Here is a 66,580-nt window from a genome sequence, read left to right as displayed (position 1 = left end):
CCCAGGCTTGACAAAAATTCTGGGTCCGCCTTTGAAGTAGACCACATGACCAGGATACGATCGAATTACCTTAGATTAAATTTAACGAGAGTTGATCTGATCACGGCGCAGCACGTACTTACGGCATTTATAGCCACATTATTTGGCTGCGATGCAGCGCAACGAGCGGTGGTCGCCATTCAGACGGCCGGCAACGTAGCATCTCCAATATCTACAGTAGGACTGAAAACACAAGACAACCACTCAGCTTAATTTCATCCTTGATGGGTTGTGGACTGGAGGTTTGTGCTCTATGTGTGCGTTATCTGGCCAGCTTTCCCAGAAAAAAAGTTATAGCCGCTGCCATACGTAGCTGTTTTCTCCTGAGCTATGTGGACACAAAGCCTGTTTTCAAGGGGTTTCCCTCGTGATTCTCTGTCATTCTTAAAAAAATTGCAGGCTCATTACTGGCCGGACTGGGCTGAATAAACAAAAAAGAGCACAAGGTTTTCTGTCACGGATCCAGAAAACTCGTGGAGGTGGTCGTAGAGTGTCTAGATCGTGGGGATGGGCGCCACTCGAGATGAGGATTGAAGCAGCTTGAGGTTGCCTGTGACCTTCTCCATACACAAGAAAGATGTGGTGTCGAACAATGAAGAATATGAACAAAAATCAAATGGCTGGCGCGGTCTCCAGGTCGCCACAAATAATGAAAATCTGGCTCTCCGGATCAACTTTTAGTGTTCAGTGTTGTTGTAACTTGGATTCTACCCCAAAAACACACACCAAACAAAACATTTTAACATTCTCATATCCTATGTATTCTTGGTTTTTTGAGAGCAGCCAATAAAGGACAACATTCACCTCTCGCAGACTGGTGTCACTAAGTACAAGTCCAAAGTCGTGCCACTCCGCTACTTCCTTTCGACCGAACAATCTGCAGATAGTAAGCAACAAGCTACCACACCTGACCACCTCTGCAACCATAGCTTCTTTTTGCTCACGACACATAAAAAAGGGTTAATTAGATATATGCCACTCCAATTCATGTCTATTCGAAAAATGCCACTCCAATTTTCAAACTTCGAAATATGCCACTCCAATTCGTCTATACGTTGAAAAATGCCATTATAGTCATTTGGTCTCGTTTTTGGTAGAAAAACTGTGTACCGTATTTTCTCCCGGAGAAACTGCCCCTGTTCGTTGCCACAGGTCTTAGCTTTGAGAGCCTTTCTTCCCACAGCGGTTCAGCAAATAAATTACAGCAACGAAACTTCATGTACTGTTGCATTATATACAAGTAAATTCAAGCTTATTTGTACCAGATTTACAAACCGAATTAAGTGGTCAGTTTTGGCATGACCTTGTCACAAATACAACCAATTTACAGCGGATTACAAGTGACAATATTTGCATTATAAGATGAAACAAAATGGTCTTAAAACTGCATATTACTTAATCAAAAGGTGCAAATGGTCTCAAATTGAGCATCAGACACACACAAACACATGATCCAGTTTAAACATCACACACACACACATACAATGGTCCAGATTACAACAGGGTTCACACCAGATTACAAGGAGGTGGGTATAAATGATCTGTGTATACTTTACCATGAAATTTTTTCATGAAATTTTGGTATAAATGCCTCATACACTCCCTGTTTTTAGTGCCAATAACCAGTGGGTCATCAGCAGGTACAATATTAATCGGAACAAATTCTACACGATTTTCAGCACAATTGGATGCACCGGATCCAGTTACATCCATCACTACCACAGTAAGTGGCACATTCAGCTCGGCTGCATACATCTCAAACATCAAAGAGGGTTGCTGCTCATATAATAGTTGGACTTCTTGGCCCAAGTCTTTGTCATAATACCAAACTGACACCAATTGATTGTTGCCAATGTTCAATTCTACAGCTAGCTGATGTGTTAGAGCAACTTATCTATGTCTACCATCCATACTATAGTCCTTCCTTTCACATAGCTCTTTCTACCATCAGCATTTGTGTAGAAAAATGCCTCCACAACAATTTTTAAATCAAAAGAATTGCTCCCAGTCCCACCGAACCTACCATAATCCAATGGGCACTCAAATCAATTGGAAAAGAACTAAGAAATTAACACACAGTGCATGAAAAATTACAACTTGGGCAAGATCTGCGAACACTTACTTCGATTGTGGTGGCGAGGATGACATTTTTGTTCCAGAAAGTGGCTCAGGCCTTGGGGATGCGCTGCTCATGAAGGCCTGGCCGTTGCCAACATGGAGCACGCACCAAGAAGGAGGGGAAAATGTGTGCTGCGTTGGGGACGGGGGAGAGGAGGGGGACGGTTGTGGGGATGTGCGGGGGAGCTGCGTGGGGGACGGGGGGAGAGGCGGGGCCCGGCCGTGGGGATGCGCTTGGGAGCTGCGAGGCACGCCGCGCCGAGTGGACGGCGACGTAGTGGCGGCGGCACCCTGGCGACGATGACGTAGCGGCAGCGGCGCCCTTGCGACGGCGACGTAGCGGCGGCGGCGCCGGCGACAGCGACGTAGCGGCGGCGCCCTGCCTAGGTTTCTTTTTTTTTTTTTGAATGACAGCAGGAGAGCTGCTGTTTTCATTGCAAAAGGGGGAGATAGTTTATACAAAGATTAGGAAGGCCAAAAACTAGACCTTCCTGTAAAAAAGGTATACAAGGGGATTAACCTGGATCGAAGGGGGTTCCACCCGCCTGTTCAACAAGAGGCAGTGGTGCTCCCGCCAACCTCCAGACATTGGCCTCATCTTTGATTTTGGTTATGAACCGCCCTGCCTAGGTTTCTCGTGGAGCAGATGATAAGATACGAACGGATGAACTGGGATGTGTGTTGGTTTAGTCACGTGTGGAACCAGGAGCAGTTTCGTCCAGTAGAAAATATGGTACACAGTTTTTCTACCGAAAAGGAGACCAAATGACTATAATGGCATTTTTCAACGTATAAACGAATTGGAGTGGCATATTTCGAAGTTTGAGAATTGAAGTGGCATTTTTCGAATAGGCATGAATTGGAGTGGCATATATCTAATTAACCCCATAAAAATGCATGCATCTCTTTTCAAAATTGTGAGGCACCAACCAACTTAGTTTGAAAGAAGTTACCTTCCGCTGAACATTTACGCCTCGAAATTTGACAATAGAGACTTTGGTCCCCTTTTTCTAGTCTCATAATCCATTATGCCTGAAGGAAAATGGTTTTTGTCCTTCTCTCCACAAACTCCATTACGTACGATTTCTTTAGGTCTGCAAATGGCAAGCCACCTTACCATATATTATTTATTTTGCATCCCTACTTTATCCTAGTAGAAATTAGCTCTTGGCATGTACATTTTGAAGTGAGTCCCCTCGGACGTGAGATAAACACTCACAATGTCAGTTGGGGTGTTGTTGACGCATAATTCAATGAGGAACTTCTTACCTTCAGTTGACACAGGTTGCCAAGAAGCTATTTTTTCTCCACTTTAACATGGATCAAGTCAAATCAGACACTAGCGAGAAAGACTCTGAGTCTTACTGGTTAGTACATGTGAAGTTGTACTAAACAGTCAGAGTTCGAGACTCACCACCTCCTATATCAAATACAACAGTGGTTCCTCCCACTGTTGGTTTCATCTTTTTTCAAAAAATCAGACACTAGCAACTCTGTGATAGAAATTGGAGTACCAAGACATCAATTGAACAGATCTGCTACTCTCATTTGCTCTACATGGTTAACTTCGAAAACAAAAAAAATCTTGGTTTTATGAAAATTAATCTTCAAGCCTGACATAGCCTCGTAGTAGTAAACAAAGAATTTCATGTTCGTGGTCGACCCATCCTCGGGATGCAGAAAAGGATGGTACCACGCCGTATTACAAATGGGTGATGTCGCCATCAACCAAGTATGGTAGCAAACCACACAGATGACCGACTGAAGTTAAATATTTATCAATGGGTAATGTTGTTCCAATAACAAAGAGATACTCCAGTACCGATTAGAAAAAACGGCCGTAGCTACTGGGCGACGAAAGGGGTTCACCGACATTCTCTAGAAAGAATACTGACAACAAGCCTGCTGGCACAGAAACAATTAAGAGAACGCCTATCTTTGCGTATTCAAAGGTACTCCGGTGAGGGGAGCCTCACGAAGGGGAAAGAGAGAGGGGGATCAGACGAGTTACCCAGCTTCAAACCAACCAACGGCGGTGAGATCCTACGTGCTGTTATAATTCACTATAATGCAACAAGCAAGGGCTCCCAGAATTGGGATTGGTGCTAGGGTTTACAAGGTAGAGCTCCTACCGGATACGACTAAGCCTAGTCTGCGTTAGGTGGTCCTTGTCGTGCACTCCACCTATCCGACCGAACTTCATCATAGACCAGATCCGACAGCTTGTCTCCGGACCGGATCCTTCCTTCACTGGTTTCTGACAATTGGGCCGCCCGGTTAGGCCATAGGCATCACCACCTTCTTTGGGCCATCCGAGCTTACACGAATCAATGCCCTATCCCGATATACCTGGTTTTTTTAAGGTGGTTCCCGGTATACCTGGTTAGCATATCCATGACAATGCCTAACAATTTATTAGGTATCTTACATCGTATTTGAAACACAGGAAACACTTTGATTTCATAGATCATAGCACCCATGAATATCTAATGATATTACAAGGGATCAGTGATAAGCGATCGCACTGCTGAAGCCCTGAAAGATTCTAAAATAATCATCGTTATCTCCATTTATGTTTATATAAACCCGGCTAGTATCCATTGCAAGCCTAATACACCCAGTACCTCCTTTTTGTGTGTCGCTTCTCCAAGAGAATATGGAATGCAGCGGTTTCGTGGCTCTCTTGCCCGGACCTTATGCGCTGTCTCGGCACCGGGAGACCTAAGGTGTTGGAATATTGGCAAGCTATCGCCAGAACCCCCACCTCCTCTCCCAAAGGTATACAAACTGCAATCATACTTATCTCCTGGGAGATTTGGAAGGAGCGAAACGAGCGTGTTTTCAACAACAAATCCTCCTTACCCTCGGAGATCATGCTGAGAATCAGGGAGGAGGGCAAGGACTATATCGTTGCCGGTGCAAAGGGTCTAGCAGTACTCATGGGCTGACCGTGTTTTAGTGTTTTTCGTTCGGGGGAAGGGGGTGTTTTTCCTTCGGGGCAAGGGGGGCGGGCGAGCTTTGAGGGTCCAGGCCGGTTTGGGGGCATGAGAGGCGGAGGAAGAGCAGGTGTTTGGGTAGAGAAGGAGGGGCCTAGTCAGATTGTGACTGTAAATTCCCGCATGTGTTCCTCGGGAGATGCGGCTCTGGAAAACACAACTGAAAATGATCTTGTAGACACAGGGAGTAGCCCTCTGAAACCAGTTGCGGAGGAGAAAGATGGTGAGGGTATATCGAAAGTGAGAAAGAAACTCAAGTGCATCCAGAGTGGGTGTGGCACCCCCTCCACCGGAGTATGTACCACCAAATGTGTTGAAGAAGCAAAGGAAGAATAGTGGAGGGGCTGATGACAGGACTATCGTGAAGAACATGGCGGGCTATGTGGAGGAGCACCACCGGAAACAATGAGTTGCCTTAGTTTTAACAGTCGTGGTGTGGGCAGTGCTACGACTATAAAAGAGCTCCGCAATTTTGCGAGGAGTTTTGCCCCTACCGTGTTGTGTGTACTAGAAACTCAAGTGCACAGAACTCGGGCTGAGAGTCTTAGTCGTACACTAGGATATGATCATGCTTTCGCAGTTAGCAGTTTTGGCCGGAAGGGCAGAATTTGTATCTTCTGGAATAATGATATAAAGGTTGAGATTTTACCGTATTCTATCACATTGATACTATCATCACAAAGCATAGCAAGGAGCCATGGAGACTTACTTGCGTGTACGGGGAAGCACGAACCCTCCTTCGGACTCAAACGTGGGAGATGCTAAATTCATCAAGGCATCATACCCTCATCCTTGGATTGCATTGTCGATTTTAATGAAGTGTTACATCGATCGAAACATGTAGGAGTTCAGGAGCGCAGTCTAGCGCAAATTGCAGATTTCCGAGAGATGGTGGATGTTTGCGGCCTCCGTGACCTTGGTTATGAGGGGCGCAGCTGGAATTTCGAGAAGCGAGTAGCAGGAGGCTCCTTTTTTCGAGTTCGACTCGATAGAGCTTTAGCGACGACTGACTGGTGCTCACGGTTTCCTTTGGCGTCGGTCCAAAATTTGACTGCGGTGTCATTCGATCATGGCCCTATTCTACTGACCTGGGCACAACAGGTGGAAGCAACTAGGGAGAAGAAAAGAAACAAACTATTCAAATATGAAATGATGTGGGAGTCACAAATTTATTTCCCACAGATGATGGTGCAGACGTGGAAAGATGAAGGAGCTTCTGTAATCTTGCCGGAGCTTCAACAAAAGTTAACAGGAGTGTCTGGTCAACTTCAGAGTTGGGGGCGACACACTTTTGGTCACGTTGAAAATGAGCTCAAGAAGCTCAAGGAAGAGCTGGAGAAAATGTAGAATGAACCTTTGCGTCAAGGACCATCACATGCAGAGATCAAAGTGTCTGATCGCATACTATAGCTAAACCAGCGGTATGAGATTATGTGGCAGCAAAGGTCGAGGGTCCAATGGTTAAAGGTAGGAGATAAGAATACAAAAAAAATTCACTTACGTGCTAGCCAGAGGAAGAAGAAGAATAAGATTGTCCGCCTAAAAAAAGAGGATGGATCGCTGACGGAGGATGTAAAGGAACTAGAGACGATGACAACAAATTTCTATACAAATTTGTATAGATCGGAAGGGGACAAGTAACATGGAGTCGGTGCTGTCTACGGTTCCAGCTAAAGTGACTGCAGAGATGAATGATGGCCTCCTAAAGCCTTTTGAAGAAAGATAAGTGAAAGAGGCTCTTTTTCAAATGTTTCCAACTAAGGCTCCAGGACCAGATGGGTACCCTGCACATTTCTTTCAGCGGCATTGGGATGTGTATGGGGGTGAATTGACATTAGTGGTACTACGGATTTTGAGAGGGGAGGATGACCCTAAAGATATTAACAAGACGTTTATTGTGTTAATCCCCAAAGTTGCAAATCCGGAGGAATTGGGATTGTTCCGACCTATAAGCCTATGTAATGTTTTATACAAGATTGCATCTAAGGTGGCAGCCAACAGACTTACGGTTTGCTTACCAGAGATTGTCTCGAAAGAGCAGACAGCTTTTGTACCGGGACGATTGATCATGGACAATATTATTTTAGTTTTTGAATGTTTGCACTTCATGAAGCGCAAGAGAGCAAAAAATCTGAGGTGTTGTGCGTTGAAGCTGGACATGAAAAAAGCCTATGACCAAGTAGAGTGGGACTACCTGCGCGCTACATGATTCAGCTAGGCTTTCATCGTTTATGGGTGGAGATGGTTATGAAACCAGCCTTTCTCCTTCTCAGTTCTGTTTAATAGTGGACACCTCGAGAGTTTCATGCCTTCAAGAAGTATTCGCCAAGGTGATCCTATCTCCCCCTATTTGTTTCTGTTGGCAGCAGAGGGTCTATCGTGCCTTTTAAAATCAAGAATTTAGTCATCAATCTTAAAGTGGAATTAAGGTGGCACCATCTGCTCCGATGGTTAGCCATTTACTCTTCGTAGATGACAACCTGATGTTTTTCAGTGCCAATAGGGAGAGTGCACAGGAGGTGAATGAAGTATTGCATCTTTACTGTAGTGCGTCTAGTCAGCAAGTCTATATGGAGAAGTCATCAATCCATTTTGCTAAAGGTTGCCAGGAGAGGGTACAGCAAGACATCATGGATGTACTTGATGTGCATAATGTATCTTTGAGTGAGAAATATTTGGGGATGCCGTCAGACGTAGGGTCCTCGGTGAATGGTGCGTTTAAGTACCTAAGAGACCGAGTTTGGAAGAGAGTCCAGGGCTGGTTGGAACTCTTGTTATCGGCAACATGCAAGAGGTGCTTATTAAATCTGTTGCTCAAGCAATACCTACTTTCTCTATGTCCTGCTTTAGATTACCAAGGGGGCTGTGTCAACATATAAATGGCCTGCTGAGGAGCTTTTAGCGGGGGAGCAAAGAGGGGAAACAAAAAACGTGTTGGTGGCTTCGGAGGATATGAAAAAACCAAAGTACATGGGAGTTCTATGGTTTCGAGACATCGAACACTTTAACCTTGCACTCCTAGCCATGCAAGCATGGAGGATCATACATGAACCATCTTCATTGTGTGCACGAATCCTCAAGGCGGTGTACTTCCCGAATGGTGAGTTTCTGAAGGCTGATGTGGGTGCTTCACCATCACGGATATGGCGAGCTATAATTGATGAGAGGGATATGCTCAAGCAAGGGTTAACTAAAAGAATAGGGACGGGAGAGGAGACATATATATGGAACACAAATTGGCTTCCGAGGGATGGTCTTCTTCGACCGATTGCTTGTTTGTCAAATGATGGTCAACCACAGTTGGTGCGTGAACTTATCGATCCGTGCACGGCTACATGGGACATGGAGAAGATCCAATGGGCTTTTCTGCCAATGGACGCTGATATCATTAGAAATATACCGTTGAGCACAAGGAGACAAAATGGCTTCTGGGCGTAGCATTATGTCAATAAAGGTAGTTTCACAGTACATTCAACTTATCGCATGTTTGTTCAAACAAAGGAGAGACGGACTTCATGGTTAGAGGAGAGTTCAACTGCTTCAAATGTTAGAGAGCAGGAAAACAGTTGAACAAGTCTCTGGAAAGTTCAGGTTCCGACGAAGTTGAGAGTTTTTCTGTGGAGACTTGCACGACAGTCTCTACCAACGGGTGACATGCTTCATCATCGGAATATGGCGACACAGAGTGTGTGTGCGATCTATGGTGGACAAGACTCATGGCGGCATTCGCTTGTTGAGTGCCATCATGCCAGAAGTGTTTGGGACCTTGCACCGGAGGAGGTTAATGATTTCATCGTCAACCTCCAGGAGCCACATACGCATGCTTGGCTAGCAACGATTATCAAGGAGTTATCGCATGGAGAGGCGACTAGGGTCGTTGTGACATTGTGGGCTTTGTGGCATGCTAGAAGGAAAATTATACATGAAGATTTGTATCAGAGCCCGCTTTCCACAAATTTTTCTATTGAGAGATTCTTATCTGATTTGCAGCTGCTTGAACCTGCCAAGCAGAGTGCGACGACGAATTTGATCCAAAGGCCGAGTTGGATTCCACCGCCGGAGGGGATGGTCAAGGTCAATGTAGATGCAGTGTTATGAATGAATTCTTCAAGAGCATCGATCGCAGCAGTGGCGAGAAGCTCAGCTGGTGATTTCATGGGCGCCTCATCGGTTGTGATCGAGGGTATGAATGATCCAGAAACTATGGAGTCAATGGCCTGTAGGGAAGGGATGGCTTTAGCATTCGACCTACTGCTACAACGCTTTAGAGTTGCGTCGGATTGTATTAATGTCATTCGGAGCATTGAAGGAGAAGGAAAGGGGCCGTACGACCACATAGTCCGAGAACTCAAGGCAAGGAAGACGGACTTCCAGATGGTTCAGTTCGTCCATGAGGGAAGATCGTCGAACATTGACGCACACTGGCTAGCTAGATCCTCAATCTATCTAGAGGTCGGCAGGCATGTGTGGTTCCAAACTCCACCTAAGGGTGTTTGTAATATACAAAACATTGTATGAATAAATGGGCGTGAGTTTTTCTCAAAAAAAAAAAAACTTTCCTTCTCTTTTTATTTTTATGGCTCTTGCATCCCCTTGTTAGCTTCTCCTGTATTAATATAAGGCAAAAGTATTTTTGCCCGTTTCAAAAAAAAAAAAAACTAATCCATTGATCATTGAAACCTTCAAATACGGCAGTACATGTGCTAGTGTGTGAACTAGCTTCGATCCGACGCAACGAGCGGTCATCGCCATTCCGACGGCCGGCAATTAATGTATACAAGTTGTATATATACGGGTATAATGACTGAAAACACAACTCAATCACGGAACTTTATTTCGCCGTGCCCAGAGGGAAGTTGTGTATTGGGTATCTGTCTAGCAATACGTCGAGACACCGACACCGGGCACGCGTATAATTGCGCTGACAAATCCGGTTGGAATGGTCACAAATCCGGTGTAGTATCAAGTTGGGGGGTTCGTGCTCTTGCCTGCTAGCCGTATGTATGTCTGCACCTCGGTGTCTAACCCTGTCCCAAAATGGTTGGGCTGGTTTGGCCGGTTTTGACTAGTTCAAACTTTTTATTAGCTTCGAAATTTGGATTGCACATGTGTGAAAATTAACTAGGGTGTCACTTGCCGGTTTGGCTGGCTTGTCCGCTTTCAGTGTTTCGCAAACTCGTCGATGTCCCCGCCCCGTACACCTAAGTTGAAAGCACGGGTTTTATTACTGGATTTTCTGACTTTAAGTAATATTTCCTTTGTGTGTAAATGTAAGACGTTTTAGCTAGCTAATCTAGCTTTCTAAAGCATCATACATTACCAAACGGAGGGAGTACTTTACGATTTAGTTTTAATTTAATTCACAAAGTTTAACAAAAAAAAATACTCGTACCAATTTTATATTTGTTTTTTTAATGGAGACCATACATGTGCCTCTGCATCGATCGATTTAGCCTCGGTGTCAGCGATGGAGCAGGCACACCGGGCAGAGCACGACGAGGTCATTGTGACCGGCGGGCTTACGTCGACTTAGGATGCGCTAACACCGTCGCCGAACCCTTTTTTAAATTTATGTTTAGCTTGCACCACGGGCCTGTAATATGATCGCGAGTCTAGTACTTTGATCGTGGCTATTTCGATCGTGATGACTTTATTAGACATGAATGATCTCTTTTAAATGGGAACTATTTGAATTTCTGTTTGGGAGACGCGACTGTGGAGCGACGTCCGCAAATACGGTACGAAGAAAACGCGTTACCAAACGCTCGATCCGACACTGTTTTAGGAGGCTTTGGGGACACGGTTGTAGATACTCTAATGGAACTAGTACATGAACCATTCACGTGACTTTCTTTCCAAGTCGTATATGTCACGTACTTCCGTGTTGAAGTCGAGCTGCAACTTGCGCCCACTCGATCGATCTGGCTTGTTTCATGAGTGTCTGCGCTTTAAGTCAGCCCATATCTTGCTTTGCTGGATGTAGCTTCTAGATTCTTCTCTTCTCTTGTTGGCGCCCACCGTCTTCTGCAGCTTCTCCTTGCCCTTATTTACCCAGCTACTACGGAGTACTTGCTAAAAATAAGTGCATTTTTGGAAGATGCAGTTGGTGATAATATAAAAAAGTTATTATACTAGCAGTACATCCGTGCATCCTTCGCCAGCTATCCAAGCATTCACGGATGTCAACCTGAAACACGGAGAGAAGGTACACGTTAGAAGATCTATAACCTAAAGCCAAAAAAAATAGAGGAGCAAATTTGCCCTTTAACAGTCGAAGTGGTACCTAACTGAAAGTAAAAAAGGTTTTAGAGGAGCGAATATAGGAATCCGCCCCCTCCTATTTTTGCTCGGCCGTGCAGCCAATGAGAAAAAAAAACCCTCTCGTCCATCGCTCACTCTCTCGTCGCCGTTCTGCTCCCCACCACCCCTCCTTCCACCCAAACCCATCGGAGATGGACGGCTCCCGCCAGCTGTCGCTGCCACCTATCTGCAGCGCCTTTCTGTGCCGCAGCACGACTCGTGGCCATAGATCTAGGCACTGGTGGAAAAAGGGGCTTTGGTCGCGGTTCGCAACTGCCATTAGTCGCGGTTGCGCAACCGCGACCAAAGTAGCGCGACTAAAGGCCCCCCCTTTAGTCGCGGTTCCTTACGAACCGCGACTAAAGGCCCGTCCACGTGGGCCGCAGGGCGGCGCCAGAGGAGGACCTTTAGTCGCGGTTCTTCTAGCCAACCGCGACTAAAGGCCTCCGCAGGGTTTAGGGTTTAGCCCCCCTCCCCCTAAATCTGGTTTCTTTTTAATTTGTATTGTTTTATTTCTTTTGGGTTTTAATTTTGAAGGAGTTTCACATATTGTACGGTACTGTATACATACATGCATATGAATGTACAATTTCAAACAAATTTGAAATTAGAACCAAAAAGAATTCAAGAGGAATATACAATATATATTCAATATCGGATGACCATATACAATATATATTCAATATCGGATGACCATATACAATTTTGAACAAGTTAGTTACAAATTCTGGTGCATATAAAGTTCTACGTCATCGTAATAGTGTTCTCCTCTAGGATCGATGACTTCCCTCGCCAACCATCCAGCTAGTTCCTCTTGAAGTGGTCGGAAGCGAGCTTCTGGACTAAGCGTCTTCCGGAGGTTATTCCTCAGGATGTTGTTCTCACACGTCTGGTCCCGCTCATTGCAGTATCTCCGGATCCTCTCACAAACATAGTATCCACATAGATTGGTCCCCGGTGGCTGAATATCCCCAGTCGTCCGCACTGCCATTTTAAAATGTAGCTCTTTTTTGAATTCACCGACCTTGGTATCTACGAACCGTCTCCAAACCCTACGAGGCAAAGAAAATTAAATAAACAAGAGAGTTATTAATTAGTTACTTGATATTAGGAAATGATGAACGAAATAGGCCGATCGATATAGAGCGCAAATGAATGAAAATAATTACTTTTGCATCATTTTTCTCATGTCGGCCCAAAGCGCCGGATCCATATTCAGAGAGTCGTGGACGAGAACTGAGGAGGTCTGAACTTGAATTACCATAAGAATCCAAAGTGGAACCTGCGGACACGATACATGCACAATCATGCATAACTCATCGATTAGCCACATACCATGCATGGAGTAAACAAAAGAGAATGTGCTCAAGACAAACACTCACCCAAAATGGTAAGGAAATAGAATATCACTTTTCTCGTTGCTGTTTTCTAATAAACCGCCCCAGGTCCTCCTCCACGACGGCGGGGTGGTGTTCTAACACATGTGAATTAACGATGTGTGGGTCAATGAACCCAACATCATGGATGTTCCTTATTCGCATTTCCCGCTTCTTCATTCTCGCATAATAGCGTACACAACAAGATAGTTAGGACAGTGCAGGCAATGAACGAGATGGGGTAGAAATTAATAAATCACTTACGTAACGTAGCAACCGATGATAGATTTGTCGAGGTCGCGCAGATTGAACAGCTGGAACAATTCACTCAGATGAATTTGTACCCGGTAATGTTTGAAGTGATGATCATATCAAACTTCAGAATAGATAAACGCATTGGCCTTTATATGTTTTATGTAACCCTTGTACCAATTTAAAGGCACCTAGCATTTGTCGAGGTAGATCCCCTTCCTCGCGCAGGCTCGACGAGAGGGCCATTCTTCACATATGTAAATACTACGTCCTTCATTGGCGCCTCATCAAGGCCTAGCGATTGCACGAAGAGTGATACCTAACTCGGCCGCTTGTTCTCTCGGCACTCGTTACAGTCAATCCATGTGCTGCCGCAGCTGCTATGATATCGGGGCATCCGGATCGCGGCTTGCACTATGAGCGGGGTGATCGATTGTTTACTTTGTTCCCCGAGCTGGGCAACTTCTTTCCCCCTTTCTAATTTTGACTCGGCCTCGTCCTTCAAGGCTTTCTTCTCCGCCAACTCTTTCCTGTTCTTGAACGCGAGTGCTTGCCTACGAAGTTCACGTAAATAGTCGTCAGGCAGATTCTTCGCGGCTTGGGACGGTGTGTTCAAAAATGACTTAGCCCACTGCTTTTCCTTGTCAGAATATACTGGCTTGGGCTCGCCCTCTATTTTCTTCTTGACGCCGCCTTCCATTTCTCTAAATCAGCAGCCGCGCTCGCCTCGACTTCCTCGGCACTACTTTCCCAAGGCCTCGTGGGGAGAGGCTTCGATGATACCTCCGGTACCTTTGTTTTCTTAGGTACGTAAGGGTCCGGGTTAATAACCCAGACTGCTTCTGCTTCTTCGCCGGAGGTGGATTGGGGGGCGGTACCGGTGTCTGATCACCCGCCGGACGAGGACTGGGGGGCGGCGTCGGCTGACGTGAATGAGGTGTATTAGGTGAAGCACCACCGCCACCGTCACCGCCACCGCCACCGTCACCGCCACCGCCACCGCCACCGTCACCGCCACCGCCACCACCACCACCGTACGGGGGTGGACTTGTTGGCGCCTCGCCCTGGAAACTTGATAAATTTCTTCTCGCCATAGAATGAACTGGCGCTTGACATCTCCAAGTCTTTTCACCCCTTCAGGTGTAGCAATGTCAATGTCCAGGTTTTCAAACCCTTGGACTATCTCCTCCACCGTGACACGAGCATAGCCATCTTGAATGGGGTTGTTGTGGTGGAGTGCTCCAGGTGGCAAAGCACTGCCGATGGCTACCTTCATGGACATGTTCCCGATAGGATAATACAGATGACATGCTTTCATCTCCTTTATATCGTCCACGGGGTAGCGAGGAGGCTCCGGTGCAAGTAATTTGGACCACCAGAGGCTCCGGTGCAGTAATTTCTATCGTCGGTGCACCAGCCGGTGAGGCCTCCGTGGAAGCCACGCTGCTTCTTCTCCGCTGCTGGCTTCCGAGATCCATTGGATGATCTTCAGCATGCTGCGCCCGAGCTGCATCTCTTTCGGCTACTAGTACACTCACGGTTTCCTTCAGCACATCCATTTCCGTTACCAACTTCGCCACAACATCTGCATCCCGATCCATCTTTCTCTTACGGCTTCTGTAACCGTACGGGTCATCTTTATGGGGAACCCTAATTTCAACGGAATGGGCCCCATGCCTCGTATACGTCCTCCGAGTACAGGCTTCCCGAGCGCTTTTGTCGGGCGTCGTTCTCTCTGTTGAACCCGATCCTCCCTCTTGAGCCTCCCTCATTGCCTCAATAAGCTTTTTGGTGGGTGTAATTATTTTGCCCTGGTAAACACACTCTCCTGTCTCCGGGTTCAGCGATCCCCCATGCCCGTACCACCAGCTTTTGGCCCTTGGGTCCCATCCCTCCGTACCTGGACGGATTCCTCGCGCCCTCAGCTCGTTCTCCATCTTCTCCCACTTAGGCTGCCAAAAGCGATACCCTCCTGGCCCCATTTTATGATTGTACTCCTTCTTGGCCGCATTTTCCTTATTTTTTTTCGATAGTTCAAGGAACTGCTCCGATTTCTTTTGCTTCACAAATTCTGGCCAATCATGTTGCAGTTTCTCATATTGTCCTTTGAAATCCGGAGTCTTGCCCTGGTTGACAAAGTCATGGGCTAGATTTTGCTTGTATTTCCGGAATGCGTTGGCCATCCTAGAAAGAGCGAACTGTTTGACTAGCTTGCGCCTCTCCTTGTTTTCCGCAATCTTGTTACCCTCCTCATCGTATTTGCGGTATTCCGGAGGTAGAACGAAATGTTCCATAAGCTTGTTGAAGCAATCTTTGTGGTCTCTCTTATCGACAAAAGTGAAACCAACACGTGCCTTCTTTGGCTCATTCCACTCCTGGCGGGTGATCGAGACGTTGTCTCTAACAACGGCTCCGCATTGGCTGACAAACTTGGTGGCGTTCTTGCTGGGCTCCAGCGGCCTGCCGGTTGCTTCGTCGACAACATCGATGGTGCATGTTTCTCCTGGTTTCATCGTCTTGGTTGCGCCACGCTTTGACGACGTACTCGATTTTTTCGACGATCCGGCCGAGGGCTAAAATAAGAAAGAGAGTCGCGCGCGTTAGTACACACACATTTATTCAAATCAGTTAGTTTGTATCACCAGACGCTCAATATGTATATATATATACCTCGGCGCCGGAGGTGGTTGCTACTTCCAATTGAAGATCGTCGTTTATCGACGTTTCTTCGGCATCATCTGCTTGCTGACGGCGCCCTTCATCTTCACACTCAAGGTTCAGATAAGAAGAGATATCATCTTCTTCTTCTCCGGTCGGCACATATGGAATATCGCCTTTTATGATGCCGAACATATGGTCTTCAGCGTCCGGATCATAGTTGTCCAGAATCGGGTCAGCTCTATCGTCCGCCATATGTCAGTCCTGAAAACATGTAGTCAAAACAAATTAATTAAGTGAAGAAGGGGGGCGGTGGCGGTGGCGAAAGGGCGGTGCCAAAAGGAGGGGGCGAGGAAAGGGTGGGAGAGGGTGTCGCGGTATATGCGGGGTCGCGGTGGCGAAAGGGGGGCGGCGGAAGGTAGGCGCGCGGTGGCGGTGGCGAAAGGGCGGCGGTGGCAAAAGCGCAGTGGCGGTGCCGTGTGTTCTCCTGTCCCCATTACCCCATCCCTGTTTGCTGTGGCTGTGCGGTGGTGGGATTGGCCGACTAGTCCGTCGTTAGCTTATATATGCATGATGCAACCCACCGGACTTCTTTCGTGTCATGGGATTGCCCGTCTCCTCTAACATGTAATTCGTTTTTTGTTGGTTCATCAAACATGTTTATTTGGTTCACCCACTTTAGTTACATATTGTGATGAAACAACAAGTTACATATTGTGATGAAACAACAAGTTTATTTGGTTCACCGGCCCACTTTAGTCAAATTTTAGTTTTTTAGTCAAATTTTAGTTTACAATTTTAATTAACAACAAGTTTATTTGGTTCACCGGCCCACTTTAGTCAAATTTTAGTTTTTTAGTCAAATTTTAGTTTACAATTTTAATTAACAACAAGTTTATTTGGTTCACCGGCCGGCCCACTTTAGTCAAATTTTAGTTTTTTAGTCAAATTTTAGTTTACAATTTTAATTAACAACAAGTTTATTTGGTTCACCGGCCCACTTTAGTCAAATTTTAGTTTTTTAGTCAAATTTTAGTTTACAATTTTAATTAACAACAAGTTAATTCGTTTAAGTCAATTTTTAGTTTTTTTTCCAAAATCTTTTGAAGTCAAATTTTAGTTTACAATTTTAGTTAGCAAAAACAGAAAAAAACAAAAAAAAATGAGATCGGGCCGGGCGCCGTACGTGTGTACTGGCGCGCCCCGCGCGCCCTCTCTCTCCCGCGCGGCGGTGGGCGGCGGCGGTTCGAGAGGCGGCGACGTGCAGAGGGTACTGCGGCGGAGTGTCTTGCGCGGCGGCAGGTGCACGGCGCGTGTGCGGTCGGAGAGTTCGCGCGGCGCGGCGAGTCGACGACGTACGTACGGGGGCGCCGGGCAGGGCAGCGAGGTCGCTCGAGGGCGGCGCGGCTGCGGCCGTTGATGGCGGCGGGCCGGCGAGGGCGGCGACGTGCGAGAGGGCGCGGGGCAGCTGACGGCGTCGGCCGAGCAGGTTAGCGAGGGCGGCGACGTGCGGAGAAGCTTCACGGATCGACGGAGAAGACGAAGACTGAACCGCCGTCCGCGGAGCGCGGTATTTATACCGTCGGGGCTTTAGTCGCGGTTGGGGTTACCAACCGCGACTAAAGGGTACTCCTTAGTCGCGGTTGGTAACCCCAACCGCGACTAAAGCCTTTTTTCGCACCTTTTGCAGGCCAACCGCGACTAAAGGCTTTTTTCGAAATTATTTCGTTTCAAAAATGTTGAGAGTACATATAATATATCAAAAAATTCATAAAAATAAAACTAATTCAATTCAAAATGTTAAAAATACAAAAATTATATATCAAAAAATTAAGAAAAATAAAACTAATTCATTTCAAAAATGTTTAGAATACATATAATATATCAAAAAATTCATAAAAATAAAACTAATTCAATTCAAAATTTTAAAAATATAAATAATACATCAATAAATTCAGAAAAATAAAACTAATTCAATTCAAAATGTTAAAAATACAAATTATATATCAAAAAATTAAGAAAAATAAAACTAATTCATTTCAAAAATGTTTACAATACATATAATATATCAAAAAATTCATAAAAATAAAACTAATTCAATTCAAAATTTTAAAAATACAAATAATACATCAATAAATTCAGAAAAATAAAACTAATTCAATTCAAAATGTTAAAAATACAAATTATACATCAAAAAATCAAAAAGTAAAACTAATTCAATTCAAATTCTTAAAAATACAAATAATATATCAAAAAATTAAGAAAAATAAAACTAATTCATTTCAAAAATGTTTACAATACATATAATATATCAAAAAATTCATAAAAATAAAACTAATTCAATTCAAAATTTTAAAAATACAAATAATACATCAATAAATTCAGAAAAATAAAACTAATTCAATTCAAAATTTTAAAAATACAAATAATACATCAATAAATTTAGAAAAATAAAACTAATTCAATTCAAAATGTTAAAAATACAAATTATATATCAAAAAATCAAAAAGTAAAACTAATTCAATTCAAATTCTTAAAAATACAAATAATATATCAAAAAAATCAGAAAAATTCTTCCCGCCACTTTCTTCCCGCCACTTTCTTCCCGCCTCTTTCTTCCCGCCACTTTCTTCCCGCCACTTTCTTTCCGCCTCTTTCTTCCCGCCACTTTCTTCCCGCCACTTTCTTCCCGCCTCCTGTCTTCCCGCTCCCATTTTTCCCGCCATTTGTCACTACATATAGGTAGCCCGGCTTGGCCAGCATTATCACATCTCTACAATCTCTCATCACTCTCTCATGGCTTCCACCGCACCCACTCTAACCTACCGGCGGGTGGAGGAGCTTTGCGCCTCGAACTACCCTTGCCCACCGGGCTACCGCGTCCCTTCCGGCTGGAGCCTAAGCGCCGGCGGCGTGCCGGTCCCTCCCGTCCCTCAGGGTACTGCGCGTCGGGCGGCCATCACGAACCACTACTACCTCGACCTCACGCCGGAGCAGCGGATGAATCCCCGCTGGCATCCCGATAACCAGCATACTTGGGACGCCTTCTTCATCAATCGGCGTGAGAGGGCGCTCGCCAGGTATGAGGAGGACGGTCTGCCTCCTGGAAACTTCCACGAGGCCGGCCGTCGGCTATGGTGGTACGGCCGGACTCTGCAGAGCGTCATGGACTACATCACGGCCGGCGATATCCCCCGCCTGCGCTACCCTCAGTTCGAGCCACGAGCGCCGCCCGACGACAGCCGACGACAAGAAATGACGACGACGCCGGCAACTTAGAAGGCGACGACTACCGGTACAACGGCGGCGGCTATGAAGACTACGAGTATGCATATTATACGCCTAGGCAGGAGTATGACTAAATCACTCCAAATTTCATGTATGCGTGTGAGTATGACTTAGTCACTCCAAATTTCTTGTATGCAGGAGTATGACTTAGTCACTCCAAATTTCATGTATCATCAGTGCTATCTCGAGTCAATTGAATCATTCGAAAATGGACACCAAACACATCACGGGTAATATAATTCACATGATCCATTCAACAAAGTTTGGTACAATAAATTATTACACATCATTTCTTTCCTTGTGTCCCCGCTGCTTACGATTGTGCCGTATCCATGGAGCATCCTCATCATTTAACTTAATGCTTGGGTCGGTGTTCACTTTGAAGGGCGGAATTTCAGCAAACATATTATAATCTTCTGACATGTCTGTCTTCTCCTCCACTCCCACGATGTTTCTTTTCCCTGAAAGAACAATGTGGCGCTTTGGATCATCGCATGATGTACTGATCGTTTTCTTATCTTTCCGTTTCCTCGGTTTGCTACTCTGGTCCTACACATAGAAAACCTGCGCGACATCTTTCGCTAGCACGAATGGGGCCTCAAGGTAACCAAGATTCTTGAAATCCACCATTGTCATTCCGTATTGCTGGTCCACCTTTACCCCACCTCCTCGTTAGCTTGAACCATTTGCAAGAACAAAGGGACCCTAAAGGAGGGTCCATAGTCAAGTTCCCATATCTCCTCTATGTAACCATAATATGTGACCTTTTGCCCATTCTCGGTTTCTTTGCATCAAAGCGGACACCACTGTTTTGGTTGGTGCTCTTTTTATCTTGGGCGATCGTGTAAAATGTATTCCCATTTATCTCGTACCCTTGGAAAGTCGTTATAGTCGAAGATGGTGTCTTGGCCAACATGTACAATGATCTACAACCTTATTGTCACTCATTAAATGTTTTCTCAACCAACCTGCCGAAAGTCTCCATGTGGGCCTTCCTAATCCAGGATTCGGGCTTCCTGTGGTTGTCCGAGCGTAAAATATTCTTGTGTTTCTCAAAGTACGGAGCCACCAAGCTGGAATTGGTCGAACTGTGTGGTGTGCTTCATCAGAGAATGGCCGTCCATACATATCATTGATTTCCTTCCGATCGTGCCTTTTCCACTTAGTCTCCCCTCGTGCCGCGATCGAGGAAGACCAATCGGCTTAAGGTCAGGAACAAAGTCAACACAAAACTCAATTACCTCCTCATTTCCATAGCCCTTGGCGATGCTTCCTTCTGGCCTCGCACGGTTACGAACATATTTCTTTAATACTCCCATGAACCTCTCGAAGGCGAACATATTGTGTAGAAATACAGGACCGAGAATGGAAATCTCATCGACTAGGTGAACCAGGAGGTGCGTCATAATATTGAAGAAGGATGGCGGGAACACCAACTCGAAACTGACAAGACATTGGATCACATCGTTCAGTAACCGTGGTAGAACTTCGGATTGATTACCTTCTCGAGAGATTGCATTGAGGAATGCACATAGCTTCACAATGGCTACTCGAACATTTTCCGGCAGGAGCCCCTCAAAGCAATCGGAAGCAATTGCGTCATAATCACGTGGCAAGGGCCGTGAGACTTCAGGTTTTGGAACTTTTTCTCCGCCTTGTTGATTATTCCCTTTATATTGGACGAGAATCCTGACGGGACCTTCATACTGCTCAGGCATTCAAAAAAGATGACCTTCTCTTCTTTGGTCAGAGCGTAGCTGGCACGACCTTGAAACCGTTCCGGATGCCGGTCATCAGGGTCTTTCAAACTTTGCTGGTCCTGCCGTGCTTCCTTTGTATCATTTGACTTCCCATACACGCCCAAGAAGCTTAGGATGTTCACGCAAATATTCTTCGTAACGTGCATCACGTCGATTGCAGAGCGGACTTCTAGGACTTTCCAATATTCTAGCTCCCGAATATAGATTTCTTCTTCCACATGGCTACGTGCCCGTCAGCTCCCTTCGGAACTGATTGTCCGCCAGGACCCTTTCCAAAGATGACTTTCAAACCCTTGACCATATCAAATACCTCAGCACCAGTGTGTTCTGCAGGCTTCGGTCGGTGATCTGCCTTGCCGTTGTAATGCTTGCCTTTCTTTCTTACTGGATGACCTTTCGGAAGAAATCGACGATGCCCAAGGTACACGTTCTTCTTACAATTTGGCAAATGTACACTTTCAGTCTCATGTAAGCGGTGCGTGCATGCATTGTATCCCTTATTTGACAAGTCCCGAAAGGTTACTAAGAGCAGGCCAATCGTTGATGGTTACGAAAAGCAACGCTCGTAGGTCAAATTCCTCTTCTTTGTGCTCATCCCACACACGGACACCAGGTCTGCCCCACAGCTGTAAAAGTTCATCAACTAATGGCCTTAGGTACACATCGATGTCGTTGCCGGGTTGCTTCGGACCTTGGATGAGCACTGGCATCATAATGAACTTCCGCTTCATGCACAACCAAGGAGGAAGGTTGTAGATGCATAGAGTCACGGGCCAGGTACTATGGCTGGAGCTCTGCTCGCCAAAAGGATTCATGCCATCCGTACTTAGACCAAATCTTATGTTCCTTGCGTCAGCTGCAAAATCTTTGAACTCTCTGTCGATCTTTCTCCATTGCGTTCCATCTGCGGGGTGTCTCAACTCCCCGTCCGACTTACGGTCCTCTTTGTGCCATCGCAACAACTTGGCATGCTCTTTGTTCCCGAACGGACGTTTCAACCGTGGTATTATAGGAGCATACCACATCACCTTGGCGGGAACCCTCTTCCTGGGTTTCTCGCCCTCAACATCATCACCAGGGTCATCGCCTCTGATCTTATAACGCAATGCAAGGTGCATACCGGCATTCATTCAAATTCTCGTATTCACCGCGGTAGAGGATGCGATCGTTGATGCATGCATGTATCTTCGAACCTCTAAACCTAGAGGGCAGACAACCTTCTTTGCTTCGTACGTAGTGGCGGGCAACTCGTTATTCTTTGGAAACATATTCTTCAACATTTTCAGCAAGTTTTCAAATGCCGAGTCAGCTACACCTGCCTGTGCCTTCCATCTCAGCAAATCCAAGTGTGCAGCCCAGCTTTTTCAGACCATCATCGCATCCGGGGTACAGCGCCTTCCCTGTGATCCTCTAACATGCGATCCAAATTCTCCCTCTCTTTTTCAGTTTCGCAGCGTCTCCGTGCATCAGCAATGGTCCGACCAAGATCATCAACGGGATCATCACGTGCCTCTTCTTCACCTTCCCCTTCACCTTCCCCTTCACCTTCAGCATCCTCCATGAAAGTATCACCGAAATGAGCAAGATAGCTTTCATCGATGAAATCATCCCCTTCTTCATCTTCTTCCATTATAACCCCTCTTTCTCCATGCTTGGTCCAACAATTATAGCTTGGCATGAAACCGTGCCGAAGCAGGTGCATGTGAACATCTCTTGAGGAAGAGTAACCATTCTGATTCTTACATTTAACACATGGACAGATAACAAAACCCCCCGCTTGTTCGCATTAGCCACTACGAGGAAATCTTTCAAACCCGCACTGAACTCGCCGGAGAGTCGGTTACCGTACATCCATTGTCGATTCATCTGCATTATTATAATATAAAATATATAATTAACCATCATATGCATTTGTTAAACTAACTAGCTACAAACAATATAAATTAAACAATGAACTACACACACATGCACATTTTATCAACGACACATCAAAGGTTCAAGTTGCTAACCGCGATCGAGGAGGAAAAAATAAATGAGAAAGCTCAAGTGTGGCTCCAACACTTCATATCATGTTTGTTTCATGCTCTTGGGGCATTTCATCAAACACCTTATGTGCATAAGAGGAACCAAAAGCAAACCTAACACCCACTTGTGAAGCTTGTGAAGAGAATGGCACCAAATGGCTAAGTGTTGGCTGCTGGGTGGGTATATATAGGGGAGGGGCTTTAGTCCCGGTTGGCCTGGCCAACCGCGACTAAAGGCCTTCGGGCACCTTTAGTCGCGGTTGGCCTGGCCAACCGCGACTAAAGACCCCCCACGTGCACCGGCTGGCCACCGAGCGCCCTGGGCCCAGGCCTTTGGTCGCGGTTCGCCACACGAACCGCGACTAAAGACCCCATTAGTCGCGGTTCCTTCACCGTCGCGACTTATGGGGCTTCCCGGAAGCCTGTTTTTCCACCAGTGAGGTCTCCCGACCTCCCACCGGCACTGGCACCGCACGATCAGTACCATGGCGTGCGGAAACATCAGTGGGGGACCTGAGTGACCGAAATCACCGGCTGGAACACCGGCCAACGCCATTGGCTCGGTACGTTCCAGTTCGGCGGCGTGGGCGCACGATGTCGCCAACGTCCAGTTCCATAGCTACGATCACGGGCCGCTCAACTTCCACCTCGGGAGCGAGTCCGTGCCAGAGCTCTTCTCCCTCCGAGCCATGGTCACGCCACGCGCATAGCTCGGGAGGACCGCGAGGCTCGGTAGCGAATCAAGGCTGAGGCGGCCGGTGATAGGTATATGGCCGGGCGAATAGAGGCCGAGGCCCTCGACGAGAGGTTCATAAGTGTCTTTGTTTGAATTTGGTGATTTTTGTTTGATTGCAATGTGTTTGATGATGATTTTAATATAGGAGTTCCGATTTAGGAGATCAATTTCGACGGCCAAAATTTATAGTAGCAAGTTGTTCTCATCGATGAATAGTGCACCGTCTTCTCCTCTAATATTTAGGGGATACGGTTAGAGATTCTCTTAGCACGGTGAAAATGGTCAGGTTACACAGAGACACGTGCGCTTTCAGTATGGATAACATCGGCTTATGCGCCGCGCGCTGCAGCGAATACGTTACTACTTATTAACCCAACCTGCGCTCGCAGCTTCCAGGTTAAGTTATTAAACCCCAAACAGCGAGGAACACAGACACCCACACGCAGCAGCAAACGAAACGAATCGTGAACTCAGTCGTGCGAGCCATTTTTCAAATCGCCTCATCATCTCCATCTCTACACGCCTCCCATCCGATTCGCCAGATCGATGGCGGGCGACGAGGAGGGGTGCCGCGCGCGGGCGGCGCTGCTGGGCGCGTACCAGCTGGGCCGGACGCTCGGGGAAGGCAGCTTCGGCAAGGTGAAGCACGCGCGCCGCCGCGCCACCGGGGAGCACTTCGCCGTCAAGATCCTGGAGCGAGGCAGGGTGCTCTCCCGCAGCGGCGCCGACGACCAGGTGCGCAGGGAGATCGCCACGCTCACCATGCTCAGGCACCCAAACGTCGTCCGCCTCCACGAGGTAATTGCATCCATCCGACCAGGGCTTAAGCTTTAGGACTGGTTCCATTTCTCCTTGATCTATGTACCACTGGATTCGTTGATTATTATAATCGAGCAAATAATTATGTTTGGAAAGAAAGACATGATCGGATTGGCATCCTTAACATCTTGTTTATTGTTGGAAGATTCATGCTCATAGATGATGGAGATCGCCAGCATCGTCATGACGTTTATCCGTTTCTGGATATTAGACTACTAGTAGGGAGCGCCACTAGTCCTGTAGACCACTAGCCTTGCAGCACGTGGAGTTGGATCATTTGGCGGGTTGATTATTGCTGGCATATCATCCAGTCCTTGGCCCACAGGCAGTGACCGGCCGGCCCCAGAAACCAAGATTTTGCTCCTTTTCCGTCCTAAGATAAACTAGATTCGGATCGCATCTGTCCTCGTCAAGTAATCAGATGCTGATCCGTCCTTTCGTAGTACTATACGAATACACCATGATTTTTTTTTTGTCTTCTGAGAAACAGATTCTTTTTTGGTCTCTCTAGTGGTGCACATGAGCATCTGGATAAACGATTCTCTACTGTACGTCAAGTGAGCGGCTGCTGAAATAACATCACCGTCCGATCATGAATCATGTTTTGATGCTTGCTTCAGGTCGCTGCTAGCAAAACAAAGATCTACATGGTGCTTGAGTTTGTCAATGGTGGGGAACTGTTTGACAGAATCGTAAGCTCTCCCTGCAGCTCTTATTCCAATTATCTGAACCCTTGTTTTGCACCGCGAAATTCCATCAGATATACTCTGTTTTCAAGTTGGTTTCCTTTCTTCCAAAAAAAAAAAGGCAATGAAGAGAAAACTGTCCGAACCAGAAGGAAGGAGGCTTTTTCAACAGCTGATTGATGGCGTGAGCTATTGCCATGGAAAGGGTGTCTACCACAGAGACCTCAAGGTACTGACTGTTAATGTTTCTTTGTGAAGCACCTACACAACGATTCTTCTTTTTTTATGTACATGTACTTCGCAAGATAACCGCTTGATTGCTCTTTCACACCATTCTCCTGACTCGTCCTGCTGCTACAGCCTGAAAATGTTCTTGTTGACAAAAAAGGCAATATCAAGATCTCTGATTTTGGTCTGAGTGCTTTACCTCAACAACTTGGGGTACGACGAAATTACTTGACTTAGATTTATTTATGTTGGATCACTATATTATGCCTCCTATATCTTCATTTACGCTGACTTCTATGATCTCTAACGTTTCAGGGTGATGGATTGCTGCATACAACCTGTGGTAGCCCCAACTATATTGCACCCGAGGTAAAAGAATGGCAACTCCAGAGTCCACACCAACTGATCTATGTCTGATGTATAATTGCTCATCCTTGTGCAAATGTATGCAGGTTTTGCAGAACAGGGGTTACGACGGGTCGCTGTCGGATATTTGGTCTTGTGGAGTAATTCTTTACATAATGCTTGTTGGATACCTTCCATTTGATGACCGAAATATGGTTGTTCTTTATCAGAAGGTAGCCATTATTCGTGCAGTAAAAAGTGACATGATATTCATTAACATCATGCTTAAAATTTTCTTTGAGGTCATTATAGTGATACTACTATTACATGGTTGGGTGTAGATTTTCAAGGGTGACGCTCACATCCCAGAGTGGCTTTCACCTGGAGCGCAAGACCTTCTTCGGAGGATTCTTAAACCAGATCCGAAGAAGAGGATCAACATGGCAGAGATCAAAACACATGAATGGTTTCAGAAGGACTATATTCCTGTTGCTCCATATGATGACAATGATGAAGATGTACAGTTTGGTGCAATTCTTCCTGTCAAAGAGGTAGTGACAGCTGAAACAAACTGTGTGGTGCTGGAAACTATTATGTCCTAAAAATAGACGGTGTGTATTCTGGATATGTAGCCGCTCATCATTAACTTTTTTCCTTTCCTTCCTCTATACAGAAGCAAATCAGTGAGGCGCCTGGGGACAAGAGTATTTATCAGATGAATGCTTTTGAGCTGATTGGAATGTCATCTTCCCTTGATCTTTCAAGTTTATTCGAGGAAGAGGTATGTACAACATATTTCCTTCATGCGCTTCCCTTATTGTACTCTGAATGATTTTATTTGTAAGGTTGGGAACAAAATCATTTCCACAACTTCTCGAGATACTCATGTAGCATGGTTGGACTAATTGCAGGAAGTGTCCCAAAGGAAAATCAGGTTCACATCAGTACTTCCACCTAAGGATTTGTTTGACAAGATGGAAAGCTCTGCGACTGTGTCCGGATTCCAAGTTCAGAGGGTGCATAGCAAGGTAAACACAAGCTCGTCTCATCTTCACATCGTGGAGTTTTTTTGATTTACCTAGGAGTTAGGATAGAGCAAAAGTTTTGAAGGAACTGAAAAATGATGTGATGTGTGATATTTCAGCTCAAAATAATGCGCAACTGCAACAGACTGAACAACCCCACGCCATTCTTGGTCTGCGCCGAGGTAAAACTCGACAAGATTCACCTTTTTCAATAAGTATAACATTTAGGACACGGTAACCAGCGTAGATCAACAGCTAACATCTGTTGTGCTGTTTTTTCATCCCAGATGTTTGCGCTTGGCCCCTCTCTGTATGTTGTGGAGCTTAAGAAGTCCCATGGTGACACTGAACTTTACAGACAGGTAAACAAGAGCTAACAGCAGCTGGACTTGCTACTGCCATTACTTCACCGTACACATGTCAAGTGCCAGCGAGTCAGTGAACGACCGAGTGATATTGCTTCCTGAAATTTATTTTGCAGCTGTGCGATAGGATCTCCAGTGACCTTGGCATTGGCAGCATCTTCAGGACGGAGTCGCTATTCAGGGAAGACCTCCCGAGCTTTGACAGTAGAGCCACGACTCCTCTGGTTGCCTTGTGACGAGTGTTGTGCGCCACACTGACATGATGTTGTAGGACGCTAGGATCATAGCCCGTCAGAGATGGCGACTGACCATGGGTGTATACGGATTAGGATTAGGATCATACATTGTACATGTAAATGAAATTTTCAGAAAGCTTTTGATAGTGTGAACTGGAACTGTTTTTTGCCAGTTTTGGAATCCAGGGATTTAAGCTCAAGATGGATTAGCTGGATAAGAATTCTTTTACATTCTGGTTCAAGGCAGGTTTTAATCAATGCTAAACCTGGGGGGAAATTTCGTATCAAACATGGTGTTCGGCACATAGTTGCCATATTCCTGGGTTGATGGGAACGAGGGATGGGAATCATTGTTGGCCAGAAACAGGGATAGATATCGGTATAGATCTTCAAAACGATAATTCGAAGATGGGAAAGTCAAAAGAACAATTCGGGGACGATTTTTCAGAACGATAGACAAGTTCTCAAGAAAAAAAAAAGATATGGAGAGGATATCTTTTTGAAAAACTAGTGGGGAAGAAGAGGAAACAATCTTCGATGCGTTCATTGAGTGCACGTGGGTTCATTTATTCTGGGACGAGCTGAAGAAGGTAGCGGCTATTAAAATTCCCTTAATGCATCCAAGTTCTTGGGCTTCAGACTTGCTTGATGGCAAGATCGTCTCGTTGAAAGACGCATGTGTCATTCTGTGCAGGTGTTGGTCAGTCGGGACGGAACATATTGCAATGTGGCATGGTGAAGGGGGAAGGAGCGTGATTGGTTCAGTTCACTGGGCTCTAGACACTACTTATGATCTGGCTCAAATAGGTAGAAAGAAGGAACCGAAACTGATCAAGATTGCCGCTGTATGGAAGAAAGCCTGATAGTGGGACTCTGAAGATCAATGTAGACACCAATTTTAAAAAGAAGGATAATTCAGGTGCTACAACGCTTGTTGTTAGGGACTCAGATGGTTTGCTAATACAAGCACAGGCCGAAGGATTTTTCTGCTAATTCCCTGGTTCTGGAAGTTGTAGCGATCCTAGAAGGAATCCGCTTCGTCAATGATCGTGGCTTTCTGAAAGTGAAGATTGAATCTGATACGCTAGAGGTCATCAAACTTATCGAAGATTCAGGTGGTAGGTAATGTATCACCAACATCCGTCAGGAGATAGAGGAGCTTAGTCGGTTGTTTCAAAGTTCTAACTTTTATTTGTTGGGCCACAAGCTAATGAGGCTGCTCATCTTTGCGCTAGGAAAGCTACTAGTATTAGAAGGAGGTGCTTATGGATCAATTATAATCCACCCTTTCTTGCTAATGTGCTAGCCAAAGATTGTAACCCTGTTGGTTGATTAATGAAAGCTCGGTTAATTCGCAGAAAAAGGAGGTACTTATGGATCAAATATAATCCACCCTTTCAGTCATGATGTTCCTCGCCAGACCACGGGAAGGGATACGTCATCAGTGACTCAACCACGATAAATTTACGGCTTCGACCGGTCGTGATGGAACTGGAGGCTCTCACCGAGTTTGGGCCCTCAACGGCGTGGGTACATGTTGCGTCCGTAAGACATCGGACCCCAAGGGGCTTGTCTCCCCTTTTTATTCAGCTAGAAGGCGTTGGGTGCTACAAATAGGATCAAACACAACAAAAAGACACACATTTTTTACCCAGATTCAGGGCGTAAGATGAAAAAACCCCAATGTCCTGATTGTCTGATCTCTTTTAATTGATGAACAGACTCCCTCTATCTTTGCCTCCAACAAACGCCTCTATCTCCTTCGCCTCCAATACACCCCTCTATCTGCTCCTTCCTCCCAGGCTATAGGCTTCTCCTCTAGAAATAATAACCATCTCCCTCTCTCTACCTCTCCTATCGATCTTCCTTTTATATGACAAGGGGATCGCACACAAGGAGCACGCGCATGCTGCACAAGTGGCAGCCAAGAGTGCAACCGCCGGGGTGGGTGAATCGTGGCTCCAAGCCCACGTGGTCCGAGTAGCATCGATGGGATGCCTCCCATCCGTCTTGTCGGTCTACACTGTCTTCTGCGGGCGCAGCGGCCGCGGGGGCCCTACCGTAGAGTTGTTGGCTGGTGACGCAGGGGCGGAACACCATGTGTTTACCATGCACTCCTGGGATGAGGTAGGCGCGGCAGCAAAAGGGGGCGTGAACGCTGCCCTCCCCTGCTCATTCGGCACGGCTAACCCCCACTCCACAGGAGGGCTACGAGTTCTTTGTCAACATTCTTCGCGGCGATAGCAGCCGCCTCCGGCTGCCTCCTGTTTTCGCCCAGGCGTTAAGGGGATGTCGCCCTCGACGCATGAGGATGCAGGTGGCAGACTGCTGCAAGGATGACTTCCTTCTATGGATCTACTACGATGATGTCGGGGACCTGTTGCTGGCTCGTGGATGGGAGAGTTCTCCCATGAGCACCGCCTGTTCCTTGGGGACCTCCTCATATGCACCTTCGAACCTCCTTATCTTCAAGGTGTTCAGCATGAGCCACTACCGCGTATTTTACGGCGATTCGTAGGCGGCGGGCGAGGAAGAGGACCTACAGGCCGCCGCTTGAAGACGCCTACATGGTTCTAGTCAGGGCAGCCCCCGGCGTGGTGCCCATTTTTAGTCTCTGTAGGTCTTGTGATCTATAGCTTTAGGCACCAAGTAGTACTTTTGCTAAGTAAGCACTTGTTAGCGTTGTCATCACATTTATCCATTGTCTCCATCGCCGTGCTCCTTAGTTGGGAGTGGTCGCTTTGTAGCACCTCCTTTTCTCTTCCTTTTCTTTTCTCTTCTTTTTTCTCTTCTTTTTTATCTCTTATTTTTATCTCTTCTTTTATCTCTTCTTTTATCTCTTCTTTCTCCTGGTTCGATTACCCTTGACACCGCAAGTTCTTCTCACCCGCGTCTATCTTCCAATGGTGCATATGATAGTACTCGACCTAGCCACCAACCATTGTACCGCGTCTGGGAGGTATGTGATGGGATTCGTAGCATAGAAAAACAAAAAAATTCCTACCACAAGAACGAAAACCAAGCCAAGATGCAATCTAGAAGATGGGAGCAACGAGAAGATCATGAGACTAACCCTCGAAGATTTCCAAAGCCTACGAGATTAGATATCGTTGTTGCAGAAGATGATCACTTGCCGCTTTCAAAAGCGCGTAGAAGATCTTGACGGTGCCACAGTCGGGCAGCACCTCCGTACTTGGTCACACGTTCGGTGTTGATGATGACGTCCTTCTCCCCGTTCCAGCGGGCAGCGGAAGGAGTAGATCCTCCTCGGAATCCCGACAGCACGACGGCGTGGTGGCGGTGGTGGTGGAGAACTCCGGTAGGGCTTCGCCTAAGCGCTACTTGAGGTGTATGAGGAGGAGGGGCGGCTGGGGTTTGGGAGAGGGGGGCGCCGGCCTTGGTGCCTCTAAGGGGTGCGGCCAAGGTGGTATTGTGGTGGCCGGCGCCCTCCCCTTGTCCCTCATTATATAGGTGGAACACATCTAGGGTTGCCCAAAGAACGAGTAAGAGTCCAACTCAAAAACCTTCCTTGTGGGCGAATCCTACTCAGGGTGGGACTCCCCCCTTTCGCTTGATGGGGTGGCCGTCCCCCTTGGGTGGAGTCCACCTGGGACTCCTCCTCCCTTTGGCTGGCCGGCCAAGCTTGGTGGAGTCCCGCCTTCCATGGTGATTTCCTCCGGACTTTTCTAGAACCTTCTAGAACCTTCCATAAATACAACGGATCATTTTCAAACTTAGAAAATGACTTCCTATATATGGATCTTATTCTCCGGACCATTCCGGACCTCCTCGTGATGTTCTGGATCCCATCCGAGACTCCAAACAAACATTCGAACTCCATACCATATTCCATATCTACTTAAAACGATATCAAACCTTAAGTGTGTCACCCTACGGTTCGTGAACTATGCAGACATGGTTGAGACTTCTCTCCGACCAATAACCAATAGCGGGATCTGGAGATCCATAATGGCTCCCACATATTCAACGATAACTTAGTGATCGATTGAACCATTTACATACGATACCGATTCCCTTTGTTACGCGATATTTTACTTGTCCGAGGTTTGATCATCGGTATCTCTATACCTTGTTCAACCTTGTCTCCGACAAGTACTCTTTACTCGTAGCGTGGCATATCATCTCTTGTGAACCATTCACATTCTTGCAAGCTAATCATACAACATTCCACCGAGAGGGCCTAGAGTATATCTATCCGTCATCGGGATGGACAATATCCCACTCTTGATCCATATGCCTCAACTCATACTTTCTGAATACTTAATCCCACCTTTATAACCACTCATTTACGCAGTGGAGTTTGATGTAATCAAAGTACCTTTCCAGTATAAGTGATTTACATGATCTCATGGTCGAAGGACTAGGTAACTATGTATCGAAAGCTTATAGAAAATTGAACTTAATGACGGTGATCTTATGCTACGTTTAATTGGGTGTGTCCATTACATCATTCATCTAATGACATAACCTTGTTATTAATAACATCCAATGTTCATGATCATGAAACTATGATCATCTATTAATCAACAAGCTAGTTATACAGGAGGCTTACTAGGGACTCCTTGTTGTTTACATAACACACATGCATCAATGTTTCAGTTAATACAATTATAGCATGCTATGCAAACATTTATCATAAACACAAAGATATATAATAACCACTTTATTATTGCCTCTTGGGCATATCTCCAACAGTCTCCCACTTGCACTAGAGTCAATAATCTAGATTACATTGTAAGGTACCTAACACCCATGGCATTCTGGTGTTGGTCATGCTTTGCCCTAGGGAGAGCTTTAGTCAATAGATCTGCCACATTCAGATCTGTGTGTACTTTGTAAATCTTTACTTCTCCATCTTCGATGTACTCGCGAATCGGATGAAAACGCAGCTTGATATGCTTCAACTTCTTGTGTGACCTTGGTTCTTGTGCATTGGCGATGGCACCCATGTTGTCACAATAGATGACTAGTGGGTCCAATGCACTAGGAACCACACCAAGCTCAACAATGAACCTCTTCATCCATACCGCTTCCGATGAAGCCTCCAAAGCCGCTATGTATTCTGATTCAGTTGAAGACTTCGCCACCGTGCACTGCTTGGAGCTACACCAGCTTACTGCAGCACCATTCAATATAAACACGTACCCAGACTGAGACTTAGAGTCATCAGGATCAGTGTTCCAACTTGCATCGGTGTAACTGGTTACAACGAGCTCTTGGTCACCGCCATAACAAAGAAACATATCCTTAGTCCTTTTCAAGTACTTCAGGATATTCTTGACCGATGTCCAGTGTTCCATTCCTCGATCACTTTGATATCTGCTGGTTAAACTAACAACATGTGCGATATCCGGTCTAGTACACAGCATGGCATACATGATAGAGCCTACTGCCGAGGCATAGGGGGTCTTGTTCATCCTCTCTCTTTCTTCTGCCGTAGCCGGACCTTGAGTCTTACTCAAGACCTTACCTAGCAATATAGGTAAGAACCCTTTCTTTTCATCCATTCTAAACTTCTTTAGAATCTTGTCCAGGTATGTACTCTGTGAAAGCCCTATTAGGCGTCTTGATCTATCTCTATAAATCTTGATGCCTAAAATGTACGCTGTGTCACCAAGGTCTTTCATTGAAAAACACTTATTCAAATAACCTTTTACACTGCTTAATAGTTCTATATCATTCCCAATCAATAATATGTCATCTACATATGTCAGCTACAGAGCTCCCACTCACTTTCTTGTAAATACAAGCCTCTCCATGACACTGTATAAACCTGAAGTCTTTGATCACCTTATCAAAGCGTCGGTTCCAACTCCGGGATGCTTGCTTCAGTCCATAAATGGAACGCTGAAGTTTGCATACCTTGTCAGCATTTTTAGGATTGACAAAACCTTTGGGTTGTACCATATACAACTCTTACTCAATGTCACCATTAAGGAACACCGTTTTCACATCCATCTGCCAAATCTCATAATCGAAAAATGCAGTTATTGCTAACAAAATCCTCACAGACTTTAGCTTCGCTACAGGTGAGAAGGTCTCATCGTAGTCAACTCCTTGAATTTGTTGGAAACCCTTTTTGACAAGTCGAGCTTTATAGACATTAATATTACCATCATCATCTGTTTTTCTCTTGAAGATCCATTTATTCTCGACAGCCTTGCGGCTATCAGGTAAGTCTACCAAAGTCCACACTTTGTTATCATACATGGATCCCATTTCGGATTTCATGGCTTCATGCCATTTGTTAGAATCTGGGCTCATCATCGCTTCTTCATACGTCGCAGGGTCTTCATCATTGTTGTCCACAATCATGACATTTAGACAAGGATCATACCAATCAGGAGTGGTACGCTCCCTTGTCGATCTGCGAGGTTCAGTAGCTACCTCGTTTGAAGTTTCATGATCATTATCATGTGCTTCCTCTCTTATCGGTGTAGGCTGTACAAGAACATCTTCCGGCTCTGCGCTACTCTGTTCTATGAGAGAAGGTTCAATAACCTCGTCGAGTTCTACTTTCCTTCCAGTCACTTCTTTAGTGAGAAACTCCTTCTCAAGAAAGGTTCCGTTCTTGGCAACAAAGATTTTGCCTTCGGATCTGTGATAGAAAGTGTACCCAATAGTTTCTTTAGGGTATCCTATGACGACGCATTTCTCCGCTTTGGGTTCTAGCTTGTCAGGTTGTAACTTTTTTACATAAGCTTCGCAACTCCGAACTTTAAGGAACAACAGCTTAGGTTTCTTCTGAAACCATAATTCATACGGTGTCGTTTCAACGGATTTAGATGGTGCCCTATTTAAAGTGAATGCAGCTGTCTCTAATGCATAACCCCAAAACGCTAACGGTAAATCAGTAAGAGACATCATAGAACGAACCATATCTAAGAGAGTTCGATTACGACGTTCGGACACACCATTGCGCTGTGGTGTTCCCGGCGGTGTCAATTGTGAAAGTATTCCACATTTCTTTAAATGCATGCCAAACTCATAACCCAGATATTCGCCTCCGCGATCAAAACGCAGAAACTTAATCTTCTTGTTACGTTGATTTTCTACTTCACTTTGGAATTCCTTAAACTTCTCGAAAGTTTCGGACTTATGTTTCATGAAATAGATATACTCATATCTACTCAGATCATCTGTGAAGGTTAGAACATAATGATAACCACCGCGCGAGGCTACACTCATTTGTCCGCACACATCGGTATGTATGATTTCCAATAAGTCTGTAGCTCGCTCCATTGTACCAGAGAATGGAGTCTTAGTCATTTTTTCCATTAGACATGCTTCGCATCTATCAAGTGACTCAAAGTCAAGTGATTCAAGAAGTCCATCAGAATGGAGTTTCTTCATGCGTTTCACTCCAATATGACCAAGACGACAGTGCCACATATAAGTAGAATTATCATTCAATTTAATTCGCTTAGCATCAATGTTATGAACATGTGTATCACTACTATCGAGATTTAACAAGAATAAACCATTCATCTCAGGCGCATGACCATAAAAGATATTATTCATAAAAATAGAACAACCATTATTCTCTGACTTAAACGAATAACCTTCTTGCATTAAACAAGATCCAGATATAATGTTCATGCTCAACGCAGGCACCAAATAACAAATATTGAGGTTTAAAACTAATCCCGAAGGTAGATGTAGAGGGAGCGTGCCGACAGCGATCACATCGACCTTGGATCCATTTCCAACGCGCATCGTCACCTCGTCCCTCGCTAGGCTTCGTTTATTCCGTAGTTCCTGTTTCGAGTTACAAATGTGAGCAACCGAACCAGTATCAAATACCCAGACACTAGTACGAGAACCAGTAAGATAGACATCTATAACATGTATATCAAATATACCTTTCTTCTTCTTGACAAGGCCGCTCTTCAGATCAGCCTAGTACTTGGGGCAATTACGCTTCCAGCCCCCTTCCCATTGCAGTAATAGCACTCAGTATCATGTTACGACCAGCCTTAGGCTTCTCAGGAGGCGCATCAGCTTTCTTGCTGCCCTTCTTGAAGTTGCCCTTCTTAGGTTTGCCTTGCTTCTTGAAACTGGTGGTCTTATTGACCATCAACACTTGGTGCTCTTTCTGTATCTCAATCTCAGCAGATTTTAGCATGGAGAAGAGTTCAGGTAACTCTTTGTTCATGTTCTGCATGTTGTAGTTCATCACGAAGTTCTTGTAACTTGGTGGCAGTGATTGGAGGACATGATGAATACCCAACTGGTTAGGAATCACTATCCCCAAGTCACTGAGCTTCTTCGCATGTCCGGACATAGCGAGCACGTGCTCACTAACGGAGCTGCCCTCTTCCATCATACAACCAAAGAAGTGTTTCGAGGCCTCATAGCTTTCCACGGCCGCATGAGTTTGAAAGATTGTTTTTCACTCATTGACCAGCTCATAAGGGTCGTGGTTCTCAAAACGCTTTTGGAGCTCCGCCTCTAGGCTGCACAGGATTGCACATTGAACTTGAGAGTACCGAGTCACCCGAGTCTCGTAAACATTCTTTTCGTCCTCGGATACTACAGGTGGTGGTGGGGGACCTAGCGGTGCATCGAGCACATATTGCAGATTTCCGCCATTGATGAAAATCCTCACATGACGGAACCAGTTGGTGAAGTTGCTACCATTGCTTTTAAGATTTTGTTTCTCTAGGAACTGGTTAAAATTGATTGATGGGGACGCCATGATCAACAACATATTTGCAAAGAGTTTAGACTAAGTTTATGATAAATTGAGTTCAAATTTTAATTCTAAAAAATTAAACTAGGTGAACTCCCACTCAAAACAATATCCCTCGCATTGTCTTAGTGATCACACGAACCAATTCCACTACACCAAGTCCAATCATCACGAGACAAGATGTAACTTCAAAGGCGAACACTCAAAGTGTTCATCATATCAATCATATGACTCATGCTCTACCTTTCAGTATCCCGTGTTCTGAGACCATGTCTGTACATGCTAGGCTCATCAAGGCAACCTTAGTATCCGCGTGTGCAAAACTGGCTTGCACCCGTTGTATGCACATGTAGAATCTATCACACCGATCATCACGTGATGCTTCGAAACGACAAGTCTTAGCAACGGTGCATACTAAGGATGAACACTTTATTATCTTGATATTTAGTGAGAGGGATCATCTTATAATGCTACCGTCGCGATCTAAGCAATATAAGATGCATAAAAGGATTAACATCACATGCAATTCATATGTGATATGATATGGCCCTTTTGTCTTTGCGCCTTTGATCTTCATCTCCAAACCACGGACATGATCTCCATCATCATCGGGCATGATCTCCATCATCGTCGGCGTAGCGTCAAGGACAATGGCGCCGTCTTCATGGTTGTTCTCCCATGTAGCAACTATTACAACTACTTTGAAATAATACATCAATATGAAATTTAAAGAAAACCATAAGGCTCCTGCCGGTTGCCACAATACAATAATGATCATCTCATACATATTCATCATCACATCATGGCCATATCACATCACCAAACCCTGCAAAAACAAGTTAGACGCCTCTAATTTGGTTTGCATATTTTACGTGGTTTAGGGTTTTCGAGTAAGATCCAATCTACCTACGAACCTGAACCACAACGGTGATACTAGTTGCATGTGGGAGAGACAGACACCGGCAAAGCCACTTATGCAATACAAGTTGCATGTCGAGCGTGGAGCAAATCTCATGAACGCGGTCATGTAAAGTTAGCCCGAGCCGCTTCATCCCACCATCCCGCAAGATGAAAAGTACACGAACTAAAGACAACAAAGCATCAACGCCCACAAAACAATTGTGTTCTACTTGTGCAACCAATCTATGCATAGACACGGCTCTGATACCACTGATGGGATTCGTAGCATAGAAAACTAAAAATTTCCTACCGCAAGAATGAAAACCAAGCCAAGATGCAATCTAGAAGATGTGAGCAACGAGAAGATCATGAGACTAACCCTCGAAGATTTGCAAAGCCTACGAGATTAGATCTCATTGTTGCATAAGATGATCACTTGCCGCTTTCAAAAGCGCGTAGAAGATCTTGACGGTGCCACAGTCAGGCAGCACCTCCGTACTCGGTCACACGTTCGGTGTTGATGACGACGTCCTTTGATATGTCCATTTTGCATCACTATTTTATATCATAACTTACTGTTATTCATTGATATATTTCATATTTAGAGGTGATACTTATGTTATTTCATCTATTTGCATGTTTCATGATTATTGGAGGATCACGCACCGGAGTCAGGATTCTGCTGGAAAAAGCGTCGTCAGAATGCAATATTTCGGAAGATCAACAATTGACAGAAATTATATGAAAAATCCTATTTTTCCAGAAGACGAAGGGAGCCAAAAGGAGGAGCCGAGGAGGGCCGCCATGGGCCCCCCTCATAGGCCGGTGCGGGCCCTGCCCTGGCCGCGCCGCCATGTGGGGAGGGGGCCCACAGCCCCCTCTGGACTCCTCTCCTTCGTGTACATCTTCGTCCAGAAAACTTAAGCTCCAGAGGATAGTCGCGAAGAGTCACAGCCGCCTCTGCGGGGCGGAAAACACCAGAGAGAAAAGAGCTCTCCGGCAGGCTGAAATCTGCCGGGGAAATTCCCTCCCGAAGGGGGAAATCGACGCCATCGTCACCGTCATCGAGCTGGACATCATCTCCATCGTCATCACCATCATCTCCATCATCATCACCTCCATCTCCACCATTGCACCTCGTCACCGCTGTAACAATTAGGGTTGGATCTTGATTGTTTGATAGGGGAAACTCTCCCGGTATTGATTTCTACTTGTTATTGATGCTATTGAGTGAAACCATTGAACCAAGGTTTATGTTCAGATTGTTATTCATCATCATATCACCTCTGATCATGTTCCATATGATGTCTCGTGAGTAGTTCGTTTAGTTCTTGAGGACATGGGTGAAGTCTAAATGTTAGTAGTGAATTATGGTTGAGTAATATTCAATGTTATGATATTTAAGTTGTGGTGTTATTCTTCTAGTGGTGTCATGTGAACGTCGACTACATGATACTACACCTTCATGGGCCTAGGGGAATACATCTTGTACTCGTTTGCTAATTGCGGGGTTGCCGGAGTGACAGAAACCTGAACCCCCGTTGGTATATCGATGCAGGAGGGATAGCAGGATGTCAGAGTTTAAGGCTGTGGTTAGATTTATCTTAATTACTTTCTTGTAGTTGCGGATGCTTGCAAGGGGTATAATCACAAGTATGTATTAGTCCTAGGAAGGGCGGTGCATTATCATAGGTTCACCCACACAACACTTATCAAAACAATGAAGATTAATCAGCTATATGAAGCGAAAGCACTAGACTAAATTCCCGTGTGTCCTCAAGAACGTTTGGTCATTATAAGTAAACAAACCGGCTTGTCCTTTGTGCTAAAAAGGATTGGGCCACTCGCTGCAATTATTTCTCTCGCACTTTACTTACTCGTACTTTATTCATCTGCTACATCAAAACCCCCTGAATACTTGTCTGTGAGCATTTACAGTGAATCCTTCATCGAAACTGCTTGTCAACACCTTCTGCTCCTCGTTGGGATCGACATTCTTACTTATTGAAAATACTACGATACACCCCCTATACTTGTGGGTCATAAAGACTATTTTCTGGCGCCGTTGCTGGGGAGTGAAGCGCTATTGGTAAGTGGAATTGGTAAGGGAAACTTTTACTGTTAGTGCTGATTTTATTCCTGCCTGCTGCTATAATTCATTATGGAGAGATCTTCTCTTGAATTTTTATTTGGAAAATTTACTACTATACTGCAAAGGTAGTGGATGAGGCGCCAGGTGAGGAAGATGTTCCATACAAAATACCTATGAAAATTATTGAACGTGTTGTGGATAACCGTTATGCAGGGGATGGAACTGTCCATCCTGGAGATCATTTACTATTCTTACATGAATTATGCGGTTTATTCAAGTGTGCATGTATCGCTATGGATGAAGTGAGGAAGAAGCTATTCTCTATATCGCTGTCTGGTAAAGCGGCGCATTGGTACAAATTGCTGAATAATGGGGATTCTCTTGAACGGAATGATATTGTGCCCCTATTTTATTCAAAGTTCTATCCTCCAAGTGAAATTCACAAAGACCGGAACCGCATATATAATTTCTGGCCTCATGATGGAGAGAGTATTGCCCAAGCGTGGGGGAGATTGAAGTCTTTAATGCTCAAATGCCCCATTCATGAGCTCCCTGGTAATATTATTATTGATAATTTCTATGCAAGACTTTCTTTTCAAGACAAGACCTTCCTGGATACTTCTTGTTCTGGATCATTTACACGTAACAAAGAAGAGTTTAAAAGGGACCTTCTTGATCGGATCCAGGAGAATACTGAAGGATGGGAGAACGACAAAGATAGAGAGTCAGGTATAAATTATAATTATAAATGCATTGAAGCTTTTATGAATACTGATAAATTTCGTAATATTAGTGCTACTTATGTTCTTGATTCTCAAGTCGTTGTAAATCTTTATAAAGCTTTTGCCTCTCATTATGAACTGCCCAAGAAGAACTTTGATAAGTATCATGAACCGTATAAAGATAAAATTGATTCATCTATAAATAAATGTGTTGTAATTGAAACTGTTGATCATGTTATTCCTGAAGCTTATATTGAGAAAACTCCTTTCCCTGCTAAAATGAAGGAGTATTCTGTTATAAATAGTGCAGTTAATAAAAGTGAAAAGAAACCTATAGAACCTGAAGAGCAAATAAAAGTTGAACCTGCTGTTGCAATAGTTAAAGATCTTGTGACTGAAAATGTGGAGGATGGTCATATTATTTTCTGTGAAGATGCTTCTAATATTGTTTCACATCCTAATAAGTCTAGAAAAACTAGTGTTCCTATGCTATCTGTTAGAATTGGTGATCATTGCTATTATGGTTTATGCGATATTGGTGCAAGTATTAGTGCTATTCCTTATGAGCTTTATACGAAGATTATGCACGAAATTGGTTCTTGTGAACTTGAAGATATTGATGTGGTTATTCGGCTAGCTAATAGAGAAACTATCTCTCCAATTGGTATTGTTCGAGATGTGGAAGTTCTATGTGGTAAGATTAAATATCCTGCTGACTTTTTGCTACTTGGTTCTGCTGCTAGTAAGTATTGTCCTATCATTTTTGGTAGACCTTTTCTAAATACTTGTGGAGCTGTTATAGATTACAAGAAAGAGAAAATTTTGACTAAATTTGCTGGTGAATCTTATGAGTTTAATTTCTCTAAATTTGCCAAAACTCCTTATAAAGCTGATTCGCCTAATAATGATTTTAGAGTTGAACAGTGTGCATCTATTGCTCTTGCTCCTAATAATCCTTTGCAGCAACATTTGGAGAATAGTGAGAGTGAAGTTTTTAGGGAAGAAAGAAATGAGCTTGTTGAAATTTTCCTTCGTCAACCTATTCTTAAGCATGATTTACCGGTAGAAGATCTAGGTACAACATTGCCACCAAAGGAAGATCCTGTTTTTGATTTAAAACCATTGCCTGATAATCTTAAATATGCTCATATTGATGATAAGAAAATATATCCTATTATTATTAGTTCCAAGCTTTCAGAGATTGAAGAAAAAGGTTATTGGAAATATTGAAGAAACACCGAGGAGCTATTGGCTACACTCTTGATGACTTGAAGGGGATTTCTCCCTCTATTTGCCAACATGCCATTAATATGGAAGATGATGCAAAGCCTGTTGTTGAACATCAGCGTCGTCTAATTCCTAAGATGAAGGATGTGGTAAGAAATGAGGTATTAAAACTTCTTGAAGCTGGTATTATATATCCTATTGCTGATAGTAGATGGGTTAGTCCTGTGCATTGTGTTCCTAAGAAAGGAGGAATGACTGTTGTGCCTAATGATAATGATGAGCTCATCCCTCAAAGAGTAGTTGTAGGGTATAGAATGTGAATTGATTATCGAAAAGTTAATAAGGTTACTAAGAAAGATCATTACCCTTTACCTTTTATTGATCAAATGTTAGAAAGGTTATCTAAAAATACTCATTTTTTGCTTTCTTGATGGTTATTCTGGGTTTTCACAAATTGCTGTTAAAACTAAGGATCAAGAGAAAACCACTTTCACTTGTCCCTATGGAACTTATGCTTATAGACGTATGCCTTTTGGTTTATGTAATGCTCCTGCTACTTTTCAAAGATGCATGTCTGCTATTTTTCATGGCTTTTGCGAGAATATTGTAGAGGTATTCATGGATGATTTTTCTATCTATGGGAATTCTTTTGATAATTGCTTGCGGAACCTCGATAAAGTTTTGCAGAGATGTGAAGAAACTAACCTTGTTCTTAATTGGGAGAAATGCCACTTTATGGTTAATGAAGGAATTGTATTGGGACATAAAATTTCCGAGAGAGGTATTTATGTTGATAGAGCTAAAGTTGAAGCAATTGAGAAGATGCCCTATCCTAGGGATGTTAAAGGTATTCGTAGTGTTCTTGGTCATGCTGGGTTTTATAGGAGATTCATTAAAGATTTCTCCAAGATATCAAAACCTCTTACTAATCTTCTTCAAAAAGATGTACCTTTTGTTTTTGATGATGATTGTAAGGAAGCTTTTGAAACACTAAAGAAAGCCTTAACAACTGCACCTATAGTTGAACCTCCTGATTGGAACTTACCTTTTGAAATTATGTGTGATGCTAGTGATTTTGCTGTAGGCGCTGTTCTTGGACAGCGAGTAGATAAAAAATTGAATGTTATTCATTATGCTAGTAAAACTCTTGATGCTGCTCAAAGAAATTATGCTACAACTGAAAAAGAATTGTTAGATGTAGTCTTTGCTTGTGACAAGTTTAGATCTTATATTGTTGATTCAAAAGTTACAATTCATACTGATCATGCTGCAATTAGATACCTAATGCAAAAGAAAGATGCTAAGCCAAGGCTTGTTAGATGGGTGCTTCTGTTGCAAGAATTTAATTTGCATATTGTAGATAGGAAAGGTGCTGATAATCCTGTTGCAGATAATTTGTCTAGATTGGACAATATTGCTTATGATCCTGTTCCTGTTAATGATAGTTTTCCAAATGAACAATTGGCTGTAATAAAGGTGAGCTCGCGAGATAGCCCTTGGTATGCTGATTATGCTAACTTTATTGTTTCCAAGTACTTGCCTCCAACCTTTTCAGCCCAGCAAAGGAGGAAATTCTTTTATGACTTGAGGCATTATTTTTGGGATGACCCACACTTATATAAAGGAGTGGATGGTATTCTGCGAAGATGTGTTCCCGAATATGAACAACAAGAGATATTGAGTAAATGTCATGGTAGTGCTTATGGAGGACATCACGCCGGAGATAGAACCGCGCAAAAGGTTCTACAATCAGGTTTTTATTGGCCAACCCTCTTCAAGGATGCAAGGAAGTTTATTTTACCTTGTGATGAATGTCAAAGTGTTGGTAATATCTCCAGAGGCAATGAAATGCCTATGAATTATACTCTTGTTATTGAACCATTTGATTGTTGGGGATTTGACTTCATGGGACCTTTGCCCTCTTCAGAAGGTAACACTCATATACTTGTCGCTGTTGATTATGTTACTAAATGGGTGGAGGCCATACCCACAAAAAGTGCTGATGGTGAGACCTCTCGAAGAATGCTTTTAGATATTATTTTTCCTAGATTTGGAGTTCCTAGATATATTATGACTGATGGAGGTTCTCATTTTATTCATGGTGGCTTTAGAAAAACTCTTGCTAAATATGGTATTAATCATAGGATTGCTTCTGCTTATCATCCTCAAACTAGTGGGCAAGTAGAACTATCAAATAGAGAGATCAAATCTATCTTGCAAAAGACTGTTAATAAATCTAGAAAGAATTGGGCTAGTAAATTGAAGGAAGCACTATGGGCTTATAGAACTGCTTATAAAAATCCCATGGGTATGTCACCTTATAAAATGGTTTATGGGAAAGCTTGTCATTTACCTTTAGAACTAGAGCACAAAGCTTATTGGGCTGTAAGAGAACTAAATAAAGATCCTAAACTTGCCGGTAAGAAGAGATTGCTACAACTGAGTTCTCTAGATGAATGGAGAAGTGAAGCTTATGAAAATGCTAAACTCTTTAAAGAGAAAGTTAAGAAATGGCATGATAGAAGAATTATCAAAAGAGAATTTAATCCTGGGGATAAAGTCCTATTGTATCGGTCTCGTCTCAGATTCTTTGCAGGGAAATTACTCTCAAAATGGGAAGGACCATATGTCGTTGAGGAGGTATATCATTCAGGAGCGATTAAAATTAGTTCTCTCCAAGGCGATGCCACACAAGTGGTGAATGGACAAAGACTCAAGCATTATATCTCAGGTGATTCTTATAATGAAGATGTTGATGTTATTCGAGTGGAAACTCCGGAAGCTTTCATCAAAGGTCAAATTGACAGTCTAGCAGAATTCGACTTTGAATAGGTAACAGTGCTGGTAATAAAAAGTTCGCGTTTTACTTTCCGAACAATGTTTTTGCTGTTTTTGGAAAATATGAAAATTACGAGATCGAAACGGAGTGGAGGAGACGCACGAGGGCGTGCCCCCATAGGCTGGCGCGGGCCCTAGCCTTGCCGCGCCGCCCTATGAGGTGGGTCCCTCGTTGCCCCTCTTCGACTCTGGTTCGACCTGGTACTTTCCTTTTGTCGTAAAAATTCCTGCTATATAATCCCCCGGACCCCTGGAGGTCCGTATATCGTTTTCTCGATGTGTTTTGTTTTGAGCTATTTCTGCCAGGATCTGTCTTTGATCTAGAAGCACCATGGTCTCCAACAACAAGGGCAAGGGGCTTTCGGATGAAGATAGTCAAGATCCCGAGTGGAAAGAGGTGGACGAGAGCGTCAAGGAAGAAGATGAATAAGAAGTGGAGGAAGACTCGCGTGCATACTTGCTTGCTGCCATCGCAAGCATCGAGGTGGTGGAAAACCCTTTCAGTACCAAGAAGAGCGCAAGAATTCACACCGGAGGAAGGGTTCCATGTCACTACCTAGCTCCAAAGACATCTTTTCCAGGCACTTACCACCCCTTCCGCAATCTAATTTACAATAGTCAAATTGAAAGGACTCCCAAGGCAGCATTGCCTAGCAATTGGGATATAGATCGTTCTAACACTGCAGGAAGGATGAAGCCTGAAGCTGAAGAGTGGGGAAATAACTCCAAGAGTTGGGGCTCGCCATCCATACTTCTTAACCGCGTCGAGCACAATTCAGAGATGATTCGCAACCTCATGTACAAGATTGATGAGCTTCAGGAGCTTGTTGAGAAGCTTGTCAAGAATTCATCACCACCACCGCCGAAGGAGTAATTCATCATCGGTATTGGCATCCCCTTGGTTTGTTCCAAGCTTGGGGGAGTGCCGCGGTATCACATCATCACTATCTTTTACTTTTTACTATCAAGTAGTGTCATATCATGAGTAGGGAAGTTATCATATAAGATGGGTTGCAGTGTGGAAGTATCTCTCCTTAAGTTGGTTGTCTATGTATCCCTTGGTGTGAGTTATCGTTATGGAATATTAATGAGAAGTCTTATCATTTACATATTGCACAATTTATTTTAGTTTGCAATTTCTATTATATGATTGATCTTGTGGTTAGTATTGGTATCACTTTGGGAGCATTGAATAAATCTATTTGGTTTTGGCAAACTTAGCATTGGTCAATAGCAACAACACTTCAAGGTTTAAGTAGAAAATAGAAATACATGTAGTTGTTTCATTGTCTTTCTTTATTGTTAGCTCTTAGCTTATTATTCTGAAGTTAAAATTGTTTGTGCTTACAAGGAAGATGCATGATTGTTTCTATCACATGTATATTTGTTTGTTTCCCTCAACTCTCATGCTTGCTAATCAACCATGCTAGCCAAAAAACTGTACTGAGAGGGAATGCTTCTCGTGCATCCAAACTTTAACCCAAACCTATGCCATTTGTATCCACCATAACTACCTACTACATGGTATTTCCTGCCATTCCAAGTAAATACTTCGTGTGCTACCTTTAAACAATTCAAAATTTATCATCCTTTACTTGTGTCAATGTTTTATAGCTCATGAGGAAGTATGTGGAGTTTTATCTTTCAATCTTGTTGGGAAACTTTCACCAATGGACTAGTGGCTTCATCAACTTATCCAATAATTTTGCAAAAAGAGCTGGCAATGGGGTTCCCAGCCCCGATTAATTAACCTTCATAATTTTACAAATAGACACTCCTCCATGGTATGTGATTGTTGGACGGCACCCGAGGATTCGGTTAGCCATGGCTTGAGAAAGCGAAGGAGGGGAGGAGTGTCATCTAAATAAAACTAAAATAAAAAGACACTCCTTCATGGTATGAGAATGATTGGCAGGCACCCGAGGATTCGGCTAGCCATGGTTTGTGAAAGCAAAGGTTGGAAGGAGTGTCAACCAAAAATAAAAACTTTATGGGAGCCGCTCTTCGAGGGTTTGTCTGGCAAGGGGGTTAGAGTACCCACTACCATTCGTTGACAACAACAAACACCTCTCAAAATATTACTTTTATTCTCTTTATATGATTTCAAAACTGAAAAAGCTCTAGCACATGATTTAATCCCTGCTTCCCTCTGCGAAGGGCCTGTCTTTTACTTTATGTTGAGTCAGTAAACCTAATTCCCTCCATCTCAAGCAAGCATTTGAGTTGTTGTGATCAAACCATTTATATTGTGATTTACTTCATCATGCCTTTTACTCTTCCTTGTTTACTACAAGTTTTATCTAAATGAATATAGATTTGAAAGTTATCAATGATTATGAGGAGATCATTATAATTGAGTATGCAAGTTGTGCCATATAAGCTTTAACATAATCTGTTAATTGTTCTCTGACCAAGAATGAAGTTTGCCATCACCAATCATGATTTCTTATGCACCTTTATTTGTGATTACCTTCTACTTATTTCAAGTTGGATTATATGAGGAAGTTGTTCACTAGAATGTCTTGTGTGAATTAATATGATGCTTCTTGTCCGTATTTTATTTATCGACTCTTCACTCCATAAACATGTGGTCCTGTTTACCGAGTTCAGTTTCGCTTGGGGACAAGCGAAGTCTAAGCTTGGGGGGAGTTGATACGTCCATTTTGCATCACTATTTTATATCATAACTTACTGTTATTCATTGATATATTTCATATTTAGAGGTGATACTTATGTTATTTCATCTATTTTGCATGTTTCATGATTATTGGAGGATCGCGCACCGGAGTCAGGATTCTGCAGGAAAAAGCGCCGTCAGAATGCAATATTTCGGAAGATCAACAATTGATGGAAATTATATGAAATATCCTATTTTTCCAGAAGACGAAGGGAGCCAAAAGGAGGAGCCGAGGAGTGCCGCCATGGGCCCCCCTCATAGGCCGGCGCGGGCCTTGCCCTAGCCGCGCCGCCATGTGGGGAGGGGGCCCACATCCCCCTCTGGCCTCCTCTCCTTCGCGTACATCCTCGTCCCGAAAGCCTAAGCTCCAGAGGATAGTCGCGAAGAGTCACAGCCGCCTCTGCGGGGCGGAAAACACTAGAGAGAAAAGATCTCTCCGGCAGGCTGAAATCTGCCGGGGAAATTCCCTCCCGGAGGGGGAAATCGACGCCATCGTCACCGTCATCGAGCTGGACATCATCTCCATCGTCATCACATCATCTCCATCATCATCACCGCCATCTCCACCGCTGCACCTCGTCACCGCTTTAACAATTAGGGTTGGATCTTGATTGTTTGATAGGGGAAACTCTCCCGGTATTGATTTACTTGTTACTGATGCTATTGAGTGAAACCATTGAACCAAGGTTTATGTTCAGATTGTTATTCATCATCATATCACCTCTGATCATGTTCCATATGATGTCTCGTGAGTAGTTCGTTTAGTTCTTGAGGACATGAGTGAAGTCTAAATGTTAGTAGTGAATTATGGTTGAGTAATATTCAATGTTATGATATTTAAGTTGTGTTGTTATTCTTCTAGTGGTGTCATGTGAACGTCGACTACATGATACTTCACCTTTATGGGCCTAGGGGAATACATCTTGTACTCGTTTGCTAATTGCGGGGTTGCCGGAGTGACAGAAACCTGAACCCCCGTTGGTATATAGATGCAGGGGGGATAGCAGGATCTCAGAGTTTAAGGCTGTGGTTAGATTTATCTTAATTACTTTCTTGTAGTTGCGGATGCTTGCAAGGGGTATAATCACAAGTATGTATTAGTCCTAGGAAGGGCGGTGAATTATCATAGGTTCACCCACACAACACTTATCAAAACAATGAAGATTAATCAGCTATATGAAGCGAAAGCACTAGACTAAATTCATCTGCTACATCAAAATCCCCTGAATACTTGTCTGTGAGCATTAAAAGTGAATCCTTCGTCGAAACTGCTTGTCAACACCTTCTGCTCCTCGTTGGGATCTACATTCTTACTTATCGAAAATACTATGATACACCCCCTATACTTGTGGGTCATCATCCTTCTCCCCGTTCCAGTGGGCAGCGGAAGTAGTAGATCCTCCTCGGAATCCCGACAGCACGACGACGTGGTGACGGTGGTGGTGGAGAACTCCGGCAGGGCTTCGCCTAAGCTCTACTGAGGTGTATGAGGAGGAGGGGCGGCTAGGGTTTGGGAGAGGGGGGCGCCGGCCTTGGTGCCTCTAAGGGGTGCGGCCAAGGTGGTGTTGTGGTCGCCGGCCCCCTCCCCTTGTCCCTCATTATATAGGTGGAACACATCTAGGGTTGCCCAAAGAACGAGTAAGAGTCCAACTCAAAAACCTTCCTTGTGGGTAAATCCTACTCAGGGTGGGACTCCCCCTTTCCCTTGATGGGGTGGCCGGCCCCCTTAGGTGGAGTCCACCTGGGACTCCTCCTCCCTTTGGCTGGCCGGCCAAGCTTGGTGGAGTCCCTCCGGGACTCCACATTCCATGGTGATTTCTTCCGGACTTTTCTAGAACCTTCTAGAACCTTCCATAAATACACCGGATCATTTTCAAACTTAGAAAATGACTTCCTATATATGGATCTTATTCTCCGGACCATTCCGGACCTCCTCGTGATGTCCTGGAACCCATCCGAGACTCCGAACAAACATTTGAACTCCATACCATATTCCATATCTACTTAAAACGACATCAAACCTTAAGTGTGTCACCCTACGGTTCGTGAACTATGCAGACATGGTTGAGACTTCTCTCCGACCAATAACCAATAGTGGGATCTGGAGATCCATAATGGCTCCCACAAATTCAACGATAACTTAGTGATCGATTGAACCATTTACATACGATACCGATTCCCTTTGTCACGCGATATTTTACTTGTCCAAGGTTTGATCATCGGTATCTCTATACCTTGTTCAACCTCGTCTCTGACAAGTACTCTTTACTCGTACCGTGGCATATCATCTCTTGTGAACCATCCATATGCCTCAACTCATACTTTCCGAATACTTAATCCCACCTTTATAACCACCCATTTACGCAGTGGCGTTTGATGTAATCAAAGTACCTTTCCAGTATAAGTGATTTACATGATCTCATGGTCGAAGGACTAGGTAACTATGTATCGAAAGCTTATAGCAAATTGAACTTAATGACGTGATCTTATGCTACACTTAATTGGATGTGTCCATTCCATCATTCATCTAATGACATAACCTTGTTATTAATAACATCCAATGTTCATGATCATTAAACTATGATCATCTATTAATCAACAAGCTAGTTATACAAGAGCCTTACTAGAGACTCCTTGTTGTTTACATAACACAAATGTATCAATGTTTCGGTTAATACAATTATAGCATGGTATGCAAACATTTATCATAAACACAAAGATATATAATAACCACTTTATTATTGCCTGTTTGGCATATCTCCAACAGTATGGTGTCATGCGAGGCTCTCAGCCCACCAGGCCAGCCACAGACTTCCCTGACCTCCAAGCATTATTCCATGGGCAGACCTCCACGCACACCACACCACACCCCCCGATCGCCTTTTTAACTTTCAACTGAATGGTACAAAATGATAAAAAATTCAAAAAATAAAATCCTTCGAGATGTTCATGTGTTATGTCATCGAGTTGCAAGAGAATTTACCAAAAATAAATTTCGTTCTTTTTTGCAAAATTGCGTCATGTATCGGTAAAACGGCTTTTCTCGTTGGGCAACTTTTAGATTCTCAAAAATCCAAATGAAAATATGAAAGCAGGAAGATTTTAGTTTTTGCCAAAAATTCAGGATTATATTTTTTTTTCATTTTTAGAAAAAAACTAAATTAATAATTGCATCATCGGTAGAGATTATTATTACTTAACCATTGATGTTTATTTAAATAATTATTTAAAACAATAAAGAGTTGTGTTATCACAATCTTAGGGTTAATAGGATTGATATGGTAGAATTAGTGAAGATGATGGGAGCTTAACTGAAAGGAACCAAGATGTTCCTAAGATTAATCTGTAATGTTAGAATTAAAATGATCCATGTGAAAGAGTAAGAAAATGTGAAAAAAATTCTTTTTTTGACGTTAACGGACGGGATGGGCCTATGCCGAAGATCCATACGCCGCCGGCATCTACGCCGAGGGCACACGTGTCTCTGCCGAGACGGACCTTCCCCGAGGAGCTACGCCAACGGTGGCCCTCGACGACTACACCGACGGTCTTTTAAGGCTATGCTGAGGGCTCAGGGCCATTGGCGTAGCGCATCATTCATTTCTCTCATGCAAAACCGTGCATGAGACTTTCATCTCGCACGGCTCCTAATGATAAAAGAAAGAATAACTCGTCTTCTTTCTTTTTTTCTTTCTTTTTTAGAAAGATTGAGCCGATTTTAATTGCAATCAATTAGAAGAATAAACAAGAATTACTGCATTTCGTAACGTATTTTTTTCTCTTTTTATTTCGTTTATTTCGTGTCTGTAAGCTTACTGGGTTTTTTGTTAGGCCGTATGCCTTCCTGGGCCCTACAATTAGAACGTTCCTGGGTGCGTAGTTGTTTAAACTAGATGCTGTAATGGGTTTCAGTTTGCAAATGGAACCAGGGCGAGGCCATTTTCATCTAAAAAAAGCACAACGATTCGGCCAGGAAGATTGGGTTATGAATATCTCACTAGTGGAAAACGGGCCAGTAATCCCGATTCGTTTGAGCCTTTAGTCCCGGTTTCCAAATCGGGACCAATTAGGCGGAACTAAAGGTCCTCCCTTTTAGTCTCGGTTATAAAACAAACCGGGACTAATGGTCCCGCCTCGTGGGCTGCTGGCGCGCGTCGAGGAAAATAACCTTTAGTCCCGGTTTGTAACACGAACCGGGACTAAAGGTTATTTCGCTATTTTTTAAGCCATTTGGTTATGTCCAATTATTTTTCGCTCCTCTTTTTTTTCTATTTTTTCAGAATTTCTAGTATTTCAGTTATTTAACTAGTTTAGTTTCTAACTACACTTAATCTCTAACTACGCTTAATCAATAGTCAAATTACTTACATGTGGTCCAACTTCCCGCTCGGTCACCCATCCTACCACTACTCCAGCACTAGCACGCTTATCTTCCAAGTTCCTTTTCCATCCCGCTTCCAAGTGCTTCGCGCGCATGTTGTGATACTCTTATCATATCAATCCTATTAACATGTTGGTCGATGTCACACTTATTTATTATTCGAATTACAAATAATTATTTTAATAAACAAAACTAATGACGTAATAACATGTTGTGGTAATGGTATTATAATTTTAATTTTTCTAATTTGTATTATAATAAAATTTTTAATTTATTATTTTTTAATATTTTTTTGCCAAACTTGAAAATTTGAAAATCTAAAAATTGGCTAACTTTATGGTTAAGTAATAGTAATATTTATGCATGATGTAATTATTATTTTAAAAAATTTAAAAATATAAAATGCCGACTTTCTGGCAAAAACTAAAATCTTCCTGCTTTCATATTTTCATTTGGAATTTTGAGAATCTAAAAATTGGCTAACCGGGTAAACCCCGGTGAATTCGGATGTAACTTTTTCCCACGATGATTTTGATATATTACACGTTTTTTTTCGACGTAGTATGCAAAAGTTAATGCGGTTTTACCATTTTTCAAACCTTTTTTGCAAAAAAAATGAAAACTCAAATTTGTTAATTTTCCCTAATAGTAGGTTGCATAACATACAAGAATCTGAAAAGATTTTATTTTTTGAATTTTCTATCATTTTCTTTTATATTTTACAGTGTTAAAAAAGGCGATCCACGGGTGTGGGGGGGGGGGGGGGGGTGGAGGTGCATGGGGAGGCAAAAAACCCTTTAGTCCCCCTTCGTATTACGAACCGGGACTACACCCTTTAGTCCCGGTTCATAATACGAAGGGGGACTAAAGGGTCCAAACGAACCGGGACTAAAGGGTTTTCATGATGAACCGAGACCAATGCCTCCCATTGGTCCCGATTTGGTTCAAAACAGGGACATTTGCTTGGGACGAAAGGCCTCTTTTCCACTAGTATCTATTTGTTAGCACACAGGATACACGGCCAAATGTTTTGCTTTTCTTTGTATGTTTTTAGCCTATCTTCCTAGTTTACATATGTATATATTACTTAAATATAATAATAATAATTCTTTTATATAATTCAAAATATATGTTCTCCATCTGAAAAAAATCCTCCCTACATATATCCAAACAACACTGTTCTTGGGAATGATAAAACGATTGATTTCACCCAAATTAAAATTGATTGGATATGTTTCCGCGTCATATCTTAGTTAGAATAACATATGTGGTAGTTACTGCATTATTAGTGACATAGTATGTGTATCTGGATTTTTTTCCTCGGATGTGTTCAACACGATAAAGATGATGCTCTCGTATTTGCAAGAGCCACGCCGTGCTAGTTTGGAAAAAAACAGTACACACAATTCTTTTAGGTTGAACCTCTTAGTAGTGTCCATAAAGTCGTTCATTCTCTATTTATTTACTTTTGCAAAAAAGTCTATCAATCTATTGATAAACATTTATAGTAACACAAAGAATCCATATAATAATAATGAATTAAAAATAGTAGGGCTTGTAACGTCGTTCATTCTTTAGGTGAGACTATGCGATGTTGGAACAATTCTTCACGAGTAGCCAAATCACGGAGGGGGAGCCACAGGTTTACCACTAAATCCCACTAATTCAATAACATCTGAGCCGATCATCTGCCCCTTTTCACTCAGGAAGACATATTTGCGTTTGGATCAAACTATACTAAACTTCAACCAGTAATGCTCATTTTTTATTTTAACCCAAACATTCAGCAGAGAGTCCAACTATTTCAAAATATATATGTTTGTTTGTTTGCATTTCACAAACTGCATGTACCTCTAGCTTAAAGCTGTTAGAGCAATATGCTTGTTGTATTACCAGGGGGTCAAAGGCCACAATATATAGTACATGTACAGGTGCACATATGCAGAAAGCCCCCTAACATATGGGGAAATTACAATAGACAGATATATACATCTAACACCCCCCTCAAACTCATGGTGGATCCACAACACTGAGTTTGGAGAGTAAAAAATCATGCTGCGCTCGAGTCTGTGCCTTCGTAAAGAAATCCGCCAACTGCAAATCTGAAGGCACATAATGAACCGCAACAAAATCATCTTGTACCTGTGCACGTGTGTAAAAAGCATCAACACCAATATGCTTGGTCAGCTCATGCTTGACCGGATCACGTGCAATACTGATAGCACCTGTACTGTCAGATAAAAGTGGAGTGGGTGTCGTAACAGAGACCCCAAAATCTGCAAGCAACCACCGTAACCAAGTCACCTCAGCAATCAACAAAGCCATAGCCCGCAACTCAGCCTCAACACTCGAACGGGAAACTGCGACCTGTTTATTCGTCTTCCAAGCAACAAGCGAACCACCAAGAAACACACAGTCAGCAGAAAGCGAACGACGATCCGTAGGATCACTCGCCCATGTAGCATCCGAATAGCACTGGAGCTGGAGAGAGCTGGAACGGAGAAAGAAAAGGCGACGAGTGATCATGCCACGAAGATAACGAAGAACACGGAGGAGATGACTATAGTGAACAGTGGTAGGAGCTGAGACAAACTGACTCAGAAAATGAACAGGGTAAGAAATATCAGGATGAGTGACAGCAAGATAATCAAGACTCCCAACAAGATGGCGATAACGGGTGGGATCAGGAAGAGGATCACCATCAGTAGGACGAAGCTTAACATTAAGCTCCATAGGAGTATCGACTGTGCGCTCATCCCCAAGAGCAGCACAAGCAAGAAGATCCTGAATGTACTTTTCCTGAGAGATAGAAAAGCCATCAGAAGAGGAGGAAACCTCAATGCCAAGAAAATAGTGAAGAGGACCAAGATCAGTCATAAGAAACTGATCACGAAGACGAGCCTTGACGAAGGCAATATACTCAGGATCATCACCAGTAATGATCATATCATCAACACAGAGAAGGAGAAGAGTACGTCCACGAGGAGAAGTGTGAACGAAAAGTGCTGGATCATGAAGACTAGGAAAGAAACCAGCAGCAGTCACGACAGTGGCGAAGTGCTCAAACCAGGCACGAGGGGCCTGTTTGAGACCATAGAGAGAACGTCGAAGACGACAAACCATCCCATCGGGAACAGAATACCCAGGAGGAGGCTGCATGTAAACCTCCTCACTCAACTCACCATTAAGAAAAGCATTCTGAACATCAAGCTGGGAGACAGACCAACGGCGAACAGAAGCAACAGCAAGAAGGGTACGCACAGTAGTCATATGAGCCACAGGGGCAAAAGTCTCATCATAGTCACGGCCGTGCTCCTGCTGAAAACCACGAGCCATAAGACGCGCTTTATAGCGCTCAAGAGATCCATCAGAGCGAGTCTTAATTTTATAGACCCACTTACACGTGATGGGACGAACACCAGAAGGGGGAGAAACAAGATCCCAAGTGCCAGTGCGCTCAAGCGCAGCGATCTCCTCAGCCATGGCAAGCTGCCATTCAGGATGACGCTCGGCATCCCGATAATAAGTCGGCTCGGAAATGACAGAGAGACCATACTGACTAGGAGAGTAACGAGCTGGAGCACGACGCTGACGAACAGGCCGGGAAGGGGGAAGCTCATCTACAGAAGACAAGTCATCAGAAGAAGAGGAAGAAGGGACAGCATCGGAAGGAGCCGAAGCCGGAGAACGAGGAGTACTAGGTAGACTAGACGAACGAGAGGATGGCACCGAAGGGGGTGCATCAGAAGGAGAAGGGAGGGGAGGAGGGACAGCAGGGGGTGCATCCGGAAAAAGAAGAAAAGAGATATCATCCACCGGGTAAGTACCCGAGGTGGGGCGAGGATAGAAGGGACGCGTCTCATCAAATGTGACGTCACGAGAGATGCGCATCCGACGACCAACGGGGTCCCAACAGGGACAGCCCTTATGCTCATCACTGTATCCGAGAAAAACACACTCAACAGACTGAGCGGTCAGTTTGGTGCGTTCGCGAGGAGGCAGAAGGACATAGCAGACGCAACCAAATGAACGGAGAGTCGAGTAGTCTGGAGAAACACCAGAGAGACGCTCGAGAGGAATGCCACCCTATAGAGCAGCGGAAGGCTGAATGTTAATGAGGTGGGCTGACGTAGCGATAGCCTCAGCCCAGAAATGTGGCGGAAGAGAAGAGGCAATCATCATAGCACGGGTAGTCTCAAGAAGATGACGATGCTTACGCTCGGCGACGCCATTTTGAGCATGCGCGCCGGGACAAGAAAACTGAGCGAGGGTGCCCTCCTCAGCAAGGACACCACGAAGGTGCTGAGAGATATACTCACCAGCAGAATTAGCACGGAACACGCGAATGGGTGAGGAATACTGAGTGCGGACCATGGCCGCAAAATGCTGATAAATAGAGAGCACCTCACTGCGAGAGTGCATGAAAAACACCCAGGTGTACCGTGAAAAATCATCAATGAATAAGATATAGTATCGATGGCCCCCTTTCGAAGCGAAGGGACCCGGACCCCAAACATCGGAATGGACTAAATCGAACGGTCGATGAGAGACAGACACACTAGTAGGATAGGGAAGCTGAATCTGTTTGCCTAACCTACAACCCTGACAGTGTAACGACCCATCTCCAGAGACAGACCCCAGAAGGCCACGATGAACCAAAGACGACAGGCGAGAGTCACAAAGGTGACCAAGACGATGATGCCACTGCTGAAAAGAGCCGGTGACAGAGGCAACAACCGGAGGAGAACTGGCAGATGAAGTGGCAGTGGAAGGAACACGAAGCCAGTCTAACTCCCAAAGCCCCAGAGACTGACGGCTACGAGGGCCAGCTCCAACCAGGGCCTGTGTGCGACGATCCTGAACCGCACAAGACTCAGCATCAAGAATGACGCGACAACCAGAATTGGTGAGCTGGCTAGCAGAGAAAAGGTTCATCTGAAGGCGAGGAACATGAGAAATATCAGGGACAGAGAAAGATGGAGTAGAAAGGGTGCCTGTACTAGAAACAGGAATAGAGGTACCAGTGACAACACGGACAGGAGAAATAAGAGACCGAAGAGCAGACAGAATAGAAGACTCAGAGGTCATATGAAAGGAAGCTCCAGAATCCAGATACCACGGGGACGTACCTGACTGTGTAGAAAGTGGTGGTCGCGCAGTGCCAGAAGAGCCAGTCACAGAACCAGCAGCGCCCGACGAGGAAGAGTCTGGAGTAGCGAGCAGACCACGAAGACCCCTGAGAATGTCCTGATCAGAGAGTGCAACTGCAGAAGATCCTGAAGAGCCAGCCTGCTGACGATCCTGGAACTGCTGACGTAAACTGGGGTCCCGCGTCCAGCAGGTGGAGGAAGTGTGGCCAACCTTGCCACAGTAGGTGCAATGAGAACGAGGGCGGAGACTGATACGTCTCCAATGTATCGATAATTTCTTATGTTCCATGCCACTTTATTGATGATACCTACATGTTTTATGCATACTTTATGTCATATTTATGCATTTTCCGGCACTAACCTATTAACGAGATGCCGAAGAGCCAGTTGCTGTTTTCTGCTGTTTATGGTTTCAGAAATCCTAGTAAGGAAATATTCTCGGAATTGGACGAAATCAACGCCCAGGATCTTATTTTTCCACGAAGCTTCCAGAAGTCCGGAGAGGAAACGAAGTGGGGCGACGAGGCGGCGACACGCCAGGGCGGCGCGGCCCACCCCCTGGCCGCGAGGCCCTTTTGTGTGGGCCCCTCGCGTCGCCCCTAAACCTACCTCCTCCGCCTACTTAAGCCTTCGTCGATAATAACTCCAGTACCGAGAGCCACGATACGAAAAACCTTCCAGAGACGCCGCCGCCGCCAATCCCATCTCGGGGGATTCAGGAGATCGCCTCCGGCACCCTGCCGGAGAGGGGAATCATCTCCCGGAGGACTCTTCGCCGTCATGGTCGCCTCCGGAGTGATGAGTGAGTATTTCACCCCTGGACTATGGGTCCATAGCAGTAGCTAGATGGTCGTCTTCTCCTAATTGTGCTATCATTGTTGGATCTTGTGAGCTGCCTAACATGATCAAGATCATCTATCTGTAATGCTATATGTTGTGTTTGTTGGGATACGATGAATAAGTGAATGCTATGTTATGTTGATTATCAATATCATCTATGTGTTGTTTATGATCTTGCATGCTCTCCGTTGCTAGTAGAGGCTCTGGCCAAGTTGATACTTGTAACTCCAAGAGGGAGTATTTATGCTCGATAGTGGGTTCATGTCTCCATTAAATCTGGGAGAGTGACAGCAACCCCTAAGGTTGTGGATGTGCTGTTGCCACTAGAGATAAAACATCAATGCTATGTCCAAGGATATATTTGTTGATTACATTACGCACCATACTTAATGCAATTGTCAGTTGTTTGCAACTTAATACTGGAGGGGGTTCGGATGATAACCTAAAGGTGGACTTTTTAGGCATAGATGCATGCTGGATAGCGGTCTATGTACTTTGTCGTAATGCCCAATTAAATCTCACAATACTCATCATAACATGTATGTGCATGGTCATGCCCTCTTTATTTGTCAATTGCCCAACTGTAATTTGTTCACCCAACATGCTTATTCTTATGGGAGAGACGCCTCTAGTGAACTGTGGATCCCGGTCCATTCTTAACATCGAATACAATCAACTGCAATACTCGTTCTACTGTTTTCTGCAAACATCATCATCCACACTATACATCTAATCCTTTGTTACAGCAAGCCGGTGAGATTGACAACCTCACGGTTACGTTGGGACAAAGTACTTTGGTTGTGTTGTGCAGGTTCCACGTTGGCGCTGGAATCCCTGGTGTTGCGCCGCACTACACTCCGCCGCCATCAACCTTCAACGTGCTTCTTGGCTCCTACTGGTTCGATAAACCTTGGTTTCTTACTGAGGGAAAACTTGCCGCTGTATGCATCACACCTTCTTCTTGGGGTTCCCAACGGTCGGTGTGCTGTACGCGTATCAAGACTGTTTTCTGGCGCCGTTGCCGGGGAAATCAAGACACGCTGCAAGGGGACTCTCCACCTCCAATCTATTTACTTTGTTTTTTTCTTGCTTTACATTTATTTACTACTTTGTTTGCTTCATTATATCAAAATACAAAAAAATTAGTTGTTTGCTTTAATTTACTTGCTATCTTATTTGCTATATTAAAAACACAAAAAAATTAGTTACTTGCATTTACTTTATCTAGTTTGCTTTATTTACTGTTGCTAAAATGGGTAATCCTGAAAATACTAAGTTGTGTGACTTCACAACCACAAATAATAATGATTTCTTATGCACACCTATTGCTCCACCTGCTACTACAATGGAATTCTTTGAAATTAAACCTGCTTTACTGAATCTTGTTATGAGAGAGCAATTTTCTGGTGTTAGTTCTGATGATGCTGCTGCCCATCTCAATAATTTTGTTGAATTATGTGAAATGCAAAGTATAAGGATGTAGATGGTGACATTATAAAATTAAAATTGTTTCCTTTCTCATTAAGAGGAAGAGCTAAAGATTGGTTGCTATCTCTGCCTAAGAATAGTATTGATTCATTGACTAAATGCAAGGATGCTTTCATTGGTAGATATTATCCTCCTGCTAAAATTATATCTTTGAGAAGTAGCATAATGGATTTTAAACAATTGGATAATGAGCATGTTGCCCAAGCATGGGAACGAATGAAATCTTTGGTTAAAAATTGCCCAACCCATGGACTGACTACTTGGATGATCATCCAAACCTTTTATGCAGAACTGAATTTTTCTTCGCGGAACCTATTGGATTCAGCTGCTGGAGGTACCTTTATATCCATCACTCTAGGCGACGCAACAAAGCTTCTTGATAATATGATAATTAATTACTCTGAATGGCACACAGAAAGAGCTCCACAAGGTAAGAAGGTAAATTCTGTTGAAGAAACCTCTTCCTTGAGTGATAAGATTGATGCTATTATGTCTATGCTTGTGAATGGTAGGACAAATGTTGATCCTAATAATATTCCGTTAGCTTCATTGGTTGCTCAAGAAGAACATGTTGATGTAAACTACATTAAAAATAATAATTTCAACAACAATGCTTACCGGAACAATTCTAGTAACAACTATAGGCCATATCCTTATAATAATGGCAACGGCTATGGTAATTCTTATGGGAATTCTTACAATAATAATAGGAATTCACCCCCTGGACTTGAAGCCATGCTTAAAGAATTTATTAGTACACAAACTGCTTTTAACAAATCTGTTGAAGAAAAGCTTGGGAAAATTGATATACTTGCTTCTAAAATCGATAGTCTTGCTGCTGATGTTGATCTCTTGAAATCGAAAGTTATGCCTAATGAAAATAATGATATTAAGTCATTTGCTACAGAAAACTCCATCCAAGTTAGAATTAATGAGAATATAAGATTGATGGCCGAATTGCGTGCTAGGTGGGAAAAAGAAGAAAATGCTAAAGAAGATAATATAGCTAAAGTTTGGACTATTACCACCACTAGTAATGCTAATGCTCCACATGTTGCTGCACCTCCTACTATTAATGGTAAAATAATTGGTGTTGGCAATGTTTTCACTTCTAATGCAAAGCGTGAAAAACTGCCTGAAACTGCTAAAACTGCTGAAACTGCCTGTGATAAAACTGCTGAATTTTTTTCCAATATTGGGGACAATGATCCCATTGCTTTAGATTATAATGGTTTGGATTTTGATGATTGCCACATCTCTGAAGTTATAAAGTTTTTACAAAAACTTGCTAAGAGTCCTAATGCTAGTGCTATAAATTTGGCCTTTACGAAACATATTACAAATGCTCTCATAAAAGCTAGAGAAGAGAAATTAAATCGCGAAGCTTCTATTCCTAGGAAGCTAGAGGATGGTTGGGAGCCCATCATTAAGATGAAGGTCAATGACTTCGATTGTAATGCTTTATGTGATCTTGGTGCAAGTATTTCCGTTATGCCTAGAAAGATCTATAATATGTTTGACATGCCACCATTGAAAAATTGTTATTTGGATGTTAATCTTGCTGATAATTCTACAAAGAAACCTTTGGGAAGAGTTGATAATGTTCACATTACCGTTAACAATAACCTTGTCCCCGTTGATTTTGTTGTCTTGGATATTGAATGCAATGCATCTTGTCCCATTATATTGGGAAGACCTTTTCTTCGAACTGTTGGTGCTATTATTGATATGAAGGAAGGTAATATTAAATATCAATTTCCTCTCAAGAAAGGTATGGAACACTTCCCTAGAAAGAGAATGAAGTTACCTTTTGATTCAATCATTAGAAAAAATTATGATGTTGATGCTTCGTCTCTTGATAATACTTGATACACACTTTCTGCGCCTAGCTGAAAGGCATTAAAGAAAAGCGCTTGTGGGAGACAACCCATGATTTTACTACTGCACTTTTATTTTATATTTGAGTCTTGGAAGTTGTTACTACTGTAGCAACCTCTCCTTATCTTAGTTTTGTTGCATTGTTGTGCCAAGTAAAGTCTTTGATAGTAAGGTTCATACTAGATTTGGATTACTGCGCAGAAACAGATTTCTTGCTGTCACGAATCTGGGCCTAATTTTCTGTAGGTAACGCAGCAAATTATGCCAATTTACGTGAGTGATCCTCAGATATGTACGCAACTTTCATTCAATTTGAGCATTTTCATTTGAGCAAGTCTGGTGCCTCTTAGAAATTCGTCTTTACGGACTGTTCTGTTTTGACAGATTCTGCCTTTTATTTCGCATTGCCTGTTTTGCTATGCTTGATGGATTTTTCGATTCCATTAACTTTCAGTAGCTTTGTGCAATGTCCAGAAATGTTAAGAATGATTATGTCACCTCTGAACATGTGAATTTTGATTGTGCACTAACCCTCTAATGAGTTGTTTTGAGTTTGGTGTGGAGAAAGTTTTCAAGGATCAAGAGAGGGAGATGATACAATATGATCAAGGAGAGTGAAAGCTCTAAGCTTGGGGATGCCCCGGTGGTTCACCCCTGCATATTTCAAGAAGACTCAAGCGTCTAAGCTTGGGGATGCCCAAGGCATTGGGCATCCCCTTCTTCATCGACAACATTATCAGGTTCCTCTAGTGAAACTATATTTTTATTCCATCACATCTTATGTACTTTGCTTGGAGCATCTGTTTGTTTTGTTTTTGTTTTGTTTGAATAAAATGGATCCTAGCATTCATTGTGTGGGAGAGAGACACGCTCCGCTGTTGCATATGAACAAATATGTCCTTAGGCTTTACTCATAGAGTTCATGGCGAAGGTTAAACTGCTTCGTTAAATTGTTATATGGTTGGAAACGGGAAATGCTACATGTAGTAATTCGTAGAATGTCTTGAATAATTTGATACTTGGCAATTGTTGTGCTCATGTTTAAGCTCTTGCATCATATACTTTGCACCTATTAATGAAGAAATACATAGAGCTTGCTAAAATTTGGTTTGCATAATTGGTCTCTCTAAGGTCTAGATAATTTATAGTAAGGGTCGAACAACAAGGAAGACGGTATAGAGTCTTATAATGCTTACAATATGTATTTTATGTGAGTTTTGCTGTACCGGTTCATACTTGTGTTTGTTTCAAATAACCTTGCTAGCCTAAGCCTTGTATCGAGAGGTAATACTTCTCATGCATCCAAAATCCTTGAGCCAAACACTATGCCACTTGTGTCCACCATACCTACCTACTACATGGTATTTCTCCGCCATTCCAAAGTAAATTGCTTGAGTGCTACCTTTAAATTTCTATCCTTTACCTTTGCAATATATAGCTCATGGGACAAATAGCCTAAAAACTATTGTGGTATTGAATATGTACTTATGCATTTTATTTCTTATAAGTTGCTTGTTGTGCGATAACCATGTTCCTGGGGACGCCATCAACTATTCTTTGTTGAATATCATGTGAGTTTCTATGCATGTCCGTCTTGTCTGAAGTAAGGGCGATTTACCATGAGTTGAATGGTTTGAGCATGCATATTGTTAGAGAAGAACATTGGGCCGCTAACTAAAGCCATGATCCATGGTGTAAGTTTCAGTTTTGGACAAATATCCTCAATCTCATATGAGAAAATTAATTGTGTTGAATGCTTAAGCATTAAAGAGGAGTGCATTATCTGTTATCTATGTTGCCCCGGTATGGATGTCTAAGTTGAGAATAATCAAAAGCGAGAAATCCAATGCGAGATTTCTCCTTAGACCTTTGTACAGGCGGCATAGAGGTACCCCTTTGCGACACTTGGTTAAAACATATGTATTGCGGTGATAATCCAGGTAATCCGAGCTAATTAGGACAAGGTGCGGGCACTATTAGTATACTATGCATGAGGCTTGCAACTTGTAGGATATAATTTACATGATGCATATGCTTTATTACTAACATTGACAAAATTGTTTCTTGTTTTCAAAACCAAAGCTCTAGCACAAATATAGCAATCGATCTTCCCTCTGCGAAGGGCCTTTCTTCTACTTTTATGTTGAGTCAGTTCACCTATTTCTCTCTATCTCAAGAAGCAAACACTTGTGTGAACTGTGCATTGATTCCTACATACTTGCATATTGCACTTATTATATTACTTTATGTTGACAATATCCATGAGATATACATGTTACAAGTTGAAAGCAACCGCTGAAACTTAATCTTCCTTTGTGTTGCTTCAATACCTTTACTTTGAATTTATTGCTTTATGAGTTAACTCTTATGCAAGACTTATTGATGCTTGTCTTGAAAGTACTATTCATGAAAAGTCTTTGCTATATGATTCAATTGTTTACTCATTACATTTACCATTGCTTCGAATCGCTGCATTCATTACATGTGCTTACAATAGTATGATCAAGATTATAATGGCATGTCACTTCAGAAATTATCTTTGTTATCGTTTACCTACTCGGGACGAGCATGAACTAAGCTTGGGGATGCTGATACGTCTCCAACGTATCGATAATTTATTATGTTCCATGCCACTTTATTGATGATACCTACATGTTTTATGCATACTTTATGTCATATTTATGCATTTTCCGGCACTAACCTATTAACGAGATGCCGAAGAGCCGCTTGTCTTGTTTTCTGCTGTTTTTGGTTTCAGAAATCCTAGTAAGGAAATATTCTCGGAATTGGACGAAATCAACGCCCAGGATCTTATTTTTCCACGAAGCTTCCAGAAGTCTGGAGAGGAAACGAAGTGGGGCGACGAGGCGGCGACACGCCAGGGCGGCGCGGCCCACCCCCTGGCCGCGCGGCCCTGTTGTGTGGCCCCCTCGCGTCGCCCCTAAACCTACCTCCTCCACCTACTTAATCCTTCGTCGATAATAACTCCAGTACCGAGAGCCACGATACGGAAAACCTTCCAGAGACGCCGCCGCCGCCAATCCCATCTCGGGGGATTCAGGAGATCGCCTCCGGTACCCTGCCGGAGAGGGGAATCATCTCCCGGAGGACTCTTCACCGCCATTGTCGCCTCCGGAGTGATGAGTGAGTAGTTCACCCCTGGACTATGGGTCCATAGCAGTAGCTAGATGGTCGTCTTCTCCTAATTGTGCTATCATTGTTGGATCTTGTGAGCTGCCTAACATGATCAAGATCATCTATTTGTAATGCTATATGTTGTGTTTGTTGGGATCCGATGAATAAGTGAATGCTATGTTATGTTGATTATCAATATCATCTATGTGTTGTTTATGATCTTGCATGCTCTCCGTTGCTAGTAGAGGCTCTGGCCAAGTTGATACTTGTAACTCCAAGAGGGAGTATTTATGCTCGATAGTGGGTTCATGTCTCCATTAAATCTGGGGGAGTGACAGCAACCCCTAAGGTTGTGGATGTGCTGTTGCCACTAGGGATAAAACATCAATGCTATGTCCAAGGATATATTTGTTGATTACATTACGCACCATACTTAATGCAATTGTCTGTTGTTTGCAACTTAATACTGGAGGGGGTTCGGATGATAACCTGAAGGTGGACTTTTTAGGCATAGATGCATGCTGGATAGCTGTCTATGTGCTTTGTCGTAATGCCCAATTAAATCTCACAATACTCATCAGAACATGTATGTGCATGGTCATGCCCTCTTTATTTGTCAATTGCCCAACTGTAATTTGTTCACCCAACATGCTTATTCTTATGGGAGAGACGCCTCTAGTGAACTGTGGACCCCGGTCCATTCTTAACATCGAATACAATCAACTGCAATACTCGTTCTACTGTTTTCTGCAAACATCATCATCCACACTATACATCTAATCCTTTGTTACAGCAAGCCGGTGAGATTGACAACCTCACTGTTACGTTGGGACAAAGTACTTTGGTTGTGTTGTGCAGGTTCCACGTTGGCGCCGGAATCCCTGGTGTTGCGCCACACTACACTCCGCCGCCATCAACCTTCAACGTGCTTTTTGGCTCCTACTGGTTCGATAAACCTTGGTTTCTTACTGAGGGAAAACTTGCCGCTGTACGCATCACACCTTCCTCTTGGGGTTCCCAACGGTCGCGTGCTGTACGCGTATCAGAGACTCGGACCGCGAGGCTGCTGACGTAAACTGGAATCCCAAGCATCAAGCAGACAGTGAAGCTGCGCTATCTCATGCGCAGAGAGGGGCGCGACTGGAGAGGTCGACGTACAATCAGGTGCCGACGGGGAGCTATCACCCACACGCACAGAGGCCACCAAAGGGGGCGATGGAGAGCAACATGCCGATGAAGACAGAGTCGGCAAAGCGCGGTCATAACCACGTGAAGAGGCCGGAAAAGTCGATGTAGAGCGGCAGGCCGACCCAGACGGGGTTGACGAAGCGCGGCCATAACCGCGGGAAGAGGCCGCAAAAGTCGATGAAGAGCGACAGGCCGACATAGACGAAGTCGGTGAAGCGCGGGCAGAGCCGCATGAAGAGGCCGCAAAAGTCGATGTAGAGCGGCAGGCCGAGGGAGACAAAATCGGCGAAGCACGGCCAGAGCCGCGGGAAGAGGTCGCGAAAGTCGGTATAGAGCGGCGAGCCGACGTAGACGGAGTCGACGAAACGCGGCCATAATCGCGGGAAGAGGCCGCAAAAGTCGATGTAGAGCGGCGGGCCGACGTAGACGAAGTCGGCGAAGCGCGGGCAGAGCCGCATGAAGAGGCCGCAAAAGTCGGTGAAGCGCGGGCAGGGTCGCGTGAAGAGGCCGCAAACGGCGACGAAGAACGGCTAGCCGTCATACACGGAGGCAGCGGACAAATACCAAGTACCGAAGGGAGGCCCAAAGATAAGGCGGGATCAGCGGAAGAAGACATCGGGTAACAACAGCCGACGACAGTATTTTTTTTTTGCTTTTTTTTTCCAGCTGGAAGTCAACTCACGGGAACGGATCGAGAGCAGAGAACCAACAGAGCGGAGCGAGACTGGAGAGATCGGCCGGGACTAGAGGATCAAGAGAGAAATCAGAGCGAACCAAGAGAGATCAGCCGGGGCGGGTGGATCCACGCGCCACGCGCGGGACTTGAATGGAATCGGGAGAAGGCGGGCGACGGAATCGGGAGCAGGGCGTCAGGCGACGGAATCGCGAGCAGAGCGGGCCAAGCGGAGGCGGCCGGCAGACGGAGTCGGGAGGGAGCCAGAGGAAATCGACGCAGGGCGGGGATCGATCGGGAGCCAGAGGAAATAGGCCCTAGCGCTGCGTGGATCGGGAGCCGGCGCGGAGTGGATCGGGAGCCGGCGCGGAGTGGATCGGGAGCCGGCGCGGAGTGCAGAGAGCGTCGGACGGAGGAAGTCGAGGCAGATCGATTAGATCGAGGACGGGGGGCGACGGACGGAGATGAACAGGCAATGTCAGGTGGAGAACTAGGGGATCAATTTTTTGCTCTGATACCATGTTAGAGCAATATGCTTGTTGTATTACCAGGGGACCAAAGGCCACAATATATAGTACATGTACAGGTGCACATATGCAGAAAGCCCCCTAACATATGAGGAAATTACAATAGACAGATATATACATCTAACAAAAGCGATCAATATATTCAACCATATTGATATGTGTACAAGCAGTATTTTAAGGTACTCAATTTGTATGGCATCAGTCTTCAGTGTATATTAAATCAAGAACTCAGACAATTAAATAAATTCAAAGTCACAAGTGGAAACTGATTCCCAAAATTACATAACATGTAGGTTACGATCTCAAAAGAATATCACGTAGATCAAGCTTTCAACTCAACAAAGCTATTTAATAATTTCTAACACATACGAAACAGCAACGTTGGAGCTGATACAGATCGATGGAGCAGAAAACTAAAGAATTCGAAATAAATAAAATACACCATATAACTTATAAATAGCTTGATCATTCTGGTGCCATGAGAGATACAAAGACTCTGTAGTGCACCACAGGCATAGCATATATACGTTACTCTTCCATGTGCGCCTCTTGCAAGTGTCCATAACGCCTTTCATTCTCCACCTGAGACCATGGGGTGTTTGTGCAGTAGTTCACAAGGAGCTGAATCATGTAGGGAGGCAATGGTTTGCTTGTAATGCCAAGTAGTATCTGAGTAACATCCGACGTGATCAGCTCCTCATTTTCAGTCGTGAAGTCATACATGTAGATGCCATCACGTCCATACTGGTCTCTACTACGGTAAAATACACAGTTGCTGTCAATGGAGGGGATCTTATCAGCGTCAACAGACACGCACCTGTGACCGAGGAAGAGAGCACGGCTTCCGATGCTTCTCATTGGCTCGATCAGTTTTCGCTGAAAGTTCACCTTGAAGACATC

At 43.9% G+C, this 66,580-nt stretch overlaps 1 protein-coding gene across 1 annotated transcript; it reads left to right on the top strand.

Annotated features, from left to right (window-relative positions):
* The first annotated feature begins 23,944 nt into the window (after nt 1-23,944).
* LOC127346719 (CBL-interacting protein kinase 17) lies at nt 23,945-27,493 on the top strand. The gene is made up of 12 exons (XM_051372996.2): nt 23,945-24,345; nt 24,987-25,058; nt 25,174-25,281; nt 25,413-25,493; nt 25,596-25,649; nt 25,733-25,858; nt 25,967-26,176; nt 26,299-26,406; nt 26,537-26,653; nt 26,770-26,832; nt 26,938-27,012; nt 27,132-27,493. The coding sequence occupies exons 1-12, from the start codon at nt 24,094-24,096 to the stop codon at nt 27,249-27,251; spliced, it is 1,386 nt and encodes a 461-aa protein (XP_051228956.1). The 5' UTR covers nt 23,945-24,093; the 3' UTR covers nt 27,252-27,493.
* The last annotated feature ends 39,087 nt before the right edge of the window (nt 27,494-66,580 follow it).

Source organism: Lolium perenne, chromosome 1 (assembly GCF_019359855.2).
Source record: "Lolium perenne isolate Kyuss_39 chromosome 1, Kyuss_2.0, whole genome shotgun sequence".
Taxonomy (NCBI): domain Eukaryota; kingdom Viridiplantae; phylum Streptophyta; class Magnoliopsida; order Poales; family Poaceae; genus Lolium; species Lolium perenne.
This window is presented reverse-complemented; position numbering and strand designations above follow the sequence as displayed.

Coding starts and splice junctions, on each gene's coding strand:
- LOC127346719 (XM_051372996.2), top strand. CDS start 24,094: ATGGCGGGCGACGAGGAGGGGTGCCGCGCGCGGGCGGCGCTGCTGGGC. Junction 26,833..26,937: donor CATTCTTGGTCTGCGCCGAG/GTAAAACTCGAC, acceptor TTTTCATCCCAG/ATGTTTGCGCTTGGCCCCTC. Junction 27,013..27,131: donor ACACTGAACTTTACAGACAG/GTAAACAAGAGC, acceptor TTTATTTTGCAG/CTGTGCGATAGGATCTCCAG.